This window comes from Tachyglossus aculeatus (assembly GCF_015852505.1).
Source record: "Tachyglossus aculeatus isolate mTacAcu1 chromosome 12 unlocalized genomic scaffold, mTacAcu1.pri SUPER_6_unloc_2, whole genome shotgun sequence".
Classification (NCBI taxonomy): Eukaryota; Metazoa; Chordata; class Mammalia; order Monotremata; family Tachyglossidae; genus Tachyglossus; species Tachyglossus aculeatus.
In genome coordinates, this window is record NW_024044829.1 from 7,022,310 (window position 1) to 7,094,398 (window position 72,089).

Sequence of the window (72,089 nt, forward strand, 5' to 3'; positions counted from 1 at the left end):
CTGCACATAGAGTAAGTGCTCAATTAGTATGAGTGATTGATTGATTATTACTTTCTTACATTCCTAATCTCCCCCTTCAATATATACTAATGTCCCTCTAGCAAATCATTCTGACCTGTTCATCCACACATTAATCGAACCTCCTGAAGCTTCCAATTTTTTCCACCAGCTTTTCTTCATGTTACAGTGAACAGTTAAAGAGAAGTACCTTGGCCTGTAGACAGAGCATGGTCCTGGGAGTCAGAGGACTTGGGTTATAACCCTGACTCTGTCACATGTCTGCTCTGTGACCTTGGACAAGTAGGTCCACTCCTCTGGGCTTCAGTTACCTCATCTGATGAGATTGTACCTACAGCCTCGGTACAGGGCCTGGAACATGGTAAGTGTTTTAAAAATACTGTTGAACAAAAGAAAGTACAGTGAAGTGGAAATGCTCATTACTGCAGGGTGAAGTGTTTTCTTTTGTTTGGTTTGAACCGTCCTCCCAATGCCTTGAAGGTGTCACCTTCTCCTCATGTGGTGTTATTTGCTCCCCCCTTCTAGACTGTACGCCTAGTGTCACCAGGGATTGTCTCTCTTTATTGCTGAATTGTACTTTTCAAGCACTTAGGACACTGCTCTGCACAAAATAAGCATTCTAGAATTACAATTGAATGAAATGAGTAAATAAATTAATTAATGACTATAAATTTCGTATTTGCTGTCTGCAGCCTTCACAAGTTTATTGACTTTGATGATACCACTTCTCAGATTTGAACCTTAATGTTTTAATTCTCTCTTCACAAGTCAGCTTCGTCACCTCTGATCATCTCTGTTGCTCTTCGCTGGTTCTTCTCCAGCTCCACTTTATCTTTCTTAAAATGGAGCAACCAGATCACAAATCAACAGTGACTTTGAGATTTATTCCCTCAACCATGCTTGATAACTCCTGAGTCCGTTATCATATAATTGTAATTTGGATTATTTCTCCCTAGATGGATCACCTTTTCCTTGCTCACCTGAAAGTGCTTTCTCCCTTTGAAAATACATCAACCATTCATATAGACTAGTAAAATATCTGCCACCTTCTTCTTCTTCCCCGTTGCAGTAAAAAGAAGGCTAAGAATATTTCCGACGGACATACTATTCCTGTACACCTTTACATAAACAACCTGGTGTATTTGGGCACCTTGAAATGGTTCACTATCATTTTGAACATGTATATATCTCTAGATTGTGAGCTTATTGTGGAAGGAACATTGTCTACACAACTCTGTTTGTGTTATAATATCCCCAATTGCCTTATTACTCTGCTCTGCACACAGTAAGCACACAATAAATATGATCTGATTGATTGATGTCCATTTTTCTTTCTCTTCTTTTTCTGTAAATGCTCATTGTGCCTGACACCCCCACTAGCTATGCCTTCACTTGAGAGTGAAGATTATGTTTTAGAAGTCTGTTTTACCCTGTCCCAAGTATTTAGCAAAGTGATCCTGCACCAAAGAAGGTGCCTCAACAAATACTTCTGAATTGATTGATTGATTACCTACCATCAGGTAGTGATGAGAATGCCTTTTAGGTCTAGCACATCTAGATTATTGATTATCTGGATTTTTTACTAACTGGATTGTATTTAGTTCTGAATAATCAGAGACGCAGCACAAGAAGATAGTAGATCTAGAGCACGAGTCTGGGAGTTCAGAAAGACCTGGGTTTTAATATTGGCTCCACCACTTGCCTGCTGTGTGACCTTAGGGTACGTCACTTCACTTGTCTGTACCTCAGTTACCTCCATCTGTAAAATGAGGATTGAGACTGTGAGCCACTTTTGGGACATGGGACTATGTCTACACTGATTAATTTGTATCTATCTCAAAACAGTACAGAGCTCCAACATACTAAGTACTTAACCAGTTCCATAAAAAAAAGGATACAGTTTATGTAATGTGGTATTGTAATGCACATTTTATTTTATGTATTTATGGTACCTCCTCGTTAGATAGAAAACTCTTTCAAGGAACAGGAAGTGAGTTTTCTCCTCCCTTGTCTTCTGAACAGAGCTGTTGCTTAGATAATCATTGCTTCTATGTGACTGTGCAATTAGAAGAGTTGAAACCCTAGGGGGTCCCTTTTAACCTAATTATTTTAGAAATCTGTATCAAAAATGGCAACAGTAGAGAACCTTCAATGTCTTCTTATTTGGTCCATTATGATTCCATATAATAGATCAGATTTTTATTCTTTTCCAGATAAACCAGCTTTTACCCACCTCCTTCATAGAAAACATGGAGGAAAGAAAAAATGTGACCATAATCCATCCTCTGGGTTTTACTCAAAGTCCTGGGGGGTCAGAGAGCATTCTTTGTCATTTATCTCTTATCTTATCTTGTCACCGTGATGGGGAATCTGCTTATTGTCATAGGCCCTAAAGGCCAGTCAAATGCTGGGCACCCCCATGTACTCTTTTCCTAGCCTTTTTTGTCCTTCATAGATGCCGGGCTAGCTCCTGTATGGCTCCCAAAATGATTATAGGATTTTGCTGCGAGAGAGGAAAATGATCTCCCTTCAATAGCTGCATGTCACAGCTCTTTGTACTTCATTTGTTCACCGGGTGCCAAGGTGTCCTTCTTACGGAGATGGCCTAATGACCGCTACGTGACCCATCTGGAAGCCCCTGCACTACATGGCCATCATGAGTCAACATGTGTGTGGCCTGCTGATCGGGGTGGCCTGTAGAGGAGGCTTCCCTTCTCACAACCATCCAGTCTACTCTTATGGTCCAGTTGCCATTCTGTGGCCCCAAACATGATCGATCACTTCGCCTGTGACTTGTTCCCTTTTTGTTGAAACTTGCTTGCACTGACAACCATGTCCTGCAGCCTCTTTGTCATGGCCAACAGCGTGGCGATGTGTACATTGAGTTTTCCTCCTACTAGTGTTTTCTTACGTCTCCTCTGGCGCTCCCTGAGGACTCACAATTCTGCGGGTGAGATGGAAAAGCCCCTCTCTATGTCTCCAACATTCTGATAGTTGCTTTGTTCTTCTTTCCAAGTATTTCATTTACATGAGGCCCATGTGCATTCTCCCTGTGGACAAGATCGGTAACTATATTCTACACTATCATCACCTACATGTTGAACCCCACCATCTACATTATAAGAAACATGGAGGTGAAAAATGCCATTTGAAGAAGCTGTGGAGCAGGAAAGTTGAAATGAATTCTTTCATTTATGCAAAATGGTTGGGTGATTGAGAGGCTTGACCTGGGAGATTGAGAAGGGACAGGAATTGCTTGATGGATCCAGATCATCTTGGGCAATGAACATAAAAGTCTGGGCTCATTCTGGGCACAGATACAGGGGGAAGAATAAATAAACCCAAATCTCTGAATGAAGGCTGGGTTGTCATGCCACAAGCCACTTATATCTTCTCCTTTTGGTGTAGTTAAGAACACTACCATGAAAACTGTCTCTTCATGGGGCCCAGTTCGTGCCCTCCCCCTCTCCTCCTCCCCCCAAGATGCCCCCAGTCACCTAGCGTAGGGCCACACAGATTGGAAGTTGGAACAGTAATGTTCTTAGTCTTTATAAGGAGGGTTGGCCATGCACTCCTTTTCATAATGGGGCCACGCTAAAGGCTCCTGTAATATTATCGAAGTGTTACTGGCAAGACATGTAGGCTCAGACCTCTGTAAGATGGAACCAGACCATCCTGTGCCCTATAGCTTAAGGAGCTCCGTAATAATAATAATGGTATTTTGTTAAGCGATTACTATGTGCTAAGCACTATACAAAACACTGTAGTAGATACAAGATCATCAGATTGGATAGTCTAATACCAGTTTACTCGCTGTGTCTTGTTCTTGTCTAACTCACCTCCATCCCTTTTCCCATGGTCCCCCCCATGCCCTTCCCCATTGTCCCCCTCTAGTTTGAAACTCCCTCCCACCTCCAAATTTGCCATACCATCACTCTTTTCACCTTCAAAGCATTATTAAGGTCACATTTCCTCCTAGAGGCCTCCCCTGGTTAAGCCCTCTTTTCTCCAACTCTCTCTCCCTTCTGCATTGTCTAAGCATTTTCGATCTGAGAACTTTGGGCATTTGATATTCACCCCACTCCCAGCACCAAAACATTAAATTATAGATAATGAATTATCTATCAATATTAATGTCTCCGCCCCTCTCATAGACTGTAAGCTCTTTATGGGCTGGTACTGTGTCTATGCTGTCTATTGTGTCTGAAGTATTGTACTTTCCCAAGCAATTAGGACAGTGTGCTGCACATAGTAAGCACTCAATAAATACTTCTGATGATGATGATAATTACGATTATGCTGGGGGCTTCTTTCCTGACCTGTCCTGGGTCAGTCGGGCCAGAAAATACTCACACACCTGCAGCAATTCTTTCACAAATTATAGAATGTTGGGAAGGCTAAGGAGGTTGCTGTGGTTGTGAATTTTGGTCTCTGAGCCAGGAGGAGCCAGTAGCTCTGCTTCTCAAAGTACAGTACTTACTCTTGGGAAATTGCATGTGAGGTTGAGGTGATGGGTTGGAAAATTCAGCAAAACAGAACAATCACAACTATACCCTATGATTGACTTAACCACATCACGCAGTTTCTGAATTTTCTCAGTTGTCTCAATGCTTTAACTACAAAAACTAGGACTCTATTATGAGATAACATACAATACAATTTGTACATGATCACAAATACGTTGGAAACTATTTCGCTATTAGGATCAGAACACTCAATCGTACAACATAAGAAGAGCTAGGGCCCCCTGTGCATCACACACTGAGTTTTGCATGGCATTTTGGATCCTCCCAGCGGAGACCAAAGCAGTCGGTCAAATATCTTTCACCCACCATTGTGGACAGGGACTACCAACTCTGTTTTATTGTATGCTCCCAAGTGCTGTGCACAAAATAAGCACTCAAGAAATGCAATTGATTTCTTCTTCTTCTTCTTCTTCTTCTTCTTCTTCTTCTTCTTCTTCTTCTTCTTCTTCTTCTTCTTCTTCTTATTATTATTATTATTGTACTTGTTAAGCGCTTACTATGTGTCAGGCACTGTTCTAAGCACTGGGGTATGTACAAGCTAATCAGTCATCCCACGTGGGGCAGGATCTCCCACCCATGACTCCCACAGCATCAATATGTAAAAGGTGTCGGTTATACAGAAACAAGCGCTGTTTATACAGATATCACAAACCAAAAATGCCCCAGAGCAGAACCATGACATTTTTTTCACACTTTTGGCATTTAATGTTTTATTTCTTGTCTCTCCCTTATATCAGCCACTGAAACCACTGGGGGGAGTATCACGTGGTTTCCAAAAAAAGTAATTTGAATACAGTTCCTAGCACACCTGAGCTAAATGGCTAGGGAATGGATTTTTATCTCGATCATTTGACTAGAGGAAAAACACGGTGTGACTGGTTTTTTTTGCAAACTTTACTCATGGAGGGACCACAAGTCTATGACTCCATGAGAGGCTGAGCAGCTTGGTTTCATCATTAGGTGCCCAAACTTTAACTGGAATCCCATATGAATAACTCTTGTAATGGGAGGAGAAAAAAATATGCCCCAACTATTCAATCTCCACGGCTCCCATCCCCCCCCACCTTAACTCTTTCCCCTCCCCCACAGCAACCTGTATATATGTACATATGTTTGTATGTATTTATTAACTCTATTTATTTATTTTATTTGTTCATGTTTATTCTAATTATTTTATTTTGTTAATGTGTTTTGTTTTGTTCTCTGTCTCCCCCTTTCTAGACTGTGAGCCCCACTGTTGGTGGAGGGACCACCTCCTATATTTTGCCAACTTGTTACTTCCCAAGCGCTTAGTACAGTGCTCCTCCACACAGTAAGCGCTCAATAAATACGATTTAATGAATGAATGAGTGAATGAAATTCAACTGAAGGACGGACACTTCAGAAGGGTGATTCCGGTGAGTTATATAGAGGAAACTCCGGCCTGAAGGTGAAGCTGCTGAAACCGTCAGCTGGGGCACTCAATAGAACTATTTCCAAAGTGATCATGTGATTTTTAAGAGCAAACTCTTGAGCCACTGTTAAAGGGAGAGATTGGTTTATACAGGGAAAATGCACTAAAAATCCGCTGGAGGTTTCTGAAAATCTGCACTTCTGGCTTTGAAGATATTTAATTTTTTTTTTCCCAAGGGCAGCTTCTAGGACAAATCAGAATAGCGTACTTTGTTTACCAAATCTCAGTTAGATTCCCACCAAGAAACTAGGAAAGGAGGGACTGGAAGTTGCCCCTGGCTGGTATCGGGAAGGGGCTGCTGGAATTCTTTTCTTTCTCGATTGTATCTTCGGTTTTCCCAGACCTTGATGAAGGACCTCATCAATTTAACCAGGGCAGCCGCGTGGTCTACGAGAAAGACCATAGGGCTGGGAGTCAAAAAACCTGAGTTCTAATTATCAATCTGTCACTTGCCTGCTGTGTGACCTTGACGAAAATCATTAACTTCTCTGTGCCCTAGTTCCTCAACTCTAAATGAGGATTACAATACCTGTCCTCATTTCTTTTTAGACTTTAAAACTCCATATGGGACAAGAACTTGTACTGATCATTATCTTGTATCTACCCCAGTGCTTAGTAGAAAAATTGCACTTTAACAAGTTACTATTGCATATACTTCTTATTATTGATCATGTAATCAGCCTTTCATCTGATATGAGCACCCTAACTGAGCTAATCTGTACTTTTTTTACCTTCAACAAAGAATTTTTTTATCCATTCCTATTTCACTGAAAGAAATTAAAATAGAACATTTGTTCGTAGTTATCTAAGTCTTCATCCCCCATTTTACATATGAGGTAACTGAGGCACAGAGAAATTAAGTGGCTTGCCATGGTCACATAGCAGGACAAGTGACAGAGCAGGGGATGAGAACTCATGTTCTCTGTCTTCCAAGCCCCTCTGCTCTTTCCACTGTGGAGAGCCAGCTATATCCTGCAAAGCCATCTAAGGATATGATAGGACGTGGCCAAGGACCCGGCCTACAGCTGCACTCCTAGATCTCTGGAGAAGAAAACAGAATGGTTCTTTCTAATGTACTTTGTCCTTATCCATTTAAGAGCTAACGGAATTTGAAAAACATGTTTGGGACTATAAAAGACAGCTACTTGTAAATACAGTCAGTCATCTTTGGTGACTCCTCCTAGCCCCAAACATTTCTGTTTTCATTGCTTCATCCGACACAAGCGCCGAAGTTGGCATTTGCCTCCCGAACAGGGACCTGAAAAGAAAATGAAGTAACGTCTTACCAAAAAGAACGAAACTCAGGAGTACTCACGATTACCGTAAAAGGATTATCACTAGGCTTATCGGGGGATGCTGAAGATGGGGCAGTTACAGTTCAAAGATTTCAAGGATAGGGAACAGTATCTGCACAGTGCTAAAGAAAGTAGTGAAGGAGAGGGGTTTTTATATAACAAAGGAACAACTGGAGGAATTTTTGACTTGTGTTAGAACATTGCTGTTCCGTGGGTTCCCTGAAGAAGGGACCGTAGATTTGGAATGATGGGAAGTGATTGGAAAACAGATGAATGAGAGGTTAAAAGAAGATGGGCCCCAGAATTTTCCCCACTACTTCGCTTTCACAACATGGAACATTTTAAAAATTTGTCTCACCCCAGAAGGGCAAAGTTCCCATGGTACAAAGAATCATAAAAAAATGATATAGGAGTAGGTCTGGGGGGGCGGTGATGACTCAGAATCAGAAAATGCAAAGGATCCGGGGATCCCCACAGAGTCGATCAAAGCTTGTCAATTCGCAAATTTTCTTCCAACTTCCCCCTCAGCTCCTGCTATGTATCCTCGACCGTTGCCGAAATCCTCTGTACAAAACAGCAGTACTGAAAGCTGTGGAAGAAAGGGGGAGGATGTTCCCTTGGAGTTTTTGCAGCTCTTCCCATTTTAGAGATACTGACCCCAATAATCCTGGTCAAACATCAAAGATTCACCAAGCTCTTAATTTTAAATTTTTAAAAGAATTAAAACATGCCGCTGCTAAATATGGCCCTACTGCACCATATGTAATGGCAATGATCGAAACTTTAGCCACGGATGTGTTGTGCCCATATGATTGGTATACCATTGCAAAGGACTGCTTTAGAAGGAGGGGATTATTTATTGTGGAAAATGAATTATCATGATATATGCATGGATCAGACCCGAAAGAATTTTGGCAGCGCAAGGTTAACATATCGTTTGAAAATGCTAACCAGTACGGGACCATTGTTAGAAGTAGGAAACCAATTGCAGATGGAATCTACAGGCTTATCAGCAAATTGCTATGGCAGCAAAAACAGCCTGGCAGAAAGTAAGCCGGCAAAAGGAGAATCAAATATTGAGTTTTAGAAAGATATTTGCAGGGAACCTCAGAACGTTTTTGAACAATTTGTTAATCGTCTTTCTATGGCCATTCAAAGAACAGTTAGAGATGCTACTGCAGCGAACATTTTAATAAAACAATTGGCTTATGATAATTGCAATACTGATTGTAAAAAGGCGTTAGCAAGTCTAAACGGACCATATCTATTACAGATATGATTAGGAGATGCCAAGATGTGGGAACCGCCTCTCACAATGCCAATCTTGTTGCTGCCCACAATGAAATCCGAAACTAGAGAGAAAAGAGGGGCTTGTTTTTAATTGGGGAAAACAGGGGCACCTAGCTCGAGATTGTAGAAAACAATCAGCGGGACAAAATATGTGCCATAACAATAACCCTCCGGGGATCTGCCCAAAATGTAGAAAGGGGAATCATTGGGCATCTGAGTGTAGGTCAAGTTTTGATAAGAAGGGGATGACGATATAGTCAGGAAACCGACGATGGGCCCAGCCCCGGCCCCAACAAACAATGAGGGCAATGATGGAACACAACGACCACCCCCTTCCGTTGCCGACCTTTTCAGAGCAACCCCCGGAAGTGCTGGACTAGACTTATATGCTAAAGATAGAGTCGTATTAACACCAGAAATGGGGGTCCAAAAAATAGCCACTGGAACGTATGGACCCTTACCCACTCATATGTGCGGATTAATTTATTGGAAGAAGTGGCTATACCATGCAGGGTTAATTGTTATCCAGGAGTCATTGATGAGGATTTCCTAGCGGAAATTCAGGTTCTGGGATGGAGCATGAGGGTAGTGGAAATACCAAAGAATAGTAGGGTAGCCAAATTTTAATATTGAATTACATCCCATTAGGAAGATGAAGTGGAAATTCCTCTTGGGGTCAGCAGGTTTTGGTTAGCACTGGACAGCAGGCATTCGGGGCGCAATCTATCACTAGCTCTCGACCACAACTGACCATCTATATACAAAAAGAAAAAATTTACTGGGTTATAATTGACACTGGGCCGGATATGTCCGTAATCGGATTACCCGTTATGGCCCAATAAATGGCCATTACAACAAGGAGAAACTACATTAACAGGGGGTAGGTAGTGTTACCTTGCCCATTAAGGAGTACACAAATGTTAGATGGGAAGTTATGGAAGGAAGAATGGGCTTTTTTCAACCATATGTTTTGGATAAACTAACCATTAATTTATGGGGAAAAGATACATTAGAGCAAATGGGCGTGCAACTGATTGCTGGTAATACAGTTCACACACCCAACATAGACCGCCGTTGGCAGGATTTTCTGTAATGGCCACTGTTCATGTTTCTCTACCCACTGCTGATGCAATTCAATGGATCTCCGATGATCCTGTGTGGGTAGAACAGTGGCCTTTAAACTAAGAGAAACTTGATGTTCTTTCCCTTTTAGTAAAGGAACAAGAACAGGCAGGGCACTATAGAGTTTTCCCCAAGTCCATGGAATTCCACCGGTTTTTGTCATAAAAAAGAAGTCAGGAAAATGGAGGATGTTACATGATTTAAGGGCAATTAATAAAACTATGGTAACGATGGGGCCGTTGCAACCTGGCCTGCCGGCACCCACCATGGTACACCCAAGATTGGCCCCTCATAGTAATCGATCTTAAAAATTGTTGTTTTACAATACCATTAAAAGAAACAAGATCGCCCTCGTTATGCCTTTACTGTTCCGACCATTAATGCTGAAGCACCCTACAAAACGATATCAATGGAAAATACTCCCGCAAGGGATGAAGAATAGCCCCCACTATGTGTCAAAATTTTGTGGCTCGGGCCTTGCAACAAACTCGGACTTTATTTCCTCAAGCAAAGATAATACATTATATTGGATGAAATCTTGTGCAGTTGTGAACATGGCAAGACCTTAGCAGATGTAGTTATTCAGGTGCAGAAATCCTTAAAAAGAATGGGGTCTTATTATTGCACCTGAAAATGTTCCAACGACATCCACACTGTGTCTTATTTGGGCCCAACTGATATATAACAAACAGATTCGCCCCTCAAAAAATGCAAATACAGCAAGATGGTTTTAAAGACCTTATATGATTTTCAGAATTGTTAGGGGATATTAATTGGTTAAGACCTATGTTGCAAGTCTCGACCCACCAATTATCTAGCCTCTTTTCCATATAAGAGGGGACCCTGATCTGAATTCCCCACGTAAATTATCCCAAGATGCGGAAAAAAGATTTACAGTTAGTTGAACAAAAAATTGCTGAAGCGCAACTTACTCGTGTTCAATTGAAAGAGTCTATCCAAGGGGCTATATTATCCACCCCGTGTATCCCCCACGGAGTCCTATTTCAAAACTGCTAGATTAATAGAATGATAGAATGGCTTCATTTACCACATCAATTTGCGACTTCTCCTGACTACCCTATCCTGTAATGGTTACATTACTTATTCGAAAGCTGGCTCATCGCCATTTACAATTGATAGGACATCCATTGTTAATCGTCATCAGCCTATACACACAAAAGCAAATAAAAGATTTGATTATGAACAATCAAAAATGGTACGTAAACAGTGGCCCACTTATAAGGGAAGTTTAGACAATTCATAGGCCCGCATCAAAATTTTTTTCAATTCTTTGAAGACCACCCAATAATTTTTTCCAGTAATTACTGTTCAATTCTCCCCTCTCACAGGCACTTACCTGCCTTCACTGATGGGTCTAGTACTGGAAAAGCTGGCTATTACATTGATAACGCTAGATATCGAGTAATACAAACGACATGTACTTCAGCCCAACAGGCTGAAATGGCAGCACTTGTGTTGCTGCCTACAAGATGTTTCACAACCTCCCTAATGTGCTTATGGATAGTCGATATGCTGCATATGTGTGCCAAAATATTGGAAACGGCAAAGCTAAAACATACATATACAGACAACCTATACACGTTGTTTTTTAAATTGCAGACCCTCTATCATCACCGGCAGTACCCGATTTATGTACACATATCCATGCACACTCTAATCTCCCTGGACGTTATCCATGAAAAATCACATCATTAGATTCTAAACTACTACGAGAGGAACCTATGCTTCTTACCTTTAATGTCCATCAGGCAGTACAGAATCATCGCAATTTCATCAGAATGCTAATTCGTTGTGATGACAATTTCGCATTACCCGGGAACAAGCAAGGCAAATTGTAAAATCCTGTCCTGAGTGTGTAATACACATCCCTGTTTCTGTTACAGCAGTTAATTCCAGGGTCTATAACCCAATCATCTTTGGCAAATGGATGTCACTCATGTATCATCTTTTGGTAAATTATCGTTTGTACATGTGTGTGTGGGACACTATTCTTCATTTACATTTGCCTCCCCGCAAACAGGAGAGGCAGGCCAAATATGTGAATTAATCACCTTGCTCCTTGCCTTCTCGGTCTTGGCACTCCCTAAGCAAATAAAAACTGATAACGCCCCCCGCATACACCTCCAAGGTCCTTCTCTCCTTTTGTCAGATGTTCCAATAGCTCTAGTTCACGGGCATCCCATATAAACTCTGCGGGCCAAGCTATAGTTGAAACGCAAAAATAAAGACATAAAGATATATTTGGAAAAACAGAAAGAGGGAGTAGGTACTAATACTCCTCAAGATGATTAAGTAAGGTGTTATACACGTTGAATTTTCTAGTAAAAGGAGATGGTGAAACCAGTCCAGCGGAGAAGATGTTTCAACCAACAGAGAAACCGACAGTCAGGGTTTATGTGGAAGGACCCCGTTTTAGTGGAAAATGGAAGGGCCTGACCCTTTACTAACCTGGGGAAGAGGGTTTGCTTGTGTATTTCCAGAAAAAGCAACAAAACCTGTTTGGATCCCAGAAAAGAATGTCCGGGCGTGTCCGATGCAATGGGCAAAGCTTCAGATCCAAAGGGAAATGGCGACGATTGAGTCAGGCAACCAGAAAAATGGAGTTACCGACTTGGGGACAAATTAAGGCCCTATCGACTAAAGCTATAACAATGGTACGCTACGCAAGGGCATCCCTACGTCCCCGGGACTTAGTGTTTTTTAGTGATGGTTGCATTGTTGTCAACCCAGAATACCTGAATGTGGTCCTGAAGCCACTAGCAACGTCAATACACAATTGAGGTTGATGAATAAAAAAGGGGGAGATGTGGAGAGCCAGCTATATCCTGCTTAGGCTTTGCAAGGCAAGGCCATCTAAGGATATCATAGGACATGGCAAGGACCCGTCCTACAGCTGCACTCCAGATCTTGGAGAAAAAAACAGAATGTTCTTTCCTAATGTACTTTGTCCTTATCATTTACGAAGCTAACGGAATTTGAAAACCATGTTTGTCTGTGACTATAAAAGACAGCTACTTGTAAATAAAGTCAGTCATCTTTGGTGACTCGCCTAGCCCCAAACGTTTCTGTTTTCATTGCTTCAATCCGACACCAGCGCCGAAGCTGGCATTCCACTGTCACAATATATGTGTGTGTGTGTGTGCATGTGTTGTGTGTATACGTATATATCTTTAGTAAAGTCCACAGTATTTGATTGAAGGCAACTGAACTAGGATTGTTCAATATGAATTATAAGTGCTGCTGATAAAACTGCCATGATTTTGGATACATCAATCAAATTGTCTGAATCTCTGTGTCCACACCAGCCAAAATGGGAGCAAGTAATGCTTATCATTCCTCTACTTTTCAGCCCTGTTAGTTTACGATAGTGCAAATGGTTGAAGATTATAGTACATATTGATATGGTATTTATAACTCTCATTCTCTTTTCCAGGTAAACCGGGTCTCATCGCAGCACCCAGAACTTCCCTTACCCTAAAGAGATAGAAAATCGAAACAAAGTGAAAGAATTCATTTCATTGGGTCTCACACAGAGCCCCGATAAGCAAAAGTTATCCTTTGTTGTGTTTCTCAATGTGTACATTTGCTTGTACTTCCCAAGCGCTTAGTACAGTGCTCTAACACACAGTAAGCGCTGAATAAAATTAATAAATTAAATTATTACTCTATTTTACTTGTACATATTTACTATTCATTTTATTTTGCTAATATATTTTGTTTTCCTGTCTGTTTCCCCCATCTAGACTGTGAGCCCACCTGTTGAGTAAGGACCGACCCGTCTCTATATGTGGCCAACTTATGCTTCCCAAGCGCTTAGTACAGTGCTCTGTACACAGTAAGTGCTCAATAAATGCGACCTGACATGAATGAACTCTGGTGGGGAAATCTGCTCACTTGTGGTAACAATAACCTCCAGCTCGACTCTGGGGTGCCCCTATGTATTTCCTTCCTCACCTACCTGTCCTTAATGGATGCCCTACTACTCCACTTCCACCACCCTCAAAAGGCTCGAAGATCTGCTGTCTGTGAGGAATACATCTCCTTCAAACCAATGTATGGCTCGTCTTTATAATAATAATAATAGTGATGGCATTTATTAAGCACTTACTATGTGCAAAACACTATTCTAAGCACTGGGTGGATAAAAGGTGATGACGTTGTCCCACGTGGGGCTCACAGTCTTAATCCCCCATTTTAATAAATGAGGTAACTGAGGCCCAGAGAAGTTAAGTGACTTGCCCAAAGTCATACAACTGACAAGTGGCAGAGCCTGGATTTGAACCCATGACCCCTGACCCCAATGCCCGTGCTCCTTTTCCACTGAACCACGCTGCCTTCTGCTTTATCGAACATTTTTGTGCCGGGGCTGGAGATTGTCCTTCTCTTGGCCATGGCCTACGACCGGTATTTGGCAATCTGTAACCCACTGCACCACATGACCATTATGAGCAGGCCCTTGTAAGCCTGTTGATGGGGGTATCTTGGGGATTGGGGCTTTCTTCACGCAATCCTGCAGATTTCTCTTCATGTCGCCTTTACCATACTGTGGTCCCAGTGAGATTGATCACTTCATGTGTAATCTGTTACCTTTACTGAATCTCGCCCTGTGCCGACACCCCACATCTTCAGTCTGCTAGCCGTGGCCAACAGCGGGGCAATGTGCACATTGAGTTTTTTCCTTTTGGTCGTTTCTTACGTCATCATCTTCAGCACCCCTGATAACTCAGAGTTCTGCAGGGAGAGGCAAAGCCTTTTCCATTTGCGTCTCCCAAATCATTGTTGTGATCTTCTTCTTTTTCCCGTGCATTTTCAGTTTCCTGAGGCCATGACCACCTTCTCAATAAATGTCAGTAGCTGTATTTTTTACAGTCATCACCCATATATTAAGCCCCATAGTTTACTAACCGTGATGGAACGCAGAGGTGAAATATGCCACGCGGAAGTAATGGAGCCCTAAGCGACTTCAAGTTGCAAATAGATGGCCTGGGTAAAAATGATTGTCACTTATTCAAGTTGGAAAATTCTGTTGGTATTTTTAGGAAAATGGCAAATATTGCTCAATTGTAATTTACCTTTTTCGTGCTAATAAATTTGGGGCTGCAGTGATTCCCAGAATCAGAGTACCAGGTGTCTTGTCGGGTATGTTTTGGCGAGAAGCAGCGAGGCTTAGTAGGAAAGAAACATGGGCTTGGGAGTCAAAGGCCATGGGGTTCTAATCCTGGCTCTGCTAATTATCAGTTGTGTGACTTTGGGCAAATCACTTGACTTCTCTGTGCCTCAGTTACCTCATCTGTAAAATAGGGATTAAGACTATGAGCCCTACGTGGGACAATCTGATTACCTTGTATCTACAGCAGTGCTTGGTGCATAGTAAGTGTCTAACAAATACCGTTATTATTGTTATTATAATTCTCCTCATGCTGTTAGCTAGTAGATCCCCTTAGCATCACTACTCTCCCTAAAAATCTGAACTAAATTCTGTGATGCAGTTTTTCATAAATATCCAATTGAGCTTGCCAATCTTCTTCGGTATATGGCAAATCAACTAAAAGTGCAGAAAAGCTTCGCGTCCTGTTTATCCTGAAGGAGGTGTACCAAAAAATGGCTGGCATTGAGATTACAGAAGAAATGTCAATGGAGCAACTAGAAGCCATGGACCGGTGGGGGAACAGTTAAAAGCCGAAGGTGGCTACTTTGGACAAATTCGGGACACTAAAGAAGTCCTACCAGAGATTAAAAGATGCATTACTGGATCATAACCTTGCCCTTCCTTTGTGTTTGCTTATGGCTCAGCAGAGGAATGGGGTTATCTTTCAGGAAAGGAAGAGGAGAAACACTTGAAGTTAGTGGGAAAGCTTGATGACCTAGTGTCATGATACTCTGGTGCAGTTTGGTGGGTTTTTAGCATACAATGTCAGCCCCAGAAGATTACACAAGGCGAGTGCCTTCGATTGATGTACTGCGTAATGAGTTTCACGCACCCCATGATGCTGCATTTTTCCTGTCATGGCATATGTACGCACACCATATTTCACCCAGCCCACACCCTGCGCTCCTCTACCGCTAATCTACTCACCATGCCTCGTTCTCACCTGTCCTGTCGTCGGCCCCCCAGCCCATGTCATTCCCCTGGCCTGGAAGCCCTCCTTCCGCACATCCGCCAAGCTAGCTCTCTTCCTCCCTTCAAGGCCCTACTGACAGCTCACCTACTCCAGGAGGCTTTCCCAGGACTGAGCCTCCCTCCTTCATCTCCCCCCTCCTCCCCCCTCCCATCCCCCCCCACACTTACCTCCTTCCCCTCCCCACATCACCTGTATATATGTATATATGTTTGTACGTATTTATTACTCTTTATTTATTTATTTTATTTGTACATATTTATTTCATTTATTTTTATTTTGTTAATATATTTTGTTTTGTTCTCTGTCTCCCCCTTCTAGACTGTGAGCCCACTGTTGGTAGAGACCGTCTCTATTTGTTGCCAACTTGTACCTTCCCAAGTGCTTAGTACAGTGCTCTGCATACAGTAAGAGCTCAATAAATACGATTGAATGAATGAATGAATAAATTCATGTCTTCTCACATCTCTTCCCTGACCAAGCTCTCTTTTCTGCTACTCTCTCTCCCTTCTGCATCCCCCATGCACTTGGATCAGTACCTTTTAAACACTTGATATTGACCTCACCCTCTGCTCCACAGCACTTATGTCCATATCCTTAATTTAATTTCATGTCCACCTCCCGATCTAGACAGTAGGTTCCTTGTGGAAGGGAGTGTCACTTCCATTTTGTACTCCCACAGATGCTTAGCACCATGGTTTGCATGCAGAAAACATTCAATGAATGTTCTTGATCGATACCAAGCAAGACCAGATAGCAAAGATGACTACCTGCCAAAGAGAGAATATCCATGCACTGCCTCATCAGTCAATAGCATTTATTGCATGTCTTACTCTGTGCAGATCCTTGTACTAAACACTTGGGGGAGGGAGGTTTTATTCATGAAAATAAATTTACAGATATGAGAAGAAGGAAAAGGAGGTATAGGTACAAGGGTTAATGCTTAAAAAATAGGGCATATGTATACAAGTACAATGAGAAATGGAGATGAAGGTGCTAAAGTTGACTAGGAGTGCTGAAATGGCTTTTGGGAGGTTATATAGACTTCTCAAGAGAGAGCCGGCACTCAACCCCATGCTGCCGTCCCTTTTGTACTTCGTCATCCTCTATGACGGCCTCTTCCAGAAAGAGATTTGTTGTCCCTCCTCCCCATCTACATTGTCCCAATTTCTTGGGGCAGGGACCATGAGAACTACATCTCACCCACACCTCCAACTACACAAGTCCAGAACACAACCTCCTTCTCTCCCTATTCAAACCCAGACCTGACACTTTTTTCTTTCATTCATTTAATTCAATCGTATTTATTGAGTGCTTACTGTGTGCAAGAGCACTGTATTAAGCACTTGGGAAGTACAACTTGGCAACATATAAAGCCGGTCCCTATCCAACAACGGGCTCACAGCCTAGAAGGGGGAGGCAGACAACAAAACAAAATATATTAACAAAATAAAATAAATAGAATAGGAAATATGTACAAGTAAAATAGAGTAATAAATCTGTATAAACATATATACAGGTGCTGTAGGGAGGGGAAGGAGGTAGGACGGGGGGATGGGGCGGGGGAGAGGAAAGAGGGGGCTTAGTCTGGAAGGACTCCTGAAGGAGGTCAGCTCTCAGTAGGGCTTTGAAGGGAGGAAGAGAGCTAGCTTGGCGGATGTGCAGGAGGGAGGGCATTCCAGGACAGTGAGGAGGTTAGTGGCAGAGGAGCAGAGGGTGCGGGCTGGGCTGTAACAGGAAAAGAAGAGAGGTAAGGTAGGAGGGGGCGAGGTGATGGAGAGCCTTGAAAACGAGAGTGAGGAGTTTTTACCTGATGCGTAGGTTGACTAGTAGCCACTGGAGATTTTTCTTCATTTCTTTCTTTGGTTTTTCTAATACTGGTATTTCTCTTAAGCGATTGCTATGTGCTTGGGCTTGTATTTCTTCTTAAGCACTTGCAATGTGCCAGGGAGTGTTCTAAGCGCTGGGGCGGATTCAAACTAATTTCGTTGGACACAGTCTTGTCCACGTGGAACTCACAGCCCTCACCTTCTTTTTTACAGAAGAGGTAACAGAGGCCCCCAGAATTTATTCAATTATTCGCTCATTCATTCATTCATTCAATAGAATTGATTGAGTGCTTACTGTATGCTTTGCACTGTCCTTAGCACTTGGGTGAGTAACCAATAACAATAAACAGACACTTTCCCCTGCCTACAGTGAGCTCATAGTCTATAGGGAGAGACAGAGGTTACCGTGTAGAAATAAATACAGAAAGAAAAGAATAAATCAGTAAATTAAAGAGAGGTACATATCCACAGGGTCACCATGTCGAAAGCCAGTCTTAAAACTCTACCCACTTAGAGTTCTATTTTCCATCACCCACTAGAGTTCTATTTCCCCATCACTGTAGATTGTACCCACTTTTCTTCCTGTCCCCACAAGCCTGATTCTTTGGGGGAGTGTTTGGCTCAGTCAGCCAGAGCCATTGAGCAATTGAGTTGGCTCAATCGATTCGCTCAATCGTGTTGATTGAGTGCATTCTGCGTGTAGACCTCTGTCCTAAGCTCTTGGGGGCAGGACAACACAACAATATAACAGACACATTCCCTGGCCACAAGGGACCTTCAGTCTCCAGGATGAGAGAGACACCCATAGGATTAGTTGGATTACTGGAATAGACGGAAGTCCTGGGGGGCTGGGGTTTGGTGGGGAGGGGCTCAGCAGACCTCAACGCGGCCCGCAGCTCCGCCCAAAGCGGCCGTTCGCCTGGCTGAATATCGGCCTCAGGTGCCTTCCATGCGCCTCCCCCTGCAACGGCCCGCGAGCCCCAGTCGAGGGTAACGACAGGGCTGGTATTTCGATATGCCGGACGCTCCAGCTTTCCCAGAGCGAGGGAAAAGACTACAACTTCCAGAAATTTTGGAGCGTCGAGCCTCCACTAAATCCCCTATTCCAGGGTCTGAATAGCTAGGTACGTGCCCGGACTGGGTTACATGGGAACACGAAAGAGAGGGCGGAGGACTAATGAGGTCCTGTGGGAGGATCTTGAGGAGGACCAAGGGCAGCCTGCCTGGATAGGCTCAGAGCAGTATCAGGTCACTGAAAGGATGATGTGAAACCCCCGCCCAAGTAAGTGGGGTAACTACATGTAACTAACATATGTCTAAAACACAGCTACTTCTCTTCCCATTCAAACCAGACCCGGAACTTTTCTTACTTTCTTTCTTTGTTTTTCTTCTCCTGTTATTTCTTCATTAGAGCTTGCTATGTGTCAGGTACTTTACCAAGCGCTGGGATAGATTCAAACTAGTCTATTGCCTACTTTTAGTGAAATGCTGTGCTGGGCACTCTTTTACAAAGCAGTGTCCTGAATGTCTACGTGTGCTGAGCACCGTCCTGAGTTCCCTAATAGGAGTAACTAAGAAGGTAGTATTAATAGTCAGCAGCAGGAGTTAGTAGGTAGTAGTGTTCAACCCAATTGCCGTGTATCTACCACAGCGCTTAGTACAGTGCAAAGGAAGTAGTAAGTGCTTAACAACCACCACAATTTTTTTATTATTAGTAGTAGTAGTAATGGAATTTGCTGAGTACTGAGTTTTAAGTATTTAGGAGAGGGTAAACAGAAATGCAGAACATATTCCCTGTGTACAAAGAATTTATGATCTCTAGCAGGGGGAGGCAGGTATAAAATATCTCACAAATACGGCAAACAGAATAAACAACTGAATGCACATCTCAGGTTCGCCTTTTATTCATTCATTCATTCATCCATTCACTCATGAATGCTATGATGATATTTATCAGTTACTGGGATACAAGGATGAGGATTTGTGTAGGGAAGGGTCCTTGTCCTCAAAGAGCTCACAGTCTAAAAATGTAATGAAAGAAATGGCAACAGATGCACAACAGTGGATTCAAATGTTAAAAATAGCTTAAAATCGAAAGGAATACGAGCAAAAGTAGAATTGGGGTTCAATTTTCTAGGCTTCCTGGTGTTCCAACAGCCCCGACCTTCCAAACATTTTAAATATGGTATGACAGGCGGGTCCCACTCAGAGGCTTGGAGGAATCATGGGCAACACACGATGGACATTCCATGGAAAGGGAATCAGAGATGAGCAGCTTCCCTTTCTGCTGATGCATAACTGTATAAGCCCATTGAAACTCAATAAAACCCTTAAGGCTTGCCTTCATTTCCCTAAAAATTTCAACTCTTCTTTGTGTCCAATTCCCAGATGCCTTGCAGAGGGCAAACGCAGCCTGAGTGAAGAGACCCAGAACGTATAGTGGGGAATGATTCTCTCATCACTTTATTCTGATAGGCCTTTCATTTTTCTTAATTGGAAATGCTTAGGGGATTCTAAATGCAGTGTTCTTTTGCAGACATGTGGCAGAAATACGATTGATTGATGTTTCGGGAGATAGTTAAAATAGGGTTGTAACAGGTTGGCCCTTGAAAGTGAAAAAAAACCCTTACCTAGGTTTGAGTAAAGGCAGCTCTTTGATTAAGCAGGTCTGTTTCATCACTCCATGATATTAAGATGAGAAGTCTCTTTGTCAACAAGTCTTTTATTAGGAGAGATTACTGTGATTAATGTCATTTGAAGGAGAGTCTGTTTGCCTGCTGTACTCTTTAATGGAGTGGTAAATACCTATAGTACCTATACCTATACATATATGGAGAAGCAGCATGGCTTAGTGGAAAGAGCACGGGCTCTGTAGTCACAGGGTCATGGGTTCAATCCCTGGCTTCTCCATCAGCTGTGTGAGCTTGGGTAAGCCACTTAACTTCTCTGGGCCTCTGTTCCCTCATCTGTAAAATGGGGATTAAAACTGTGAGCCCCCCCCCAACCCCGTGGGACACCTGATCACCTTGTAACCTCCCCAGTGCTTAGAACAGTGCTTTGTGCATAGTAAACGCTTAACAAATACCATTATTATTATTATCATTATTATTAATATTATAGTAATATTTCAGTGGGCAATGTCACAAAATGCTCAATTTCTTCCTATCCAGCTTGGTTCAAATCATAGAGAGAAGAACAGTAGTAGCTAATTGAACTGAGTAGCATCTATTGGATAAAAAAAACAGTATTTTCTTAGCAGATTAGTGTTCCAAGTTTGAACTTTAAGGTAAAATAATTTATTGTTTTTAAGAAGATGTAGTAACACTGTAATAATTTATTTATCAGTCCTTTCTTTTAAAATGTAATTTATTTCTTTTGTGGAAATTGTATTATGTGAGGTTGAAATCAATTTCATCAAAAAGTGTTCTCTGAATACCCTAAACTGGCCAGGGCTTTAAATCTGGATGCTTCCATTTTAACACCTTCTTTTGGATAAATCAGCCAATATATTTCTCCCACATATCAGATGTCTGTCCACTTCAGAATTTAATCCATGCAATTCTACCTCATTTTCCAACTCAGCCCTTTTTGCTGCAAGGATCTAGTAACCCAGCCACTCTGCCTGGGCTAGAATCACCAGGATTCAAGAGAAAACAGAAAGCGCCTGAGGCTATGGTGACTGCAGGACAGGCAGAGAGATGCCCCAGTTTCTTGCATTTCCAAGCGATAACAAACTCGTGCAGAAGACCCAAACGCCTATTCATGGAAACATACCTTATCTGATTCCAATTAGGCATTAGTATTAAGTGAGCATCTACTCTGTGCAGAGCACTGCAATAAGTGCTTATGGGAGTACAGGAGAATTTTTAGAATTTAGATCCAGTAAAACTGAGCTCCACATTTCCTGCTTTCACTCCAAGTTGAGTCCTCATTACTCGAAATTTTCTAATTAATTTTCATTTGATGACGCCGTGCTGTATGCCCTGCTAAAGAGAGTGCTGTTTGATTCTATTAATTCTGAAGTCCAGAATAGGAAGTATTCTGTTTATCCCCTGGCTGAGTGGACACATCCAGCTCCTGGCCTGAACCTGAGGACAGGAAAACACTTTCCTGTTTTTCGTACAGGATCCATAGTGTTTGTAGGGAAGGCATTCCCATACATGTAAAGAAAATTGAATTCTTTGTTGCTCATTCCTCCAGTGTAAATCTTTTGGGACAGTGGGATTTATGCTCACCTCCCCTCTGCTTTGATCTGATGCTGCAGCCCAGGTTGCTGCATGAACATTTTCATTGTTGCATCTGTAAAAGCAGGCCTGGATCCTCCCCCTCCATATATTCTTCCAGTTGTCCTGCTCATCAATGAAGAACAGGCTTGATTACCTGAACTCCTTTACTAGGGCTCTGAATCCAGTTATACAAAAAGAAACTGCACAGTCCTTGCCCACTCTTGGTAACAGTTTTTAAAGAGAGGACTAAATCAAGCAACCTCAGCGTGCCCTTTTAACCATGAGGTAATAGATGAAATTCACATATCATAGCTCCACGTCAGGCCTGGTAGTCAGGCAGCCACGCAGCCATTTTGGCCCCCCCCCCAAGGCCTGGGGAGGATGCCTCGAAGGGAGACCTAGTCAGCCCCTCTGGCAGGTTGAGCAGGATGATCCTACATAGACTCTACCCTACTAAAAATGGGGCTTCATCAGACAAAGTTAGAAGTAAAACCATGAACAGTTCTTGTCCCAGACTTTCATTCATCCAATAGTATTTATTGAGCGCTTACTGTGTGCAGTGAACACAACCTGCACCCCCTTCTTCATCATTTCTCTGTTCAAGGTCTTCAGTGCACAAACACACCACCCTCTGCTCCCTGCTCCACAATTCCTTGTTAATTGCTGTGAGTCTCAGAATGGGGAGGGACAAAAAGTGGTTTGCTAAAACTAGGTTTTTCCTTGGCCCATAGGACGGCTTTGAGTAGAAAGGCTCTGGGAACGATACTCCCCTCCTCAAAACTCTCCAAGTGGCTGCCTGTCAATCTACGAATGAAGCAAAAGCTCCTCACCTTTCAGCTTTAAGGCTCTCCGTTCACCTCGCCCTCTCCTCTACCCTCACCTCACTCTCTCTCCTTTCTACAGTCAAGCCCGCACCCTCCGCTCCTCTTCTGCTCTAAACTCTTCTCTGTACCTCTTTCTCACCCTTTCCCGCCGTCGACCCTGGTCTCCACCGTCCTCTCCCATGTCCTGGAATGCCCTCCTTCCACACATCCACCAAGCTAGCCTCCTCTTCCTCCCTTCCAAGCCTTACTGAGAGCTCACCTCCTCCAAGAGGCCTTTCAAGACTGAAGACCCTTTTTCCTCTCCTACCTCCTCACCCCCCTCCCGCCCTACCTCCTTCCCACTCCCCCACAGCACTCTGTACTTTTACTTGTACATATTTATTATTTCTATTTATTTGTGAATGATGTGCATATAGCTCTTAATCTGTATTTGTTCTGACGATTTTGACACCTGTCTACATGTTGTGTTTCGTGGTCTGTCTCCCCCTTATAGACTGTGAGCCTGTTGTTGGGTAGGGCCCATCTCCATATGTTGCCGAATTGTACTTCCCAAGCGCTTAGTACAGTGCTCTGCACACAGTAAGTGCTCAATAAATAAGACTGACTGAATGAATGAAAGGCTCACCAGATCCGACCCCAAAGCCAAGAGACACTGTGCACAAGAAGGTCAAAAAGCTACTGGGGACCGTGTGATTGTTGACCATATTTCTTCATCCATGACCCTTCAGGGAACTCATCTGCACAGCAATTGGACACCAGCGGCCCGGTAGACCCTGACAAAGTTCACACTTGCCCTCACCCGCGATGACCCCTAAATCTCTCTGGGTGTTTGGAGGTGGGGGGAAGGGAGAAGCGGGCGACGCCGTAATGCGAGTCCCCATCCCTTTGCGGCCCGGTCCGACTCGTGGAGGCCGCCCCCGCGGCCTTCCGAGGAATGATCCTAAAATTACAAGTTTTCCCCCCGTCCCCCCGCAGGACAAAAAAGCGGCGGCGCCCTCGAGCCCGCGGCCAGCCCGCTCTCCGGGAGGGAGGTGCTGCCTTCAGGCGGCGGTCGGCTAGGGGGCGAACACGTGGCAGTGGGAAGGGCGCCTCGGGGGGAAGGAGCGGAGTCCCCAGACGAAACCTTGCCCAAGCCTCCTCAGGCCTGGCAAACGGTGTGAGGAAACCACTAGTGGGCAGAGGGGGAAGGGGGAAGGCCTGCTGCCGGAACAATCCGAAGACACCAGGCCGGACGTGTGAGAGGGGGTTCCACCCTAGGGACCGGTGGGGTAGGGCCGAGGATAATGAGGGAGAGGCGTTACAAGCGGGGGACAGGTGGGTCGGGCTGAGGATAATTGAGGGAGAGGGGTTTAGACCCTCGGCATATGTGGGTGGTGCTGAAGATGATGAGAAAAAAGCGTTAAGCTCGAGACCTTTGGGTGGATCCGAGGATAATGAGGGAAGAGGGGTTGAACTTGGATCCAGTGGGTGGGGCTGAGGATAACAAGGGAGAGGGGTTATAGCTGGGGACCTGTGGTAGGGCTTGAAGATCCTGAGACAGAAGGTTTACACCCGGGTACCCCCGTGGAAGGGGCAGAGCTATAATGAGGGAGAGAGGTGATACATAGGTTTGTGAATGGGGTTAAGGATAATGAAGAGAGAGGTGTCCCAACTGGGAATCCAGTGAGTGAGGCTGAGGGTAATGAAGGGAGAGTGTAATGAGGAATCCTGAAATTTAAGTGGGCATCTGGCCGGGGCGGTAAAGAGGTTTGACAGAGTTCCGAAGACATTTCATTCATTCATTCAATCGTACTCTATTGAGAGCCTTACTGTGTGCAGAGCACCGTACTCAAGCGCTTGGGAAGTACAAGGTAGCAGCATATAGAGACGGTCCCCTACCCAACAACGGGCTCACAGTCTAGAAGGGGGAGACAGGACAACAAAACAAAACATGTGGACAGGTGTCAAAATCGTCAGAACAAATACAATTAAAGCTAAATGCACATCATTAACAAATAAATAGAATAGTAAATATGTACAAGTAAAATAAATAGAGGAATAAATCTGTACAAACATATATACAGGTGCCGCGGGGGAGGAGGAGGAGAGGAAAAATGGGGCTCAGTCTGGGAAGGCATATTGCAGGAGGTGAACCTCTCTGTAGGACTTTGAAGGGAGAAAGAAAGCTAGTTTGGCGAGTGTGTGGAGGGAGGGCATTCCCGGCCAGGGCAAAGACGGGGGCCTGGGGTCGACGGCGGACAGGCGAGAAACGAGGTACAGTGAGGAGGTTAGCGGCAGAGGAGCGGAGGGTGCGGGCTGGGCTGTAGAGAGGGAGAGAAGGGAAGTGAGGTAGGATGGGGCGCGGTGATGGAGAGCCATGAAGCTGAGAGTGAGGAGCTTTTGCTTGATGCGTAGGTTGACAGGGAGCCACTGGAGATTTTTGAGAAGGGGGAGTAACATGCCCAGAGAGTTTCTGCACAAAGATGATTCGGGTAGCAGCATGAAGTATTGACTGAAGTGGGGAGAGTCAGGAGTATGGGAGATCAGAGAGGAAGGCTGATGCAGTAATCCAGTCAGGATAAAATGAGAGATTGAACCAGCAAGGTAGCGGTTTGGATGGAGAGGAAAAGGCGGATCTTGGCGATGTTGTGGAGGTGAGACCGGCAGGTTTTTGGTGACAGATTGGATGTGAGGGGTGAACAAGAGAACAGAGTCGAGAATGACACCAAGGTTGCGGGCTTGTGAGACGGGAAGGAATGGTAATGCCGTCTTACAGTGACCGGAAAGTCAGGGAGAGGGCAGGGTTTGGGAGGGAAGATAAGGAGTTTCAGTCTTTCACATATTGAGTTTTAGATGGCGGGCAGACATCCAGATGGACACATCCTGAAGGCAGGAGGAGACCCGAGCCTGAAGGGAGGGAGAGAGAGCAGGGGCAGAGATGATAGATTTGAGTGTCATCAGCATAGAGATGATAGTTGAAGCCGTGGGAGCGAATGAGTTAATCAAGGGAGTGAGTGTGCCCCCTTCCTTACCCGCCCCCATCTCCGCCCACTGGAACAGTTGTGGAAGCTGCCCCCAAAACCGTTCCCTGACCGCGTAGGTCCTAGTGTACTCTCTCCGGGGAATGACTGCAAAGTCTCTAGTTACTCCCCAGCAGAAAAGATTCAGCAGCTATGGCGAGCCCACTGCCAGCCCTTTCTCGAGGGCGTGGGTGGATCGATCAATCAATCAATCATATTTATTGAGCGTTTGGGAGAACACACCAAACCAATTATCAGACACTTTCCCTGCCCAGAACGAGCTTACAGTCCAGAGGGGGGCGAGACTCTTTAAAATGGATAAATAGGTAATTTATAATAATTTTAAGATATATACATACATGTTATGGGTTTATGGGAGGGGCGAACATCAAATGAGTTGGTGGGTGGGGGGAAGAAATGGAGCTGCCATCGCTATGAGGCAACAGCGTGGCATAGGGCGGGCTGGAGGACTGAACGAAACAGGCCCAGGGCCAATGCAAGGCTGACCACCCGTGTGAGGAAATCACTGCCGGGGGCCCTGCAGCCAGAGCAATAACAATAATAATGGTGGTGTTTGTTAAGTGTTTACTGTGTTTCAGGCACTGTACTAAGCGCTGGGGTGGATGCAAGCAAATCGGGTTGGACACAGTCCCTGTCCCACATGGAGCTCACCATCCCACTCAATCTGAGAGGCAAATCGGAAATGTGGAAAAGGGTTACACCACTGGACTGGTGGTTGGGGCTGAGGATATTCAGGGAGAGTGGTTTCACTTGGGCGACCCAAAAATTTCTCTGGGCGTCTGGGGAAGAGGGGGTGATTGGGCCGGGGGGGCAGCACGGGCACACTCGAGTGGCTGCACCCCGTACCCCACCCCCCGGGCCCTGTCTCTGGCGATGCCCAGGCCGGCTTGAGTACCCCACACCGTGCCCTCCACAGTGACCCAGAAATTTCACTTGGAATCTCAGGGGTGGGAGGGATAACAGCACCGTGCTCCGGTGGCACACTCCCTCGCCCCAACCTCCGCATCCCAGGCCGGCTAGGGATTACCACCCGTCGTCCCTGGATCACATCGCCACGCCCACGGCACCCATGAAGACGCGAAAATTTCACTGGACATCTGGGGTGGTGGGAAATGTGGTGCCAGGTTCCAGAGCCACACTCCTCGCCCCACTATGCTAACTTCCCGGGCTGGCTCAGGGATGCTGCTCATCATCACTGGACAGTCGTGATCCAGCTGTTTCTCCCAGGTATAGAACTCAAAATCGAAATCGAGTTTACCCCCACACACCTCAGAAAAAGAGTGGCGGCGCCGTGAGCCCACCTTCAGTCCACTCTCAACTCGGGAAGAGAGACCAGCAGCTCCCCTAAGACTGTGGAAGGGGCAGGCAGCCACACCGTGGGCTCTTGGATCCAAAGGACCAGTGTCTCCCTCTCTAATTACAGTCCTAGGACAGCTGTGTTTCCTCCCCACCTTAAGTAATAGGAGAGCTGAAGTTTCTGACCCTCTTACAGTCCCAGGAGAGCTATGTCTCTCTCTCCTCCTATAGCCCAGATATGCTTCTGCTCCCCCACATTCTACAGCCCCGAAAGATCTGATGCTGTCAACCCTGATACAGTCCCGGAAGAGCTGTGTCTCCATCTCCTTCTCTACTTGCAGGAGAGCTGCAGCTCCCTCCCCTTCTACAGACCCAGGAGAGCTGAAGCTGCCTCCCCACCTACTGTTCCAGGAGAGCTTTGCTTACGTCCCCTCCTTCAGTTGCATGAGAACTGTGGCTCCCTTCTCTTCTACAGTCCAAGAAGAGCCTTAGTCCCTCCCCAACTAGAGTCCCAGGAAAGCTGTGGCTCCTTCCCCAAATTTACAGTCCTAAGAGAGCCATGGATCACCCCAACCCCTTCAGTCCCAGGAGAGCTATACCTCCCTCCCTTTCTAATGTCCCAGGAGAGATGTGGCTCCCTCCACTAATGCCATCCAAGGAGAGGTGTTGCTCCCTCCCTTCAAAACAGTCACTGAAGTGCTGTGTGTCTCTCTCCACCTACAGTCCTAGGAGATTTGTATCTCAATCCCCCACTAGAGTCCCAAAAGTATGTGGGTCCCACCCCTTGTAAAGCTCCAGGAGAGCTGGACTCTTCCCTCCTCCCCGCCCTCCACCAACAGTCTCTCCCTTCCTACAGTCCCTGGAGAGCTGTGGCTCCATACCACACTAGAACCCCAGGAAATATGTGGGTCGTACCCCTCCTATGGTCCCAGGAGAGAGGCAACTCACTCCCCTTGCATCAGCCCCAGGAGAGCCACAGCTTCATCGCACCACCTACAGGACTAAGAGAGCTGTAACTCCCTCCCCTCCTACAGCCCCCGAGTGCCGCAGATCTTCCTCCTTCTATATTCCCTGGGGTACTGTGGCTTCACCCTGTTCTATAGTTCCAGAAGTGCTGTTTCTTCCTTCCCTCCTAGAGTGCAAAGAGAAATGCCGCTCCTGCCCCTCGTACATTTCCACGAGAGCTGCGACCTCCCCTCCTGCAGTCCCAGGAGAGATGTGGCTCCCTGCACTCCTACAGTCTAAGGAGAGCTGATTCTCCCTCTACCTGCCACAGTACTAAGAGAGCTGCAGCTCCCTCTCCACTCAATCCCAGGAGAACTATGCCTCCTTCCCCTCCTACTATCCCAGGAGTGCTGCAGATCTTTCCCCTCCTACATTCCCTGAAGAACTGTGGCTCCCCACAGTCCTTCAGTTTCAGAAGTGCTGTTTCTCCCATCCCTCCTCCAGTCCCAAGAAAAATTCGGCTCCCTCCCCTCCTACAGTCCCGGAGAGCTATGCCTCCTTTCTCTCCTACTGTCTCAGGAGAGCTTCTGCTCCCTCCCCACCCACAATCCTTGGAGAGCTGCAGTTCCTTCCATTTGTATGTAACCACAGGGCCACGGGAGCTGCAGCTCCCTCCTCTCTTACATTCTCAGGAGATAGGCCAGTACCTCCTATTCCACAGTACCAGGAGCACTGCCGCTCCTTTCACTCCATAATCCCAGAAGAGCTGCCTCTATCTCTCCTCTTACAACACTGGAGAGCTGCAGTGCCTTCTCCTCCTACATTACCTGGAGTGCTGTGCCTACCTCCCTTTCTACATCCCGGGAGGGAGGTGGCTCGTTCCCCCTACACCCTACAATCCTAGGAGAGTTGCTGTTCCGACCACCCTCTAACAGTCCCAAAAGAGCTGCAGCTCCTTCCCCTCTGACAGCCTGAGCAGAGCTGTGGCTTCCTCCCCCTTCTTCAGTCCCAGGAGACGTTTGGCTCGCTGCCCCTCCCAACCAACACACACAAATTCTGGGGAGAGCTGTGCCTCCCTTTCTTCCTACAGTTCCAGGAGACCGTTAGACTGTAGACTGTAGACTCTCTGACTGTACATTCCACTGTAGGTTGAAAGCTCCTTGTGGATAGAGAATGTGTCTGTTATATTGTACTCTCCCAAGTGCTCAGTACAATGCTCTGCACATATTAAGCCCTCAATAAATATGATTGATTGACTAATTGAACGACCTGCGGCTCCCTCTCCACCCACTGTCCCAGGAGAGCTGCTTCTATTTCCTCTCCTAAAGCCCAGGAGAGCTAAGGATCACTCCACAACTGCAGCCTCAGAAGTGCTCCATTTCCCTTCCCTCCTACAATCCCAAGAGAAATATAGCTCATACAGTCCCAGTTTAGCTGTAGCTCACTTCGCACCTACAGTCCCAGAAAAAATGTTACTCCCTGCCCCTCTACAGTCCCAGGAGAGCAGGATCCCTTTCAAACTACAGCATCTCGAGAGCTGCACCTATCTCCCCTCCGACATCCCAGGAGAGCTGCAGCTATCTCACCTCCTACACAGAACTTCACCTACCTCTTAAGTGCTTAGTATAGTGCTTTTCACACAGTAAGTGCTCAATAAGTACGATTGAAAGAATGAATGAATGAATACCTCCCCTCCTACAGTCCCCGAAGAGTTACAACTTTCTCCCCTTCCACAGTCCCTGGAGAAATGTGGCTCCCTGTCCTTCTACAGTCGCAGAGGAGCAGATGTTCCTTCTTCCTGCTAGTCTTAGAACTGCTGCAGCTTTCTCCACTCCTAAGGTGCCAGGAGAGCTGGGGCTCCCATCCCCACTACATTCCCAGGAAAGCTGCATCACAAGAGATCGCAAATAATAAATATCAAAATATCACAGGTGAGCAGTAGCTACCTCGCTTTTTATAGCCCCATAAAGATATGTGGCTCCCTCCTTTACTACAGTCCTAGAAGATGCGTCAACTCCTTCCCTTCAACAGTTCCAGAGCAGCTGCAGCTCCCTCCCTGCTACTAAAGTCTCAAGAGAGCTACTGCTCCTTCCCTGCCATACAGTTCAAGGACAGCCAGCAGCTCTCCCAGAAAAGATGTGACTCTGTGTCACCCATCGCCCAGGGACGGGTTCTTTCAGGAATTGGTGCAGAGAGAGAGAGAGAGAGAGAGAAGGGGGCAGGGACAGAAGACCTGAGTTTTATACAAAATTTATTCCACGGGGTGAATTGAATTATTTAATTTTTTGGCACAGTACATTGAACTTCCCTTCCAGGAGGAATGTGATTAATTAGTAATATTAGAGCTACCCTAACGGGAGGAATACACTTGTACGTTACCTGTACGTGGTGAGGTGACTAGCTCTCGCCATGTACTTTCCCACAAGTGAAGAATTTGTGCGCTTTCCAACACGGGAAGAATCCATGTCCATTACCCACATGTGGTGAGACGGCTAGCTCTCACCATCTGCTCTTCCTACACGGGAGGAATCACTTATGTTACCTGTTCGTAGTTGGGCACCTGGCTTCCACCCAAGAATGTTCAGCGAGACACTCACCATCCCGCGACCCTTTCTTCAGTGGGTTGGTCCTACTTGCATAATGGGCATCTGGAGTTCTGAGCAGAGAAAGACACCTGGGCCGCTGTTGTTGCTGCTGCTGCGGCTGCTCCTGTTGCTGCTGCTGCTGCTGCTGCTGCTGTTGCATGTCTCGGTCTTCTGCCCAGAAGGTCAGAGGAGACAGGTATTTATTACCTGTGGCTTGGGCTGTCCCGGCTTCTGTCCATGCTTGCTCAATCTCTGCCCCTTTCATCCCCCATACCTTATCTGGTCGACACGGAGATGAGGGACACTTATCTTTCCTCCCCACCTCCTCCGGGGAGAGAAGTTACATCACAGATAATATTTTGACCTTGGGATAGCCGGTGCCCAGGGTCACCTTGGCACACTCTCTAACCACCTAGTCCATGGAGAGCTATGTCTCCCTCCTTTGCATTATCCTTGACTCTTTTCTATCAGATTGAATGACTATTCAGTCTATCATTAAATCCTTTCTGTTGATCTTCACATCACTAAAATCCTCCCTCTCCTCTCCATCCAAACTGCTACCACGTTAAACCAAGCACTTAGCCTACCATATGTTCATTACTGTATCAGCCTCCTTACTGACCCCCTGCCTCATTTCTCTCCCCACTCCAGTACATATTTCACGATGCTGCCCAGATCATTTTTCTGCAAAAATGTTCAGGTCACATTTCCCCACTCTCAAGAATCTTCAGTAATTGTGCATCCATCTCCATATCTAACGACAATTCCTTACCATTGCCTTTAAAGCACTAAATCACCTTCCCCCCTCCTACCTCACCTCACTATTCTCAGCTCACTCAAGTAACTCTTCTAATTCTAACCTTCTCACTGTCCCTCAATCTTGTCTATCTCACCACCGACCTCTCACCTACACCCTAATTCTTCCCTGGAACACCCTCCCTCTTCATATCTGACAGACAAGTACCCTCTTCAACTTCAAAGCCTTATTGAAGACATATCTTCAAGATGCCTTCTCTGACTAAGCCCTTCTTTCTGCGTCATCCTGACTTGCTCCCTTTATTCATCCTCATTCCCAGCCACAGTAGTTATGTACATAACTGTAATTTCATTAATTTATATGAGTGTTTTTCTTCCCCGCTAGAGTGTAAGCTCGTTGAGGGCAGGGAATGTATACATTACATTGCTATATTGTACTTTCCCAAGCGCTTAGTGCAGTGTTCTCTACACAGAAAACACTCAATAAATACAATTGAATGAATGCCATCCTATTATACCAGGAGAGCTGTGACTCCCTCTTCTCCAAGAGTCCCAGCAAAGCTGTAGCTCTCTCCCCTCTTACAGTTCCAAGAGAGCTGTACCTACACACCTTTTATAGTGCCAGGAGAGGTGTCTCCCTTACCCTCTACACTCCCAGGACAATGGGGTTCCTACTCTTTCTACAGTCTCCGGAGAGCTGTGACTCACTTTGCTTTTACAGTCCAAGGAGACCTTTGGCTCCCTGTCCTGCTAAAGTCCAAGAAAAGTTGCAGTTCCCAGCCCCACCACAATCTAGGGAGAGCTGTGCCTTACAGTCTCAGGAGAGCTGCAGTTTCCTCTCCTCCTACAGTTTCAGGAGAGTTGGTATTCCCTCTTCCACCCTACAGTTCCAGGAGAGGTGTAGTTCTCTCCTGTCGTACATTCTCTGGAGAAATGCAACTCCCTCCCCTCCTACAGTTTCGGAAGTGCTGTGACTCCCTTCCTTCACACAGTCCCAAGATAAATACGGCTCAATCTTCTCATACAGTCCCAGGCGAGGTAATGTTCCCTCCCCATCTACAGTCCCTGGAGAGCTGCGGCTACCTCCCAAGCTACACTCCCAGGAGAGCTGTACATAGCTCCGTTCCAGAAACTGTGGAGAACTGCAGTTCATTCTCCTCCCACAGGTCCAAGAGAAGGGCAGCTCTATCCTCCATTACAACCCTGAGAGAGCTGCTGTTCCCACCACTTTCTACAGTCTCATAAGAGCTGCAGCTCCCTCCACACTTGGAGTTCAAGGAAGAATGTAGTTCTCTCCCCTACAATCCCAGGAGACCTCGTGACCCCTGCCCTCCTACAGTACACGAAATCCTTGAGCTGTGGCACCACGTATGGGGGGCCATGTGGGTGGCCTCTTCCAGCCCTGAAAATGCTTTCACCTTGCAACTCTTTCAAGGCAACAAACTGTTGCTTGTTTCTAAACTCAACCCTAATCCTAACTCTAAACCTAACACTAACCCGAACCCAAACCCTGTCAATAACCCTTACCTTAGCCCTAGCCAGGCCCTAAACCTACCCCTACCTCTAAACCTAAGCCTAACCCTAATCCTAAACCTACCTCTAACCCTAACACTAAACCTCATCCTCAGTCTAGCCATAATCCTAAATCTAACCCTAATTCTAGCTCTCATCCTACATTAAATCCCTGAGGCTATGAAAGTGTGTCATACGGTTTGTGTGGGTGGGCTCTTCCAGCCCCCAAAATGTCCTTCACCTTGAAACCCTGCCAACAACAAATTGAACTAATCCCAAACCTAACTGTAACCCCAACCCTAGCTCTAAAACTAACCCTGACCCTAAACCTCACCCTAATCCTAATCCATACTCTAACTTTAAGCCTGTCCCTAAACCTCACTTTAACACTAATCCTAATCCTAATCCTAACTTAATCTCTAACCCTAATCCTAAACCCTATCCCTAGACTTGTTTTACATCTACAACTAAACCTAACCCTAATCCTAAACCTAAATTTAGCCATAGACATAAATCTAACCCGATCCCTAAAACTACTCACAATCATAACTTTAACCAGAGCCCAAAGCCTATCAATAAACCTAACCCAAATCCTAAATTTAGGCCTAGCCTTAAGGCTACCACTAACCCAAAGACTGACCCTAACCATAACCCTAAATCTAAATCTAATCTAAATCTTAGCCCTACCCCAAACCTAGCCCTAATACTAACCCTACTCATAACCCTAAACCTAAATTTAACCTTATCTCTAACCCTAATCCTGGCACTAGCCACAGACCTAGCCCTACCCTAACTGTAACACTAACCCTAGGCCTAGATTAAGCCTACCACTAACCCGAAGCCTAACCCTGACCCAAAATTGAAACCTAACCCTAGCCATAGGAGTAGGTTAAAGTCTACCACTAATGCTAAACCTAATCTGAACCCTAAATCTCGCCTTGGGTCTAGCTCTAAACCTAAGGTTATTCATACCCCTAGGCTTAGCCTAAATCCTACCACTAACCCGAAGGAAAACATGTGTAGGGCCCATGTCCATGGACTCTGCTAACCCCGAGAATGCCATTAAACTGGTTAATCTCCCAGGTCAACCAAGTGTCCTAATCCTAACCCTATCACTAGCAGTATCCCTAACTCTAATCCTAACCTTAACCCTAACCCTAACCCAAACCCTAACCTTCATTTTAGCTCTATCCCTGACTTAAACCATAACCATAAATGTAACCCTAACTCCACCCCTAACTGTTATTGTAACCCTAGAACTAACAGAAACCCTAATCCCAACCCTAGTCCTATGAATAACCTTCTTTATGATAGCATGTGTTAAGCACTTACTATGTGCAAAGCACTGTTCTAAGCCCTGGTGAGGTTACAAGGTTATCAGGTTGTCCCACGGGGGGCTCACAGTGTTCACCCCTATTTTACAGATGAGGTAACTGAGATGCAGAAAAGTTAAGTAACTTGCCCAAAGTCACACAGCTGACAAGTGGGGGAGCCGGGATTTGAACCCATGACATCTGACTCCAAAGCCCGGGCTCTTTCCACTGAGCCACGCTGCTTCTTCCTTCTTCAACCTTCTTCTAACCCTAACCCTAAACATAACCCTATCCCTATCCCTAACTCTAACCCGAACCCTATTTTAAACCTAACCCTAGCCCTAAAGAATACTGCAACACTAAACTTAATCCTAATCCTAATCCTTGACCTGGTCCTAGCCCTAACCATCACCCTGACCCTTGCCCTACTCATAGTGCAAATGCTAAACCTAATCCTAAAATTAACCCTAGGTGAGGGCCTGATCTAAGTTTAACTCTATACCAAATCTTAACCCTACCCTAGTTTTCACCCTAACCTTAAACCTAACCTAACCCTAACTTTAACCCTCACTGTAACCCTAAAACTGACACTGAACATAACGTTAACGCTAACTCCCCGGATTGACATAAACAGGTGTGGAGGCTACTGAGTCCGGACTCTTCCAATCCTGAGAATGTCTTTACTTGACAGCAAATTGTTCTAAATCTAATCCTAGCTCTAACCTTAATCCTAACTCTAACCCTAAAACTTAACACTAGCACGATACGTAACCTGAGACTTAACCCTAACCCTAAACCTAATCCTAGCCCCAGCCCTATTCCTAATCTTAAACCCAAAACCAACCCAAGCTCTAGACCTATCCCTAAACCTAACCTTAAACCTACACCTACACTTAAACGTAAACCTACCTCTAACTCTAGATTTAACCTTAACCCTAATCTTCCCTATAATCCTAACACTATCTCTAACCCTATACCTAATCCAAAACCTAGCCCTAGCCATAAAAGTAATCCTAATCCTATATCTAACCCTTACCCTAAACCTAAACCTAACGCGAACCCAAAAGTAATAATGATCCTAACCCCAACCATGAACCTACCTTTGACTTCACCTAAACTTTCACCTAACCATTGCCCTACTAATAGTGGTAACATTAACTCTCATATTATCCCTAGGCCCAGGCCTGGTCCTAGACTCAACCCTAATCCAAACCCTAACTCTAACCCTAATGCAAAACTTCGCCCAACAAAAGCACTAGCCCTAACCCTAAACCTAGCCCTAATCCTAACCTCACTCTCACTCTAACCTTTGCCTTATCCATGATGCTAACATTAACCCAATGCACATCTTCATCCAAGACCTAACCATAACTCAAACCTTAGCCCTAGCCCTAACCCTAACCTTAACACTAACCCTAACCTTAATCTCAACCCTAACCTAGCCCTAGCTCTAACCTTAATCCTCATTCTAACCCTAAAGATAATACTTACCCTAACTCACCAGGACTGCAGAAGCAGACCACGGGGATCCTGTGGTTAGGCCGTTTCATCCCTAAGAATGCCATTCAACTTATAACTTTCCCAGGGCAACAAACTGTCCTAAACCTACTCCTAACCCTAACCCTAATCCTAAACACTGGGGTAGATTCAAACTAATCTTGTTGGATACAGTCCTTTCCCACATGGACTCACAGTCTTCACCGTCCCTTTAACAGATGAGCTAAGCGAGGCCCTCAGAAATCATTCATTTATTCGTTCATTCATTCATTAAAACAATGATATTGATGGAGCACTTACTGAATGAAAAGCACTGTCCTCAGAGTTTAGGAGAGTAACCTCTACCAATGAACAATCAATCAATCATATTTATTGAGCGCTTACTATGTGCAGAGCACTGTACTAAGCGCTTGGGAAGTACAAATTGGCAACATATAGAGACAGTCCCTACCCAACAGTGGGCTCACAGTCTAAAAGGGGAGACAGAGAACAAAACCAAACGTACTAACAAAATAAAATAAATAGAATAGATATGTACAAGTAAAATAAATAAATAAATAAATAGAGTAATAAATATGTACAAACATATACATAGGTACAGGTGCTGTGGGGAAGGGAAGGAGGTACGGTGAGGGGGATGGAGAGGGGGACGAGGGGGAGAGGAAAGAAGGGGCTCAGTCTGGGAAGGCCTCCTGGAGGAAGTGAGCTCTCAGCAGGGCCTTGAAGGGAGGAAGAGAGCTAGCTTGGTGGATGGGCAGTGGGAAGGCATTCCAGGCCCGGGGGATGACGTGGGCCGGGGGTCGATGGCGGGACAGGCGAGTACGAGGTACGGTGAGGAGATTAGCGGCGGAGGAGCGAAGGGTGCGGGCTGGGCTGTAGAAGGAGAGAAGGGAGGTGAGGTAGGAGTGGGCGAGGTGATGGAGAGCCTTGAAGCCCAGGGTGAGGAGTTTCTGCCTGATGCGCAGATTGATTGGTAGCCACTGGAGATTTTGGAGGAGGGGAGTAATATGCCCAGAGCGTTTCTGGACAAAAATAATCCGGGCAGCAGCATGAAGTATGGATTGAAGTGGAGAGAGACACGAGGATGGGAGATCAGAGAGAAGGCTGATGCAGTAGTCCAGACGGGATAGGATGAGAGCTTGAATGAGCAGGGTAGCGGTATGGATGGAGAGGAAAGGGCGGATCTTGGCAATGTTGTGGAGCTGAGACCGGAAGGTTTAGGTGACGGCTTGGATATGAGGGGTGAATGAGGGAGCGGAGTCGAGGATGACACCAAGGTTGCGGGCCTGTGAGACGGGAAGGATGGTAGTGCCGTCAACAGAGATGGGAAAGTCAGGGAGAGGGCAAGGTTTGGGAGGGAAGACAAGGAGTTCAGTCTTGGACATGTTGAGTTTGAGGTGGCGGGCAGACATCCAGATGGAGATGTCCTGAAGGCAGGAGGAGATGCGAGCCTGGAGGGAGCGGGAGAGAGCAGGGGCAGAGATGTAGATCTGGGTGTCATCAGTGTAGAGATGATAGTGGAAGCCGTGGGAGCGAATGAGGTCACCAAGGGAGTGTGTGTAGATTGAGAACAGAAGGGGACCAAGTACTGAACCTTGGGGAACCCCCACAGTAAGAGGATGGGAGGGGGAGGAGGGGCCTGCAAAAGAGACTGAGAAAGAGGGACCGGAGAGATAAGAGGAGAACCAGGAGAGGACAGAGTCTGTGAAGCCAAGGTCCGATAGCGTGTTGAGGAGAAGGGGGTGGTCCAGTGTCGAAGGCAGCTGAAGGGTCGAGGAGGATTAGGACAGAGGCAAGCAGGAGGTCATTGGTGACCTTTGAGAGGGCAGTTTCCGTGGAATGTAGGGGACGGAAGCCAAACTGGAGGGGGTCGAGGAGAGAGTTGGTGTTGAGGAATTCGAGGCAGCACGTGTAGGCAACTCGTTCAAGGAGTTTGGAAAGGAATGGTAGGAGGGATATGGGGCGATAACTAGAAGGTGAGGTGGGGTCAAGAGAGGGGTTTTTTAGGATGGGAGAGACATGGGCATGTTTGAAGGCAGAGGGGAAGGAACCAGTGAAGAGTGAGCGGTTGAAGATGGAAGTTAAGGAGGGGAGAAGCGATGGAGCGAGAGATTTCATGAGATGAGAGGAAATGGGGTCAGAAGCACAGGTGGCCGGAGTAGCACTTGAGAGGAGGGAGGAGAGCTCATCTGAGGATACTGCTGGGAAGGACGGGAGAGTAGCAGACAGTGTTGAGAGCCGGGGGGTTGGAGAAGGGGGGGAAGAGACTTTGGGGAGGTCGGACCTGATGGATTTAATTTTGTTAATGAAGGAGGAGGCCAGATCGTTGGGGGTGAGGGAAGGAGGAGGGGGAGGAACGGGGGCCTGAGAAGGAAGTTGAATGTACGGAAGAGCTGGCGGGGGTGATGGGCATGGGTGTCAATAAGGGAGGAGAAATAGTTTTGTCTGGCAGAAGAGAGGGCTGAGTTAAGGCAGGAAAGGATAAACTTGAAGTGAACGAGGTTGGCATGGTGTTTAGACTTTCACCAGCAGCGTTCGGCAGCTCGAGCATAAGAGCGAAGGAGGCGGACAGTGGCAGTGATCCAGGGCTGTGGGTTAGTGGTACGAGAGCGGCGAAGGGAAAGGGGAGCGAGTGAGTCTAGCTGAGTAGAAAGGGTAGAGTTGAGAGCAGTAATCTGATCATCAAGACTGGGTAGAGAGGAGAGGGAGGCAAGGTGGGGTGTGAGGCGCTCCGAAAGATGGGTGGGGTCCAGAGAGCGGAGATCTCTGTGAGGGAGTAATACGGATTTACAGGGGAAAGGAGTGTGAGAGAGGAGGCAGGTGAGAAGATTACAGTCTTAGGTGAGAACAGACACATTCCCTTCCCAGAGTGAGTTCACAGTCTAGAAAGGCAGACAAAGGTTAATATACAGAAATAAAGAAGGAAAGAAAAAACTTAATCAGTAGATTACATAAAGGTGACTTGACCACAGGGTTACCTAGTGCACTGTACAAAACTCTTGGGGAAAATATAATCCAACAACATAACGGACACATTTCCTGGCCACAAGGATCTTTCAGTCAGTAGTGAGAGAGAGACACCTTAATGGAAAATTGGATTCCTGGTATAGACAGAAGTGCTGGGGGGCTGAGGTTTGTGGGGAGCAGATCAGCAGATGTCGGCGCCACCGGAGCGTCGCTCACCGCCGCTCTTTGCTAGTCTTAATATCGACCTCCCGACAATGACCCTAAACCCAAACGGGACTGGTAGTTCCGTAGGCAGAAGCGAAAGCTGTCCAGAGCAAGCAAAAGACTACAGTGCCCAAAAGTCGTTGGGCCTCAAGCCTCCACTAAAAATCCTATGACAGAGTATGAATGTCTGGATTAGTGCCTGGGCTGGTCTATATGGGAACCCGACGAGAGGGTGGGAACCACTGAGGGCTCGGTTGTGTGGGAGGATCTTGAGGAGGGCCAGGGACAGCTGTCTGGACCAGCTCAGAGCGGGATCATACCACTGAAAGGATGATGTAAATCCCCTCCCGTTCATTCCTTCATTCCTTCATTAATTCAATGGAAATGACTGAGTAATTAATGTATGCAAAGCACTGTCGTCAGTGCTTGGGAGAGTAAACTATTACAATAAACAATTTCCCTACTACAGTGAGCTGACACACAAGGGGGAGAGACGGAGGAAAGAAAGAAAGAGAGAAAGAAAGAGAGAAAAAAGAGAAAAAGAAAGAAAGGAAGAGAGAAAGAAAGAAAGAAAGAAAGAAAGAAAGAAAGAAAGAAAGAAAGAAAAAAGAAAGAAAGGGAGAAAGAGAGAAAGAAAGAAAGAAAGAAAGAAGGAAGGAAGGAAGGAAGGAAGAAAGGAAGGAAGAAAGAAAGAAAGAAAGAAAGAAAGAAAGAAAGAAAGAAAGAAAGAGAAAGAGAAAGAAAGAAAGAAAGAGAGAGAAAGAAAGAAAGAAAGAGAGAAAGAAAGAAGGAAAGAAAGAAAGAAAGAAAGAAAGAAATAAAGAAAAAGAAAGAAGTAAATTACAGATAGGTGACACACTCACAGGGTCACCTTTTCTAGTGCTGGTCTTAGAGCTCTAACCACTAGGTCAAGCAGCTTTCCCATCGCCTTAGATCATACCACTTTTCTTCCTGTCCCAAAAGCGTGATTCTTTGGAGGTAACTTTGACTCAGTCAGTCGGTCACTCAATCGTGTTGATTGAGTGCATTCTGCATGTAGACTTCTGTCCTAAGCTCTTGGGGCAGGACAACACAGTAATATAACAGACATATTGTGAGCTCACTGTTGGGTAGGGACTGTCTCTATATGTTGCCAACTTGTACTTCCCAAGCGCTTAGAACAGTGCTCTGCACACAGTAAGCGCTCAATAAATACGACTGATTGATTGATTGGCCATAAGGAGCATTCAATGTCCAGGGAGAGAGAGATATCTAAAGGAATAGTTGGATTACTGGTAAAGACGGAAGTCCTGGGAGGCTGTGGTTGGTGGGGAAGGGCTCAGCCGACCTCAGCGCGGCCGCAGTTCCAAGCTGAATATGAGCTTCAGTCAGCTTCTGCACACCTTCGCCGAATCGGCTGTGAGCCCTTTCGAGAGGTACGAGGGGACTGGTATTTTGGTAGGCGGAGAAAAAAGCTGTCCAAAGCGAGCGAAAGACTTTGGGCTTCGAGCCACTACTGAAACCCCTATTATAAGGTCTGGATGTCTGGGTGGTTTTGAGGGTTGGGCTACATGTCTACCAGACGGAGCGAGGTGGGGAGACTAATCAGGGTTTGGTCCTGTGGGAGGATTTTGCGGAGGGCCAAGGGCAGCTGCTTGGAACAACTCCGAACGGGATTATGCCACTGAAAGGGTGATGTAAAACCCTGCCCGTGGAAGAGGCCCGCGCTCTGTTCGAGGGGCCGCTTAGTGTTCTCAACGTTGTTTGTTTGGTAAACTCTTCCAGGAGGAAATGGGATTAAAGGTGCTTGATTTAGAGCAAGTTCGGGGTCTCTGTGTTCTCTTCGATACACTACGCTACACCTCGTTTGGAGCTCCGTCCAATGGCTGCGGGCACCGCTGCAGGAAACCTTAGAGGTGGTAGTTCTTTAGGCGGAGGTGACAACTCTTTTTATGGCATTTATTAAGCGCTTACTATGTGCAAAGCACTGTTCTAAGCGCTGGGGAGGTTACAAGGTGATCAGGTTGTTCCACCCTTAAGAGCTAGCATCAGTGTACGACTCTCAGAAGCCTTTGTCCCGCCGACTGCCACGCCTCCCTCCCTCCCCTGGCCACACGGCCCGTGGGTGCCAGTGCCTGGACTGGTCCCAGTTTACCCGCATTATCGAAGTGGTGTTGGTTCAGCCATCATTCATGGACAATCGCGGGTGTGGGGACTTTCGGCATAGAGCAGAGGCAGCCTGCGTCCCACATCGGAGCTCGCAGCCTTTGGAAGAGTGTTAACAGTCAGTTCATTCTCAAGTTCACAGGTGCGGCAGCTGAAACACAGATTACAAAATGTCTTGACCAAAATGTCACACAGTGCAAAAGTATCGCCACCGGAACCTGGTCCCAGGTCTGCCACATCCCAGCTCGGCACCGTTTCCAAATTGCTTCGCTGCTTCTTAAGGGTGATCGAGGTTGTTTCAATGGCGACGGGCCTTGGGGGATCCAGAGGAGTTAGCCGGGGCCAGATGAAGCCGGGGAACTGCCCTCTCGTGGCAACTCTGGAGTATTACATCAGCCCTCAACCGATGACTCGGTCCTTTTGTACTTCGTCATCCTCTATGACGTCCTTCTACTGGGAAAGCATATTTTTTTAATCACTCCTCCCGTCTACATTGTCCAGTTCCTTGGGCCAGGGCTCATTTGTTCTAGGGCCCTCCGACACTTCCAACTACACAGTTCCAAAACCGTACTCCTTCTCTTCCAATTGAAAACCTGTCCCGACACCTGCATTTTTATCTCTTTGCTTTTTCTTCTACTGATATTTTTTCTTAAGCACTGGCTAGGTGCCAGGTAACATCCTCGGAGCTGGGGTAAATTCAAGCTATTCTAGTTGGGCACACTCCTGTCCCACATGGGACTCACAGGCTTCACTTTCCCGTTTTGCAGATGAGATCAGTGAGGCCCCGATAATTCATTCATTTATTCCTTCCTTCCTTCCTTCATTCATTCATTCAATACCATTCATTGAGCTCTTCCTGTATGCAAAGCACTGTCCTTAGAGCTTGACAGAGTACACTATAACAAAGAACAGGCATAATCCCTGCCTACCGTGAGCTCACAGCCTAGAGGGGGAGACGGAAGTTAATATACAGAAATAAATAGGGCAAGAAAAAAATTTATTCAATCAGTCATTTACAAAGAGGGGACCTGCCCACAGGGTGACATAGTCAAGAGCCGGAATTAGAGCTCTCACTACCAGATCCAGCTGCTTTCCTTTCACATCACTGTAAATTGTACGACATTTCTTTTCCTTCTTCCCAGCGCTTAGAACAGTGCTTTGCACATAGTAAGCGCTTAATAAATGCCATTATTATTATTATTATTTCTTCCTGTTTCACAATTCTGTGTTTTGGTGACTGAATATCGGCCACCCGAGCCTGCTGTGAGCCCCACAACGGCCTCGAGATTGGCCCTGGGACACGACGGGGATGGTGGTTTCATAGGTGAAGGTGATTGCTGTCCAGAGAGAGCATCAGACTACGACTCCCAGAAGTCTTTGGGACTCAAGCCTCCACAGAAACCTCCTGACATAGTGTGATTGACTGGGTCAGTGCCTGTGCTGGGCTTCGTGAGGATCTGATGGAGAGCTCGGTGTACTAATGAGGGTTGGCTCCCGTGGGAGCCTCTTGTGGAGGACCAAGGGCACTTGCCTGAACCATCGGTGAGAGGGTTCATGCCAGTGAAAGAATGTGTAAAACCCCCTCCTAATTTAAGGGCCCGGCCTTCATTATATTGGGACGCTCAGTGCCTTGGCAGTTGGTTGTGTGGTAAACTCTCCCGATAGCGAATGGGATGAAAGGAGCCCGATTTGTACCGAGTTTGGGGTTTCTGTGTTCTCTGAGCTACACCCCACAGAGAGTGGTAGCAATTATTTTTAAAATGCCATAATTGCTATCAGTCCCAACCGGAAAAAGTTCTAAACAACCCCCGCTTGTGCCTTCCACGCTCTGGTCCATAGCCCCTTCACTGGGCACGATGCGACTGGTAGTTCAGGAGGCTGAGATGAACGCCAGTCAAGAGAGAGGTTCAGATAACGACTCCCAAAAATCTCTGTGACACGATCCACCACGCCACGCCCCCTCCCACCGCCACACTCCGGATTGTTTGTGTGAGTGCCTGGGCTGGCCTCCGTCACCTCCGCTTTCATGCAGTGCTATTGGTTCAGCGATTACTCTTGGCCAACCGCGGTTGTGGGGACTGTACGACCAGAGAAGAGGCAGCCTGCATCCCACATCGGGACTCGCAGCCTGTGGAAGACAGTTAACACGTAGTTCATCCTCAGTTTTAGAGGTGTGGCAGCTGAGGCACACGGATCCCAGAGCGTGGAATCCCCACTTCGCAGGTCAGGGAACTGAGGCAGTTGCCCAAGGTCACCCAGCAGAAAGGTGGCAGAGCCAGGATTGCAGTCCAGGTCCTCTGACACCCAAGCCTATGCACTTTACACTAGGCCACACTGCTTCTCAAAATCCAATGCAAGAACCAGGTTCAAGTTCTTGTGAGAGCATCGTCAAGAGAGACAAAGCCATCTGCATTGGACAGCGCGGAGTGGGCTCATTCAAATGCAAGGATGTGTTATAACCTAGCTCGCGTAAGATGCCCGAATACAGAATGTGGACCCTCTCAGTGCCTTGACACTTGTTAGAGAGGTAAACTCTTTTGGGAGGGAATGGGATTAAAGGTACCTAATTTGGAGCGAGAATGGTGTCTCCGTGTTCTCTATGCGACACCTCAAGGGGAGTGACTACATGTACTTAGCAAATACCATAATTACTATCATTATGAATGAAAAAAACGCACTGAACATCGGCCTCCCGTGCCTTCCGCATGCCACAAACTGGACGCGGTTCCCCCGCATGCATGATGGGAGTGTTACCCTTTACCGAAGGTGAACGCTCAATAAAGCGAGCCTCACACAACTACTCCTAGACGTCTTTGTGCCCCGAGCTGCCATGCCAATCTCTCTCTCCTTACGTAGGGCCAGACATGGCCACATGCCTTGCCGCAGGGCATTAGAGGAGTGGTAATCCTTTAGGTTGTGGTGATCGCTGTCTAGAACAAACATCATACTACTACTCTCAGAATCTTTGTGAAACGAGCCGCCATGCCACTCTCCCTCTCATTAATTCATTCATTTATTCATTCAATCGTATTTATTGAGCGCTTACTGAGTGCAGAGCACTGTACTAAGCGTTTGGGAAGTACAAGTTGGCAAAATATAGAGACAGTCGCTACCCAACAACGGGCTCACAGTCTAAAAGGGGTAGACAGACAACAAAACAAAACACGTGGACAGGTGTCAAGTCGTCAGAACAAATAGAATTAAAGCTAAGAGCACAACATTAACGAAATAAATAGAATAATAAATATGTACAAGTATAATAAATGGAGTAATAAATCTGTACAAACACATATACAGGTGCTGTGGGGAGGGGAAGGAGGTAGGGCAGGGGGAGATGGGGAGGAAGAGAGGAAAAAGGGGGCTGAGTCTGGGAAAGCCTCTTGGAGGAGGTGATCTCTCAGTAGGGCTTTGAAGGGAGGAAGAGAGCTAGATTGGTGGACATGTGGAGGGAGGACATTCCCGGCCATGGGAAGGACGTGGGCCGGGGGTCAATGGCGGGACAGGTGAGAACGAGGTACAGTGAGGTTAGCTGTAGAGGAGCAGAGGGTGCGGGCTGGGCTGTGGAAGGAGAGAAGGGAGGTGAGGTAGGAGGTGGAGAGGTGATGGAGAGGCTTGAAGCCGAGGGTGAGGAGTTTTTGTTTGATGCGTAGGTTGACAAGCAGCCACTGGAGATTTTTGAGGAAGGGAGTAACATGCCCAGAGCATTTCTACACAAAGATGATTCGTCCAGCAGCGTGAAGTATAGACTGAACTGGAGAGAGACAGGAGGATGGGAGATCAGAGAGGAGGCTGATACAGTAATCCAGTCGGGATAAGATGAGGGACTGATCAAGCAAGGTAGCGGTTTGGATGGAGAGGAAAGGGTGGATCTTGGATATGTTGTGGAGGTGAGACCGGCAGGTTTTGGTAACGGATTGGATGTGAGGGGTGAACAAGAGAGCAGAGTCGAGGATGACACCAAGGTTGCGGGCTTGTGAGATGGGAAGAATGGTAGTGCCGTCTACAATGACAGTAAAATCAAGGAGAGGGCAGGGTTTGGTAGAGAAGATAAGGAGTTCAGTCTTGGACGTATTGAGTTTTAGATGCGGGCAGACATCCAGATGGAGATGTCTTGAAGGCTCTGGTCTCGGCAGGGCCAGACATGGCCCCGGGCCCTGCCACGGTGCATGACAGGAGTGATAGTTCAGTAGGCATAAGTGAACGCTGCCTAGAAAGAGCATCATACAACTCCCAGAAGACTTTGTGCCCCGGGCCGCCCCACCACTCTCCTCCTCGGGAACTAATGAGGGTTCGCTCTTGTGGGAGCATTTTGGGGAGGGAAAAGGGCAGCTGCCTGGACTAGCGGGGAGCAGGCTAATGCCATTGAAAGGCTGTATAAAAACCTTTCGCGATTTAAGGGGCCGTTCTGCAGTACATGGGGCCACGCAGTACCCTGGTGCTTAGTTGTGTGGCAAAAACTTCCGAGAGCGAATGGGATGAAAGGAGTCCGATTTGGACCGAGTTTGGGCTCTGTGTGTTTTCTGTGCTACACCTCACAGGGAGTGATAGCAAGTACTTAAAGAAATACCATAATTACTATCCATTCCAAGCGAAAAACGTTTTAACCAACCGCCGCCCATGCCTTCTGCTCTCGGGGCACGATGGGAGTGGAAGTTCGGTAGATGGAGGTGAACGCCAGTCAAGAGCGACCGTCAGACTATGACTCCCATAATTCTTTGTCCCCGATCTACTACGCCACACTCCCTTCCACCACCACCCACCCGGACTGTTTGGGTAGATGCCTGGGCTGGCCTCTGTCACTTTTGCTTTCTCGCAGTGCTGTAGTTCAGCGATTACTTTTGGCTACTCGCTGGTTTCAGGACTGTACGATGAGAGCAGAGGCAGCCTGCCTCCCACATTGGGTCTCGCAGCCTGTGGAAAAGAGCTAACACGTAGTTCATCCTTAGATTTACAGGTGTAGCAGCTGAGTCACACAGATTGCAAAGTGTCTTGGCGAAGGTCAAATGGCACAACTGTGTCACAACTGGGACTTCGTCCTAGGTCTGCCATATCCCAGCCCTACGCCCTTTCCAAATTGCTTCGCTGCTTCTTAAGGGTGATGTAAGGTCATTTCGATGGCGGCGGTGCTCTGAGAATCCACAGGAGCCGGCTGGGGCCAGATGAGGCCTGGTAACTGCCCTCTTGTGGTAACCTTTGAGTGTTACATCTGCACTCAACCGATGCTTCGGTCCTTTTGTACTTCCTCATCCACTATGACGTCCTCCTACTGGGAAATATATTTTCTGTTCCTCCTCCCATTTTCATTGTCCAGTTCCTTGGGCCAGGGACCATGTGTACTAGGGCCCTGCGCCCATGTGACCCTGGGCACCGGCTATTCCAAGGTCAAAATGCTACCTGTGACATAACTTCTCTGACCAGAGAGGGCTGTCAGAAAGATAAGTGTCCCTCGCCTCAGTGCCGACCAAATAAGGTATGGTGGATGAAAGGGGCGGAGATTGAGCAAGCAGAAGACAGAAGTTGGGATGGCCTAAATCACAGGTTATAAATACCTGTCGCCTATGACCTTCTGGGCAGAAGACCAAGACGTGCAGCAGCAGCAGCCGCTGCAGCAGCGACCTAATGTGTCTTCCTCTGCCCAGATGGTCAGATGCCCGCTCTGCAACCAGGACCAACCCACTGAGGAAGGGGTCAGGGGATGGGTGAGTGTCTCACCGAACGTTGGTGGGTGGGATCCAGGTGCCCCACTACGTGTAGGGAAATCATAAGTGAATTCCTCCCCAAGTGGGAGTGCAGGTGGCGAGGGCAAGCCGCCTCACCACGTGTGGGTAACGTACCAGTGTATTCCTCCCATTAGGGAAGCTCTAATATTGCCAATTCATCACATTCCTCCTGAAAGAGAAGTTCAATTCACTGCACCTAAACAATTAAATAATTCAATTTGCCTCGCGGAATGCATTTTGTATAAATTATAAATCCCCGGCATCTCTCTCTCTCTCTCTCTCTCTCTCTTTCGCAGCCCGATTCACAAACGAACCCGTCCTCGGGCGACGGGTGACATAAATGGGGATGGGATCGGCGATAGGTGGCAGAGAGCCAAGAGGGCTGTTTGAATTACTTGTGGATCAGGGATGGAAAACCCCGAGGTGCCACAGATCGGGTGGAGGGCCACTGGGAGGATACGGCCTATCTGGTGAGGGAGTTTTGTGGTTAGCAGAAGGCTACCCAAACCAGGAAAAGGGACGGAAAGTCCGCCCTCCTCGGTCTCCTAGCAACAGCGCTGCAATCCGCTCCCCGGGGTTGACAACGGTGGGGGAAGGAAAGGGAAGCCCTAGAGGCGAAACTAAAGGAACGTGACATGAAATGCCTCTTACTGCAGACAGCGGCTGAGGTACAAATGCAGCAGACGATCCTTTTAGAGCAGAAATTGGCATCCCGGGAGGTTAAGGAGTTAGAATAACGGAGGAAACTCTCCATTACTTAACAGGAACTTAAGCGGGAAATGTACTCGGGGCTGGGTGGGGAAAATTCCTCTGAGGATGGGGAGGGAGATCTTGATCCCTTACCAAAACTGAAATCGCTCCCTTCCCCGTGGGATTGGGAGGTGCCCCTGCAGAAGCCCGAGAGTCAGCCCAAGCCTCTCTACCCTATTATCAAGGAAGAGCAGAATCCTGAGGGAAAGGTCACCACCCAAACTTGAATCTTCACATCCACTGAGCTCAGGCAGCTCTCTAGAGAGTTTTCCAAGGACCCCGGGAAACAGGTGGTAGGCTGGTTGTCCAGGGTATAGAAGGGAGCAGCCGCCAAGGTGGACATCAGCCCAAATGAAAGGAGCCGCCTAGATTTGGTCCCAAGGGTGGATGTGACCCACACTCACATTCAAGGTTGTACCCTCTGGACCCTCCCGGTACATTGGGTTTGAACAGTCCCCTGGAGTGAACAGGGAAGGGCTGGCACTCTCCAGTGGAATGTTGGGTAGGGACTGTCTCTATATGTTGCCAAACTGTACTTCCCAAGCGCTTAGTACATTTCTCTGCACACAGTAAGCGCTCAATAAATACGATTGAGTGATTGATTGGAATGACTCAGTTGCATTAAACCAGCGTCTTCTGGTGCTTGGAGTTGAACAACTCCTGGATGATAGGGAGAAAATTCAGGAATCTAGCCACTGCTCCCTCCCCTCCCAAGAGGGCCTACTTTCTGCAATAGTAATGGGTACACCACCAGGGCCAAAGTGCGGGTTGGTCCACCATTTGAGGGATAGGGCCACTGGAGCACAAACCTGAAGCACTTTGGCCGATGTGGTCAACAGTGACTGGTGCCTATTCCAGTCCTCTGAGGTGCCAATTACGCAGAGTGTAGCCTTGACTGGGAAAGGCCTGGGGTTAAGGAGGACAAGGCAGTTTCCAACAAATACTAAAGGGACACCCACCGACCCCCGCAACGGGCCGGTTCAGGAAGACTGTGCTCAGGAGAACGGGTGGCCATATGGAGGGAGTTGAGGGAGCGGGGCCTTCCTGTGGACGAACTGGATCCGCTGCCAACCCATATCCTGAAACTACGCGCTCAGGAAGGTAGACCAACGGCCCTACCCACCACGGAGCAGGGAAACTAGAAGGGGGATCCGGCGGCCCAACCAATGGACGGCAGCCGCGGGCCTCTCACAGCCCGGGTGCTCCCCATATATGACCGTCCTAGTAAATGATCATCAGGATGTCTCCTTCCCGTTAGACGCCGGGACCCAGATATCTACGATTAAGAATGATGCTTGGTTGGGGGCTAACCATCAATTATGGGAAATGTTGCCATAACCCGGGTCACCAGGAAACAGGGAACCACCCCCTTCACCTGAGCACCCAGCAATCAATCAATCAAGTCAAGCAACTTGCAAGACATTTGCAAGTTAAGGCATTGGGGTAGGAAACTTAACCAATTTGCCGTCAGGGTAGTGCTATCAGTTTGGAAGCTCAAAAAGGAACTCCTTTGAGAGAAGGCATCTTCTTCCAGCAAAGGGTTGCCTCTCTCTCAAGTGAATGGTCGTCCTCCTCAGTCTAAGGCATCTCCCCCTAGAAACTACAATGGCTGTAATTTGGAGTGAATTTGCCATTGTCCTCCCAGCCTAGGAACAACTGTAGGTGTGGTGATTTAACCATTATTTCTGAAATTCTACTACTTTAAATTTTGCTAAATTGGTAAAAGAGGTAGAACAAATTAAAGTGTCATCTTGTTATAGTTGGAATGATAATTGAATCCGACTGGGCAAACCTGTGAAGCTAGTAGCTATGAGAGCTGCCCACTAACACTGGTAGAGGCTTGGAGATCCTCCAAGATCTAGACCCTTCTCTCTTACAGACACTATGCCTGGGAGTGGGGGAATGATGATACATTACTCTGTGAAACCGTTTGGCCTGCTAGTCATCTAACCTGTTAAATATTATTAGGAAAAAGCTATTATTTCAAACTTTATGAATCGTATCTGGCTGTATGATGCTCCTGAGTACTTCTGTACCTCACAATTCTATGGTCAGGATTGCCTCACTTCCGGACAGGTCGAGCAAAGGAATCATCACTGAAATACTTCCCAGGGAGTCTGTCTTCCATCTTGGCCATGACGTGACAGCATTAGGGAAGGGAACCTATTTCTATCGGACCAACTGTTTCAACATGACTGGTGCTCCTCTATCCTTCATTCCGGTGATTCTGGACAATTGGACAAGATGATCTCTGACAGTGTACTGTGGCAGACCAAACATCTGGCTCATCAATTACTGGGCTCATCAATTACTGGGAGCGCTGCAACCTGGGCTCCCGAACCCGGCTATGATCCCTAATAATTGGCCGATATTAGTAGTAGATATTCAGGATTGGTTTTTCTCTATTCCACTCCACCCAGATGATCGTATTCGATTTGCGTTTTCAGTCCCTGTGGCTAACAGAGCTCAACCTACTACGCGATATCATTGGACGGTCCTCCCCCAGGGAATGAAAAATAGCCCCACAATGTGCCAGACTTACGTTGCACTTCTGATAGCGCCGCTCCGCGTCAAGCATCCTGAGGTATATATTACTCACTATATGGATGACATATTATGTGCTTGCGCCACTGCAGCCCAACTACACGCCTTACGGCTTGCTCTTCTGGCGGCTCTAGAATCTGGAGGGCTGCGGGTTGCACCCGAGAAAGTCCAGACAAAGCCCCCAATCACCTATCTGGGACACATTTTGACAGATCGGACAGTGTCCCCTGTGACCCCTACCTTGGATGTTTCAAAATTAAAAACCCTTAATGATTTCCAAAAAATACTGGGGGAATTAAACTGGGTGCGCCTTATCTTGGAATCCCCACCGATCAATTATCTCACCATTTTGCTACCTTGCGAGGAGCCCCGGAGCTCTCTTCCCTCAGCTCCCTTTCACCACAAGCTGCCCGGGAGTTAGAGCAGGTAGTCAAAAAATTGGCTTAGGCTACGATGGACCGTGTCACCCCAGGGACACCCTTATCCGCCGTTGTCATTCCCACCTCTGTCATGCCTACAGGGGTTATATGTCAAGAACAACAATTGGTTGAGTGGATGCATTTGCTCACTCAGCCCCACTGCTCTGTTTCCCCATATCCGACTTTGGTAGCCCAGTTATTGGGTCGTTTAATTCGGCACATTACCGTCCTTTCTGGGACCGGACCCTCTGCATTATACCAACCATATACTTCAGAACAACTTGCCACACTTCTTGGCAACGATCCCGATTGGCAGATCCTTTTGGCAATGCATACCGGGGCTTGGGTTACTGGTCTCCCAGATATTCCACGATTAAAGGTTTTCTCACCTTTTGCATGGGTATTCCCCTGCATCACGGTTCCGGACCCAATACCGGGGGCTACCATAGTTTTTACAGATGGAACGAAAGGCCGAGCTGCCTATTATTGTCCTCCGGACACTTCCCGCGTTATCCCCATTCTGTCCCATTCCGCTCAACACGCGGAACTTGTAGCTGTGATGTCAGTCCTTCGCGATTTCCCTCAATCACTTAATATTATCTCAGATAGCCGGTGTGCATGCTTTGCTATTCTTCACATTGAGACTGCTGCGCTCCGGTTTTCCGAGGCAGCCATTTTTCCTTTGTTCCAGGAACTTCAAGCAACGATTCGCGCTCGTTCTCATCGTTTTTATATTTCTCATATTAGGGCGCATTCGTCCCTCCCCGGACCATTGGTTGAAGGTAATGCTTGTGCGGACCTACTTACTAGGGAAATTCCTTGCGCACCAAGAGAGATTATTTTTGTTGCACCACTGTTGGCTCTGGCTCTTCTCCCTTTAGACGCTACAGCCGCAGCCTCGCAAGCCCACCGGCCCTTCCACCAAGGGGTGGGAATGTTGCGCCGTCAATTTGGCATTTCTCGGGAAAGCGCGCAGGCTATTGTGAAATCTTGTACCTCCTGTGTACCTACGGCCTCTGAAGACACTAATCCCCGTGGTCTTGCGCCAAGAAAGCTGTGGCAAATGGATGTCACGCATTACCCTCCCTTTGGCAGATTGGCTTTTATTCATGTTACTGCCTGTACATTATTTACTTTTGCGTCGGCTCACACTGATGAATCAGCCAAACATGTTATGGATCATTTGTTTCGTGCTTTTGCCTTTATGGGAATTCCACAGGTATTGAAAACCGACAATGGCCCCGCATACACTTCTAAGGCGTTGCGGTCTTTCTGTAATACTTTTGCTATCCGCCTTGTTACGGGTATTCCATACAATCCCACGGGTCAAGCCATTGTCGAAAATCGCCATCGTTGGCTCAAAGCCTTTTGGAAAAACAAAAAGGGGGAGATGAACTGACCTCTCCCCATAGACAATTACAATCCGCTATATATACCCTTACTTTTTTAACTATGGATGACAAAGGTCTCACCCCTGCTGAAAAATGGGGTGGTAGGGAAACTAAGGAACACCCAGAAAGAGTAAAATGGAAGGACCCCCTCATGCGACAGTGGCGATGGCCAGATCCCTTATTAACGTGGGGCCGAGGTTATGCTTGTGTCTTTCCAGAAACTGAGGACCGCCCGATCTGGATACCTACAAAGAACATACGCAGCGTCCTTTCTACAGTGTGTTCTCACTCACCCTGCGTACTTCAGGAGCTGACCGAGAACCAGGAGACAGACTCCGCGACTTTTCCTCCGGAGGATCAGCGGCCCAATTCCCCAAAATGATGATCGCTTTCCTGATCCTCGCTTTTTCCACCGTTGTGATTACTGAGGACTATTGGACTTTTGTTCCGTACCCTCCATGGGTGCGACCCGTTACGTGGCAGGACCCGGTGGGAGATATCCTCATTAATGCTTCTGATCTTGTAGGGGGGGATGCGATTCCATGAGAAGGACCAGGGGAAGAGGCACTTGTCAATGTCTCCTTCCTTGCTACTCGCACTCTTATTTGTTTCTCTGCAGCTCCGACCCCAAGTCCGTGTCTGTCTCTACTCCCCCTCACTACTTGGGCTCAAGAAAGAGAATTGCGTGAACCCCAGCCCCGTTCGGTGTACTGTGGGATTACCCGTTTGACTGCTGTATCCCGTCGTTTGGGAACCTCACCTTCGGTACCCGAACTTCCTTCTTGTGTGCTTGCCAGCTCATCTTGGCCACCATCAGAGTCTGTTTTGCCTATCTGGCAAACGTGCCGACAACTCTTCCCCACGGTTATTCATTTGTCCTCTCACATATTCCCAGCCACGCTATTGAATTGGGGCGGACATGACAACCTTACTTATTTATCCCCTTTGCATGGTTATCTTGGGTTTCTGCCCACGGATGCTTTCCAGGCTTTAGGTTCCTCTCGTGCAGGAACTTCCTCCCCTTTGTACCTACATCTTTGGCAGGCTTTTGCTGCTTTGGGTCCAATCACACTTGCTTTTGCTCGATTACAGGTCCCTTTCGATTCCATCCCAGTCCATGTGTAAGAATGACAAATAAGAGTATGTATATTGCCACCGCAAGCCTTCATCATCATCAGTCATATTTATTGAGGGCTTACTATGTGCAGAGCACTGTACTAAGCGCTTGGGTAGTACAAATTGGTAACATATAGAGGCAGTCCCTACCCAACAGTGGGCTTACAGTCTAAAAGGGGGAGACAGAGAACAAAACCAAACATACTAACAAAATAAAATAAATAGAATAGATATGTACAAGCAAAATAAATAAATAAATAAATAGAGTAATAAATATGTACAAACATATATACGTATATGCAGGTGCTGTGGGGAAAGGAAGGAGGTAAGATGGGGGAGGGAGAGGGGGGATGGGGGAGGGAAAGGGGAGATAGGGGGAGGGAGAGGGGCCTTCCTTGTTGGCTACCCGTCCCTTATCCCCTTATCCCCTTCCCTTCCCTCTGGAATATTACATGTGATAATTGTAGACTTACCCAATGTATATCCGCTCATGATGCCACTGCTACTTTTCTTATAGTAGAACAACCTCGTCATGCTATATTACCCACCTCCTTATCCCACCCTTGGGATGAGTCCCCTGCGGATTCTGCCCTACAGATGCTAGCTGATCATTTTCGTATTCCAAAATGGCGACATCGTCGGTTTGTTGGATTGTTAATTATTGGGTTTATCGCTTTGGCATCCCTTATTATTGCTACCACCTTATCCTCTATTACCCTACATACTGAAATAGCACAGGCCTCCTTTGTTAATTCCCTTGCAAGAAATGTTTCTGATGCTCTGCAAACACAGTTACAATTAGATAAAGCCTTTACCGCTTGCATCTCTCTTCTACAGCATTCTCTTATAGAATTAGGAAATGAGGTTGATGCTCTGCGCACTCAACTTTCTTTTCAACGTTGTGATTATCGTTACCCTCATATCTGTGTGACCCCATATTATTATAATGCCACATTTCCCGGGTTTTCGTGGTCCGCGATCCGAAATCGGCTCCAAGGAGCCTGGCATTCTTCGAATGTCTCCCTTGATTTGTCACACCTTGCCTTACTCTCCGATGCTATGAAAAATACCCCTCCCTTAACCATTCCTGCTGATATTGCTTCACTGATCATTTCTGCCCTTGAGGCGGTTAATCCTTTTAATTGGCTATCAATGCTGCTTCATAGTCTCTCATATATTATTTTGTTGATCTTGGCCTTGTTTTGCCTGCCCTGCCTTGCTCGATGGCTATCTGTTTTCCTTCACCCGCTTCTTACTCAACTCCATGCTTTGCAATTGTTTCAAAAACAAAGAGGGGGACTTGTGGCAGACCAAACATCTGGCCCATCAATTACTGGGCCTAAGTAGTAAGCCAGGCCTTCCGTGCTCACAGGAAGACCTACAAGGAACTGAGAGGAGAGCTGTGGACAGGCAAGAGTTACTTGTTATCAGCCCTATGGCCTTGCATAGACGGGTGTTGCTTGTTACTGGTTTTGAAGGTTACAGAATGGCTGTGTTAGTTATAAACACAGCAACATGGAAAAATACAGAATGTGACTGAAAGATATGAAAGTCTTGCTGCTTAACTCAATAAACAGTCTCCTTGTCCACCTTGAGACTCGCGTGGCTTGCATTCTTCCATTGCGAGTGCCCGTCTCCCCACTGCCCTGGACGCGTGGAGGCAGACGGCAACAATGTACCATGCTGCTGACGAGGAGTCCACGCCACTAGAGGTGTTTGGGACTGGTTCTGGGGACTCTTTAAACTGGGGAGAGGTCGCTATTCCATGAGTTGCTGCTACCTTTGCTCCTGGTGGTGAGCTTAGTGTGAGGATGCTGGGTACTAAATTGCTCTTGCTCGGCCCTATCCACACAGGTCCTACGAAATCTAGAGCTGCTCCCAGCTCCCGCCTCTGTGCGCTATCCTAAGACCTTTGTAGTCCAGCAGTCACTCTCTATACCTTTGGTCCGCACACCTTGAGGGCTCCACCTCCCATTACCCCTGGCCAGGGGATGGGCCCAGTCCTCTGCCCCAACCCATGGATCCACTTTCCCAGCTTCCGTGGCCAGCCAGGTAAGAGCATTGGTCTTTGTGGTCAGGGGAGCCACGATGCTGGAGGGCACGGCCTCCAGCGCCACCCCACCACCACCCACCCCAGAAGGGAGGCAGGGAATGTTGGGGTCAAATGAGCACATGTGGCTAGGGCCAAAGGGTTGGTATGCGCCAAGGCGACCCTGGGCACCGACCATCCCAAGGTCAAAATGCTACCTCTGATGTAACTTCTCTGGGCGGAGGGGTCCGGGCAGAAAGAGAGGCGTCCCTCACCTTCATGCCGACCAAATTAGGTATGGGGGATGAAAGGGGTGGAGATTGACCAAGCAGAGGACGGAAGCCGGGACGGCTCAAGCCATAGGTAAAAAATACCCATCGCCTCTGACCTTCTGGGCAGAAGACCGAGACATTCCAGAGCAGCAGCTGCAGCAGCGGCCCAACGTATCCTTCTCTGCCCAGAACGCCAGACACCCGCTGTGCAACCAGGACTAACCCACTGAGGAAAGGGCCGCCAGACAGGGGAGTGTCTTGCTGAACGTTCAAGAGTGGGAGCCAGGTGCCCCGCATAACATAACATAAGTGGATTCCTCCCGTTTAGGGAGAGCACATCATAAGAGCTAGCCGCCTCACCACGCACGCAGACAACACATGAGTGAATTCCTTCTGAGTGGGGCACACGTGTGCAAGAGCTAGCCACCCTACCACGTGCGGGGAACGTAAGTGGATTCTTCCCGGGTGGGTAAGCACGTGGATTCTTCCCATGTAGGAAAGCACGTGATGAGAGCTAGCCGCCTCCCCAACTTGTGACTAATGTATGAGTGTGTTCCTCTCGTTAGGGAAGCTCTAATATTACTAATTAATCACATTACTCCCGAAAGGGAAGTTCAATTCAGTGCGCCTAAACAGTGAAATAATTCAAGTTGCCTCGCAGAATAAATTTTATATAAAACTCAGGCTTTCCGTCCCCGGCATTTCTCTCCCTCTTGTGCACCGCACTGATTCCCGAATGAACCCTTCCCCTGGCAATGAGTGACAGCGACGCCATGGCCGCTTTGCCTGTAGACAAAACGGTGGCTGTATAACCTGCATGCCAAACCTCCTGATCTGCACTCTGAGAAATGCAGAGGTGCAAAATGCCATGAGGAAACTATGGAGAAGAAAAGTGTCAATACACAAGATAAATGGTCCAAAATGAAACTGAAATGAGAGAAGCAGCTGACTTTGTAAGAGAAAATTAATCGGGAGAAATGTGGCCACTTAATTGTGTATTCCCTTTCATTAGTTAGAAACCTCTCCAGATTTTCGGTGCTTCTTTCCCATCTTTTTCCAGCAGTGTATAGTGTGTGTTTTTAGCTTTCTACAGAGAATAATAATAATAATTCTGGTATTTGTTAAGTGATTACTGTGTGCCAGGCACTATACTAAGCGCTGGAGTGGATTCAAGCAAATTGGTTGGGAAGCAGTCTCTGTCCCACGTGGGGTTCACAGTCTTAATCCCCATTTTACAGATGAGGAAACTGAGGCACAAAGAAGTGAAGTGACTTGTCCAAGGTCACACGTCAGACGAATGGCAGAGCTGGGATTGGAACCCACTACCTTCTGACTCCCAGGTGCGTACTCTATACACTATGATATGCTGCTTCTCAACCCACCTGCTGTTAGAGTCTGGGGTCTGTTTTCTGGATGAACACTACTATCTACTCTATGAAAAAACCCAAACAAAAAAACCCTACCTAAAGCCCCCCCAAACAGTAGCATTATTTATAGTGTCTTTGTCCTAGTGTTCTATTAGACAATTTATGTTTAGCTATAATCAGTGGAGGGTATCTTTGCCCAGAGGGATAATATAATAATTTAATGCCCAAGGTGGAGCACAGAGAGGATGTTAATGCCTTTTTTATGGTATTTGATAAGCATTTACTACGTGCCAAGCACTGTTCTAAGCACTGGGTTAGATACAAGGTAATCAGGGTGTCCCACGTGGGGTTCACAGTTGTATTCCCCATTTTACAGATGAGGTAAATGAGGTACAGAAAAGTCATACAGCAGGCAGGTGATGGAGCCGGCCTTAAAACCCACATCCTCTGACTCTCAAGCCCGTGCTATTTCCACTAAGCCACCTTACTTCAGGATAATTTCAGTTGGAGTCTTCTGCTGTACACCAAGTCCAGGGTGGATTTGCAGTGGGTGGAATGGGTTGGAGAGGTCTGAAAATGAGCAGTTCTGGCTGTTACCATATTGAGGGTCAATCATGCTATTTGCAAAATTGCACCCAGTTTCCCAGAGGGACAACTGCTGAGAGCATTGCTGAATTCTTCAGTTTCTCTGCACATTCTCTCTCACCGAGGGAAGCATTGAAATGACAAATCAAAGTACTCTAACTGCAAGGAGAGGAAAAATATACAAACAAGAATGATGTAAAACTGGGGTGAACTCATCAGTGTTCAACTTCTATCTGATAATCACCACTTGAACTCAGCACCAAGCTCCCAAGTGAATGCCCCTTTTGGACTCTTCGGATGCTTCTGGAACTCTAACCAGACGTATTTTCTCCCAAAGGAAGATCATCTGGCTCTATGTCTTACCTACTATCTCACAGTAGGGGTTAATGAATGGGGAGAGGGAGTGGGCCAGAAACTGGATGGATGGATCAGAAACTGAGGAGCATCAGTTAATCAAAAGGGTTTAATGAGCACTTCCTAGGTGTTTAGCACTGTATTAAGCGATTGAGAAAGTACAATACAAGAGTTGGTAGATGTGATGCCTGCTAACAAGGAGCTTATACCTACAGAAGCAAGGTCTGCTGGTGGTAGACCAGACTATCCCCTTTATAGCAATCAATCAATGATATTGTTTACTGTGTGCAGAGAGCTGAACTAAGTAATTGGGTGAGAATAAGGGGGAGAGGCAGCATGACCTAGTGGAAATACCATGGGCCTGGGAGTCAGAGGACCTGAGTTCTAATCCCATCTCGGCCACTTGCCTCCTGTGTGACCTTGGGCAAGTCACTTAGCTTCCTGTGTTTCAGTTCCCTCATCAGCAAAATGGAGATGTTCTCCCTCCTACTGTTCTCCCTCCTACTTAGACTGTGAGGCCCATGTAGGACCTGGTCAGCCCTTAATACAGTGCCTTGGCACACAGTAAGCACTTAACAAATACCAGAATTATTATTATTATATAATTACACTAGTATTTAGCACAGTGCTTGATGAATAGTAAGCACTTAACAATGACCACCATTATAATTATTATTACAATACAACGGATTTGGTAGACACATTCTCTGCGAACAAGTAGTTTACACACCTCAATGATGTCTGAGGAAGGCTCAGCTGAATGGCAATTGACTAGAAGAGGGACACTATTTTCATGGACAAAGTGTGCAAGAGAGAGTCTCTCTTAATATCACACTCATGGATGCAGCCTCATCAGTGGTAGGACAATTGTGGACTCTAAGGCCAAGGAAATGCATGGAAAGCTGAGATCAGCTTAGAAAAAGGAAGAGTATGGGAAGTATTCCCTCTGTTTCATCCAAACCATCTTGTTTGCGTTCTGCAGTTAAATTAAATGTAGTAGTCTAAATGCTTAAATGCTTCTGAGCTCCAAACCTGCTTAGTGTGACTGCGGCATTCCAAAATGTTTTCTTGGATTGGATTTACTAAGTTTCAAAGCATCAAACTCGATAAATCTCTGTGTCTCCATTTTCTTACCCTATGCATCGGTCGATAAAACCTGCATTTATGATGCTGGCACCCACTCACAATCCGTCTTCATCCCTTCCCAATAGAAAAAAAAAGCTTGGTCAGTCGATCAATCAGTTGTAGTTTTTGAGCGTTTACTGTGTAAGAGCACTGAACTAAACGCTTGGGAAAGTACAGATGGGAACAGTGCTTGGCACATAGTAAGTGCTTAACAAATATCATCATTATTATTATATAATGGAAACGTTTCCTGCCCACAGCAAGCTTACAGCTTAGAAAGCCTGGTCCCCATGTAATCATTTAAGGTGCTGAATAAATGTTCTTAAATTATCAACTCCTTTTTCAACTAGACTCAGTCCTTACTCATTTTCATTCATTCATTCATTCATTCATTCAATGGCATTTATTGAGCACTTACTGTATGCAGAGCACTGTACTAAGCTCTTGGGAATACAAGCTGGCAACATTTAGAGACGGTCCCTACCCAACAGCGGGCTCACAGTCTAGAAGAGGGAGACAGACAACAAAACAAAACATATTAACAAAATAAAATAAATAGAATAAATATGTACAAGTAAAATAAATAGAGTAATATATATGTACAAACATATATACATATATACAGGTCCTGTGGGGAGGGGACCGAGGTAAGGCGGGGGATGGGGAGGGGGAGGAGGGAAAGAGGAAGGAGGAGGGTCAGTCTGGGAAGGCCTCCTGGAGGAGGTGAGATCTCAGTAGGGCTTTGAAGAGAGGAAGAGAGCTAGCTTGGTGGATGTGCACAGGGAGGGCATTCCAGGCCAGGGGGATGATGTGGGCCGGGTGTCGACGGCGGGACAGGAGAGAACGAGGCACACTGATAAGGTTAGCGGCAGAGGAGCGGTGGGTGCGGGCTGGGCTGTAGAAGGAAAGAAGTGAGGTGAGGTAGGAGGGGCGATGTGATGGACAGCTTTGAAGTTGAGAGTGAGGACATTTTGCCTGATGCGTAGGTTGATTGGTAGCCACTGGAGAATTTTGAGGAGGAGAGTAACATGCCCAGAGCGTTTCTGCACAAAGACGATCCGGGCAGCGATGTGAAGTGTAGAATAAAGGGGGTAGAGACAGGAGGATGGGAGATCAGAGAGGAGGCTCATGGAGTAATCCAGTCGGGATAGGATGAGAGATTGAACGAGCAGGGTAGCGGTTTGGCTGGAGAGGAAAGGGCGGATCTTGGCGATGTTGCAGAGGTGAGACCGGCAGGTTTTGGTGATGGATTGGATGTGAGGGGTGAACGAGAGAGCAGAGTCGAAGATGACACCAAGGTTGTGGGCTTGTGAGATGGGAAGGGTGGTAGTGCCATCAACAGTGATGGGAAATTCAGGGAGAGGGCAGGGTTTGGGAGGGCAGATAAGGAGTTCAGTCTTGGACGTGTTGAGTTTTAGATGGCGGGCAGACATCCAGATGGAGATGTCCTGAAGGCAGGAGGAGACACGAGCCTGGAGGAAGGGAGGGAGAGCAGGGGCAGGGATGTAGATTTGGGTGTCATCAGCATAGAGACGATAGTTGAAGCCTTGGGAGCGAATGAGTTCACCAAGGGAGTGAGTGTAGATAGAGAACAGAAGGGGACAAAGAATCGACCCTTGAGGAACCCCTACTAAGTGGATGGGAGGGGGAGGAGGAGCCCGCAATAGAGATTGAGAATGAACGGCCGGAGAGATAAGAGGAGAATCAGGAGAGGACAGAGTCTGTGAAGCAAGGTTGGATAGTGTGTTGAGGAGAAGGGGGGTGGTCCACAGTGTCTAAAGCAGCTGAGAGGTCGAGAAGGATTAGGATAGAGTATGAGCTGTTGGATTTGGCAAGCAGGAGGTCATTGGTGACCTTTGAGAGGGCAGTTTCCATGGAATGTTGGGGACGGAAGCCAGATTGTTGGGAATCGAGGAGAGAGTTCGCGTTGAGGAATTCGAGGCAGTGCGTGTAGACGACTCGTTCAAGGAGTTTGGAAGGAATGGTAGGAGGGAGATGGGGCGATGACTAGAAGGTGAGGTGGGGACAAGAGAGGGTTTTTTTAGGATGGGAGAGACGTGGGCATGTTTTAAGGCAGAGGGGACGGAACCAGTGGTTGATGACGGACGTTAAGGAGGGGAAAAGGGACAGAGTGAGAGATTTCATAAGATGAGAGGGAATGGGGTCAGAAGCACAGGTGGTCGGAGTAGCACTTGAGAGGAGGGAAGATATCTCATCTGATCTCATTTGAACTAGAACTGGCATCCTGTAATAATATGATAATAGGAAGCAGTGTGGCATAGTTGAAAGAGCATAAGTCTGGGAGTCAGAGGACCTGGGTTCTAACTCAGGCTCGCCACCTGTCTGCTAGGTGACCTTGGGAAAGTCACTTCACTTCTCTGCATCTCAGGTAACTCAGTTATAAAATGGGGATGCAAAACTTGTTCTCCCTCCTACTTAGACTGTGGGCCTGTGGGAAAAGTAACCTATCTGGGAATTCACCCCCTCCCTCCGCCTAAGCAACCCACAGCAAGAACACAAAACTGCTACACTACAAGGTCGGCGAACGGGAACTGTCCCAGTCAGATAGACATCCTGGGACTACTAGGTGGGCTAACCGGTACGAGTGGGCTTCGTATATAAGAGGCATTACTGCTATTTTTAATTGTAGGTGTTTAGACCCAGCCCTGCAGAACCTGCCCTGCTGATTTGGACTCGGAACCCTTTCCTCGCTTGCTTGCTGCACTATAGCTATGTGAGTGCACCCAATAAAGCGGCAGAACTGATCACTCTGGCTCGGTGTCTAGTCATTGGCTCACGAGAATCAGGAGTCGAAAGAAGTTCATGCGGAACTCCTACAAATGGCAAATAAGGCTGCCGAAGAAGCAGTCGAGAAAGGGGTAATCTTAGGGTGCAGACTTGCAAAGTTGAAGGGGCAACTGATGGGCCGCCCCAGGGTATGGATACTTATAATGGGCACCGATTGGGACCTGGACGCCTGGTACCCAGACGAAGTATGGGGTGATGAGGAAATGATAGACTTCATAAAGTAAGACACTGAGGGAAGGATATGACACCTCATCACTCAGGAAACTAAAACTATCCTAAGCCCTGAAGGGTTAGGGGACCCCGAACCCAGAGATCACATCACAGATGGAGGTCCACAGGCAATACCGGCAGCAGCTTCGAGATACGCTGCTGTTCTGGATGGTCCGATGCTGGGACTAGGTATGTGCCGGAATTATGTTTACAGCACAGGAATAATAATAATAATGATAATAATAATCATAATAATAATGGTATTTGTTAAACGCTTACTATGTGTGAAGCACTGTTCCAAGCACTGGGGGAATACAAGGTGATTAGGTTGTCCCACGTGGGGCTCACAGTCTTAATCCCCATTTTACAGATGAAGTAACCGAGGCACAGAGAATTAAAGTGACCTGCCCAAAGTCAAACAGTAGACAAGCAGAAGAGCCGGGATTAGAAACCATGACCTCTGACTCCAAGCAACCCATGACCTCTGACTCCCAAGCCTGTACTCTTTCCACTGAGCCATGAGGCCGTAGCTAATCTATCTGGAGTAGCAGCTACCCCCCAAGTCAGGCAGCAGTTGTAGGTGAGTCAGGCCAACAGGGGTAACCACTCCCTGATGGATTAGGTAGTGACCAACACCTGGGCCACCCCAGACGAGCTACCCGTTGAACTAGAAGATTGGGTGGATATAGAAAGGGCATGCACGTTATTGAAAAGGTTAGGAATGAGTCAGCAAATATATACCGCGGGAGATTATAGCCCCAGTGCAGCACCCTTGAATTCCGGGTTGCTCAATAAGCTCCTCCGGTCAGCGACCCCATCACATACAGGGAGTGATGCTGCCCCTGGTTGAGGAAAAGATGGGCAAGCCTGTCATAGATCTTATACAGGCTTTGGAGAATCTGAAGGGTCTGATTGCAAAAACTAGCAGCATTTCAGGGGTGGCCCCGACAAAATCCATCGCTACGGAAGGAGCAATACAGAATGAATCCCGATCCCAAATGTAGAGGGATTTAATAGCGGCCGGGACCAAACGAGAAAAGATAGATAAGCAGCCAAACACTGTGCTGTTTGCCCTGTGGAAACAAATTACATAAGGATCAGAGTTATACCACAGGGGACGGCAAACCCACAGCTGAAGCACCCAAAACTGTTAACGGGAGCAAAAAAAGGAGGCCCGTTCACTCAACCCCGTGTGGTGCCTTCTGCACAGTTGTACCTGGACCTGAACGAATGGAGAGACCAGCCGTACGGAAGTGGCCAAGACCCCTCCCTTCAGGTCAGGTCAATAGGAGGGGATCGGAGGCCATACTGGGGCCCCTTGAATCGAGTCCACCCTCGCCTTGGTGGACAGTCGTGCGGACGTCACCCTTATACATGGGGACCCCAGCAAATTCACGGGCCCCCGGATGTGGATAGAAGGGTATGGGAGGCATAGTACCTCCGCCGTGAGAACCACCCTCTGATTGGGTGTGGGTCGGATGGCCCCCGCCGCCTATCAGGTACTCATCGCGACTGTGTATTGGGAGTGGTGACATTTGAGGACCCGGGACCCCCTCCCTCAATCCCTACAGAACCAATTTGCGAGAATTGGCCTGTGGAGAAGGGGGAGGGTATACCGCCAACTGGAACATGGTACGCTAAGCGGTCAGCCAAAGGGAACCCGAGTACGGATACCATCCTCTGGGAAGAAGGGATCTATCAGTCAAGCCAATGGGCTGAACTCAGGGCAGTATGGATACTCCTATCCACACACCCTGATGTAGATGCCTTGGCAAACAACTCATGGGACATAGACAACAGCCTAGCCCCGTGGTTGGGGGGTGTGGGAAGCCAAGGGGTGGATGGTAGCACGGGGCAAAGAATGGGAAAAGAGATGTGGCATGACATCATCCAAATATTAAGAGCCCCGGAGGCCCCCTACACCTTGTACCATGTGCCAGCTCACTGGGGAACTCCCTGGAACAAGGTGACAGACACGCCCATGCAAGTCCTGGAGGCCCGGCCAACAAACGCCATCCAGGGGGTACATGAGGCACTAGTTCATAGCTGGGTGGATGTCATGCATTGAGCCCGCTGGGGGCCAGGGTGGGAAGAAAACCGCAGGGAGGTACGCAAACTCTTGCAAGATTCTAAGCATTGGATGCAAAAGAATTCGCGGCCATATGGCCAACATAGGGCCACTGCCCCTAATCCAGGGAAATAGTTACACACTCACAGCAGTGGATACAGTACGGGACTGGCGTTCACCTACCCGGTGCCAGCAGGCATGCAGGTTGATACTATATAAGGGCTTCAGGTGATGTACGATGGATACAGCTTGCTGGTCTACATAGATTCTGATCAGGGGACCTACTTTAGGGGACATGAGGTAAAGGAGTGGGCCACACAACATGACATTCTGTGACACCACCACTCCAGCACCATTGACCTGCAGAACCGATGTGTGTTGGGACACCACCCTTAAAGGACGATGGTTGCCTGCCACTGTAATCACAACTGGAGAATACAATGGGACGTGGGAGACTGTGACAGTACTCAACACCACTGTACAGGTGTCCTGCCACATGATGTATACTTCTCATGATTGGAGTGTGAACGTCACAATGTCAAAGGCAAATGTCACCAATGTCACCACGGAGGGAACCATGTCGTGGCAGATCACCACGGGCACGAAAATGGCCTGGCTGTGCCTCAACCCGATAACCCGAGGAACCGGCCGGAAATGAGGATCAAGGAGCATTAGCGGCACCCATCACGCTGCCTTGGAGATGCCTCTCCCAGAACACCCCCTCCAGGGCGCAAGTATGGTTATTGGCTGAAAACCCCCCACCCCCGGGCTGGGAAAATACCAAAGATGGTTCCTGGAACTCGGGCACGCCCCTTCCTCGTTGTTGAAAGTAATATCGGACAGTATGGCAAAGGATACCCAGGAAACCAGGGCCGCCATACCTATGGGAAGCCACCATGGAAGGGGTTCGCCTGTTCCCCCACACTCGATGGACTACCTAGACAACCTCCTGGTCATTGGAACTGTGGTGGGTAGATACCCATCACCCCGAACTTCCCCCACTGCCCTGGCCCAACTCCAGCGACAATGGAACTGGTGGGCAGGGAACTGGTAGCTGGGAAGGGCCCCCGGACCACGAAAGAGAGACATCACTGGACGGATAGGGAGCGCATTAGGTATATGGAACCAAGCGGATATACAGGACCTATGGGATTCCCAAGACCAAAACCTACAAAATGAAAGCCAGATCCAGCAGCTAATTATCAGTGGAATTTTGCAGGATGCCAGGGGGTGGAAAAGAATGGTACTGTCACCTGGAGCTCTGAAAACGTGAACAGGATTCCTCACAGGGGAGCTGGCCCCCTGGGCCCGAAACATCACCTGGTTGGATGCCGGCGTCCTGACTCACTTAGCACTGCTACTATATCTCACCACCCTAATGGAAAAAGTAAGCCGAGCACAGTGGCCTCCCAGCCTGGCTCGTTTGTATTCAACCTCTGTTGTATGACTGGCCATTCAGGTACTATTCAGCAGGTGTATCACCAATTACTGTAAACTGAGGGTATGCCACCAGGTGGGCAACCCGCCCCTGCGAACCATGGCCCTAAGGGGATTAGGAATTGTGCAGGATGGCAAGCGGGTGATCCCCTGGGAGAGAGGTTGGGGTGGTGGAATGGGTCCAGGAATTAATGGGAGCCCTTTTCCCCTTCTGTATGTACCCAAGTAAAGAGGGATTGGTTCTGCTTATATGACCCCAGGGAAAGTGAGAGCATACCGGACAATTGGCTGATTTCCATCACCAGGGTGGAGGAGGCAGACTACTGGTATTTGGGTAATGGGAAATTCTGTTGGACGTGCGTAGAACTTATAAACATAACCATGATCACTTTTAATTATAATGTTAGTGCTGCCTGTGCTAATTAAATGCTTGTTTGTAGTAATATGTCTTTAGTAGGGTTGCACGTCGGTAATCATATCGACCTCTGCAGATGGGAGTGGAATGAACAGCATACCCTCCTCTGGGAAGTTCCAACGGATCTAGTGGACTCAGTAGCTTGGCCGGAGCAAGTTGAGGAGGCCACAAAAGTGATACGACAAGCCCTGGCAGATGCACAGCAAGATTCGAATCACACCACGCTCCACCTAACCAAAGCTGTACTGCAGATACAAACACTGAACCAAAAGATGGTGATGGACGGTGGATGGGTCTCATGGCTGTGGGCGTGCGGGAGAGTAGGAGCAGGATATAAGCGCTTAGTACAGTGCTAAGCGTTAGTACATTTCTCTTCACAGTAAGCACTCAATAAATATGACTGAATGAATTGGTCCCGGTGGATCGTGCATCGTACTGTGTGCAGCTTTGGTGCTAGGATGTTGTTACTTGCGCAGGCCCTCCACCAAAACTATCGTGGTCCCCAGCTCCAGATTTCTGTAGGCGCCCGAAAGGGGTGAAGGGGTGGAGTGTGGGAAGAGTGCCCTACCTGTGAATTCACCCCCTCCCTCCGCCTGAGCAACCCACAGCAAGGGCACAGAACTGCTACACTACAAGGTTGCGGAACGGGAACTGTCCCAAAAAGATATACATCCCGGGAATACGGGGAAGGCTAACCGGTACGAGGGGGCTTCGTATACAAGGGACATTGCTGCTATTTTTAGTTGTAGGTGTTTAGACCCAGCCCTGTAAAGCCTGTCCTGCTGGTTAGGACTTGGACCCCCTCCTTCGCTTGCTTGCTGTGCTACAGCTATGTGAGTACACCCAATATAGAGGCAGAAAAATAGTCACTGGCTCAGTGTCTGGCCTTTGGCTCTTTGTCGCCCAGTCTAAAGAACCCGAAGCCACCCTCTGATTGGCGACACAAGCTGACCTGAGGAGCATCTTCCTATAGGGCCTCATATGAGACAGAAACCGACCTGATTGATTTGTATCGATATCAGCATTTAGAACAGTGCTTGACACATAGTAATTGCTTAACAAATACCATTGAAAAATAATCCCATTTTGCCCCTTCTGTTTTCTTGTTGACAACTGAACGAAGTGACTCCTATATCTCTAATGTCCCTAGAGAACGAATATGAAAAGAGATAACGCAAAGAATCAATGTCATATTTATTGAACACTTACTGGGTACAGAGCCCCGTACAAATAGCTTAGGAGAGTATAATATAACAGATATGGTAGACACATTTCCTGCTCATGACAAGCTTACGTTCTAGATGGGGAGACAGTGGAATCAAGTAGAACTATTATGGACTGAATAAATTCCTGTGAATTTACCTCAAAGGGAATTTCAATTTGCTGAGTGATGGTGACAAAATTAATCAAAATGGAATACAGATGAGCAAATCTCACAAAAGAGAAGTAATAGTAACAGGTAATCATGAAATATTTGGCTTTTCTGGCAAGTACATTTCCTATCTAACACAAGAAACAAGACATTTAAGACCTTTTAAAAAGGATAAGTACCACAACAGTCAAAAGGTATTGAGTAAAAGAGCATTGCCACTACAGTATACCAAGAGAGAAACCAAAATATTAATTGGTTCCCGAAAGCAAAGACCAGCACAACAATGTGCATGTTATAATGTGGAGCAGAAAGGTATCAGGAGCAAAGAACCTAAATCAATCAATGGTATTTATTGAGCACTTAGTATTTGCAGAGCACTGTACTAAGCACTTGGGAGAGTACAATACAAAAGAACCTAAAGTTGAGACAGTGACTAAGCTCAAATGAAAACAGAGGTCCTCTTATTTACAATTGGTCAAAAACCAGTAATAATAATTGTCTGAAACTGTAACATCACTCCACAACTGCACCTGTTAAATTTTCAGTTATAAGTACATGATGTATTCTGGCAGCCTGGCGTAGTGGATAGAGCAATGGCCCGGGAGTCAGAAGGTCGTGGGTTCTCATACGAGCTCTGCCACTTGTTTTCTGCGTGACCTTGGGCAACTCAATTAACTTCTCTGTGCCTCAGTTACCTCGTCTGTATAATGAGGATTGAGACTGTGAGTCCTATGTGTGACAGGGCCTGTGTCCAACCTGGTTTGCTTGCATCTACCCCAGCGCTTAGTACAGTGCCTGGCACATAGTAAGTGCTTAACGAATTCCATTATCATTATTATCATCATTATTATTATTTGTGAAATGTATCAAAAATATCAACAATGATTGTGGATTAGGAGATACTGAGACCTTGGTTAAAAGTGACAATTGATCTCTTTTAATATAAGGGAAATGTATGCTTTAGTTATTCAAATTCCAAGTTTCTAAATGAGAAATGCTGATTAGGATAATAGAGAGTGTAGAAGCTAGAATTAAGACTATTTTAAAATGCCATCATCATTCTTGTAGCATTGCATTAAAAAATTGAATTGGATTTTAATTTCCTATGTATCACTGCCTGTCTAGGATAATTTCTGGGTACAGATGTAGCAGAAAAAACCTCAAAATAATGAAAAAAGACCATTTGTCAAAGCTAAACATTTAGGAGAGCGCTCCATTTGGCCTTAGGAAGTTAACACCATGTTTGGCAATAGGATCCATCACCACCAGAGTTTTCTTTCTGGAAGCAAGTCATAGCTACATTTCCAATTAATTTGGAGGTGAAATGGGTGAAGAAGGGGACATTTAACAGAGATAGGATGTCAAGAAAATAAAGCGAGAAGCTCAAGGATATGATGCAGAATAGATGAAGACATTAGGAATTTGTATCTACTTGTCTTTTGGGTTTCAGGATGCCACTATTGGGCTACATAAGTGTGACTAACAACTCCTTCCACACTGCGGACATATAAAGATGTTCCGCTGTTGGGTAGGGACCGTCTCTATATGTTGCCAACTTGTACTTCCCAAGCGCTTAGTACAGTGCTCTGCACACAGTAAGCGCTCAATAAATACGATTGAATGAATGAATGAATGTTCCCTTCCCCCTTTTTGGATTTTGTTAAGTGCTTACTATGAGTCAGGCACTTTTCTAATCCCTGGGGTAGATACAAGATGGTCAGGTTGGGACACACCCGTGTTGTACATGGGGCCCCACAGATTTAATCCCCCATTTTACAGGAGAGGTAATTGAGGCACAGAGGAGTCAAGTAACTTGCCCGAGATCACACAGCAGACAAGTAGCAGAGCTGGGATTAGAGCACAGTTCCTCTGACTCCCTGGCCCGGCCCAGGTCCTCCCCCAGCCTGGAATTCCCTCCCTCTGAACATCTGCCAAGCTAGCTCTCTTCCTCCCTTCAAAGCCCTACTGAGAGCTCACCTCCTTCAGGAGACCTTTCCAGACTGAACCCCTTTTTTCCTCTCCTCCTCCCCCATCCCCCTTCCCCTACCCTCCTTCCCCTCCCCATAGCACCTGAATACATGTTTGTACAGATTTATTACTCTATTTTACCTGTACATATTAATTATTCTATTTATTTTGTTAGTGATGTGCATCTAGCTTAATTTCTATTTATTGTGATGACTTGACACCTGTCCACGTGTTTTGTTTTGTTGTCTGTCTCCCCCTTCTAGACTGTGAGCCCGTTGTTGGGGAGGGACCGTCTCTATATGTTGCCAACATGTACTTCCCAAGCGCTTAGTACAGTGTCCAACACACCGTAAGCGCTCAATAAATACGATTGAATGAATGAATGAAAGAATCCCCAATTTTAGCCAGTGAATCAATGCCGTGTACTGAGCACTTACTATGTGCAAAGCACTGAATTAAACACTGAAATAATAACAGTAATTGTGGTGTTTGTTAAGCATTCACTATGTACCAAACACTGTTCTAAGCACTGGGGATCACACAGTAGACAAGTGGCATAGCCAGGATTAGAACACACATCCTCTGACTCCCAAGTCCACGCTCTTTCCACTAAGCCACGCTGCTGGGAAAGTACAACATAGTAGTGTTGGTAGAAATGATTTTGGAACACAAGGACTTTATTTCTAACTGCTGAATGGCAGGCTGATCTGTAGGCTGCTACTGTCTCCCAGATGATAGACACTATGCCACATCATTTGGGGTTTTGTTTCGCTTGATCTTGAAAGCATTTCTGCTTCTGATCGATCGATTAATTGAATGATTCTGTTGCTTACTCTGCTTATGGTTACCCTATTTCAGCTCACCCAAGAGCAGCTGTTTGGGTTTCTTGGGTCATCCATTTTCCTACAGCGTCCCACCCAGTGAAACAAACAAAGGGATCGGAGTCGCTTTGGCCAATCAATCACTCAATGGTATTTATCGAGCGTTTACATAAGGAGCAATGTAGTAAGTGCTTGGGACAGTGTGATACTTTGATGCCAGTGGATTGCCAGTTTTCCAAGGTCACGTTGTTTGTGACCCTCTCTAGTCATTGGTTACTAAGTATTGTTCTTAGGCAGGGTTTTTGGAACTTCTCTAGAAGTCGGACGAGACATCTGTTCGTTATGGTATTTGTTAAGCACTTATTATGTGTTTAATGCTGTTCTAAGCACTGGGGTAGATAGACATTTATCAGATTAGACACAGTCTCTGTCCCACATGGGATTCACAGACAAAGTACTTGGGAGAACAGGCATTGAATACTTATTTAAAGTTGAGGGACCTGAGGCACAGAAAAGTTAAGTGCTTTGATAAAGGTCACACAACAAGCAAGGGGCAGGGGTGGGATTAGAACCCAGATCCTCTGACTCCCAGCCCCATGGTTTTTCAAGTAGACCATGTGGTTTGTCTCTTTTGTGTAATATAATTACTCCATTATAATTGCTCCATCTACCTTCATATTCGTATGGATCTGGATGCCATGTAGGCTCCCACTCTCTAAACGGAAGCCTTAATGGTCTGGATTCTGTTTTCTACTTCTTTTTCTATTTTTGCATCATTTAAGGATGTAAAGAACTGAGGGTCAGTATTTAGGTCTGTGTCACTGTTGGAGATTATTGTTTGTGTATAGGGTGGTAAATAACCTTGATTTTCAAATGAATTGCTAGTCCACATTAATCTGCTGACAAGTGGTTCCCTGGAGAAGTGGTCCATAGAAAGGGCTCAAGCCTGAAAATCAGAGGACCTGAGTTATAATCTTGGCTCTGCCATATGTCTGCTGTGTGATCTTAGGCAAGTCACTGAATCTCTCTAAGCCTCAGTGACCTCATCTACAAACGTAATGTGTCTCCCCTTAAAGACTGTAAAGTCCTCATGGGCAGGGATCATGTTTACCCATTCTGTCCCATACTGTCATTTTCTAGGTTCTTAATTCAGTGTACTGCATACAGTAAGCATTCAGTAAATACTATTGATTCACCTCAGAACCTTCTCTGACCCATTATTTAGTAGAGCTATAGGTAGAGAAGCAGCGTGGCTCAGTGGAAAGAGCACGGGCTTTGGAGTCAGAGGTCATGGGTTCAAATCCTGGCTCCGCCAATTATCATTTGTGTGTCTTTGGGCAAGTCACTTAATTTCTCTGTGCCTCAGTTCCCTCATCTGTAAAATGGGGATTAAGACTGTGAGTCCCACGTGGAACAACATGATCACCTCGTATCTCCCCAGCGCTTAGAACAGTGCTTTGCACATAGTAAGCACTTAACAAATATTATTATTATTATTATTAAAGCACCCTCTCTGGATCGCTTCTGGAGAATTTCCAGTACTCTACCATTCTCGGCTATGGGAGGAAGAGTTAAACAGAGGCCTACCCATTCCATTCCTAGCTTGGGCAGTGGCTAGCGAGTGGAAGGCAATCTGCTATGAATCAAAACTCACCTGTGTTGGGCAGCAGCAGAATGGGAGAGAGTTGGGGGTGGAGACTCTTTTATTGAGAGGAAGAAGGCAATGGTAGATCATCTCTGTATTTTTACCAAGAAAACTCTATGGATATGTTACCAGAATGATTGCAGATGGAGGTGGGGAAATCTTTGAGAGAGGTGTCCATGAAGTCTTTGTGAGTTGGAGCTGACTCAATAGCATAAGACAAGAAAATAGGGTAAAACCACCCCCAAATTATTAAGCATCTCTCAATGAATTACAATGTATGCTACCATTGGGCAGGGAAGCCATGGCTTCTTTACATAATCCAAACCCAAACACTTAGTACAATGAACTGGGTTTAGTGGAGTGCACTCAGTGGGTGTTCAATAAATACTCTGTCAGAGTAGTTCTCGCAGTGTCCATTATTATTGTTAAGTGCTTACTACAAGTCAGGTATTGTAGTAAGTGCTGGGGTAGACACAAGCCAATCAGCTAGGACATGGTCCCTGTATCACATGGAGTTCATAGCCTAAGTAGGAGGGAGAACAGATATTTCACCCCCAATTTACAGATGAGGCAACAGAGACTTTTAAGTGATTTGCTCAAGGTCACACAGCAAGCCACTGGCTGAGTGGGGATTAGAATCCACTTTCTCTGACTTCCAGGCCTATGCTCTTTCCATTAGACCAGGCTCCTCCTCATCCTTTAATGAAGCT

General features: G+C 46.8%; 1 non-coding gene and 2 pseudogenes across 1 annotated transcript; all 3 read left to right on the forward strand.

Moving 5' to 3' along the window:
- Window positions 1-14,115: 14,115 nt before the first annotated feature.
- LOC119921312 lies at window positions 14,116-18,667 on the forward strand (annotated as a pseudogene).
- A 31,293-nt stretch (window positions 18,668-49,960) lies between these two features.
- Window positions 49,961-55,161, forward strand: LOC119921313 (annotated as a pseudogene).
- Window positions 55,162-71,240: 16,079 nt separating this feature from the next.
- Window positions 71,241-71,378, forward strand: LOC119921510. Its single transcript, XR_005448544.1, has one exon. It is a non-coding gene; the product is annotated as a small nucleolar RNA SNORA7 (small nucleolar RNA).
- The last annotated feature ends 711 nt before the right edge of the window (window positions 71,379-72,089 follow it).